Here is a 60,838-nt window from a genome sequence, read left to right on the forward strand (position 1 = left end):
GCCACAGGGCCCGTGGTGAATTAGAGAGAGTTACTCTCATGCTGGAGGAACAGGACTTTATTTTCCTCCTCCAACGCTGTAAGCAGGGGCATCTCTCCGCACAGCCTGAACACCCATGCAGCGCAGGACAGAAGGTCTCCCCAGGCTGGAGGGGCAGAGGCAAGCAGCAGGAGCCCCTAGAGGTAGGAGGGAAAGGGATACTTCTGGGGGTGTTCAGCAGGTTTCTTTTTGTGTCAGCCAGTGCAAGGGGGTGCTGGAGGCTGCTGGTCCCAACCAGCTGGTGCCTGTGGCCCCAGCATTCATCTGGATCTGTTCAGTGTGGGAGGATGCCCAGGTCAGAGCCCAGTCTCCTGGCTGCCCCCACTGAGGCTGAGGCTGTGGGGGCGGGTGCCGCGCTCCAGCCTGCGGCCAGACAGGAGGCGTCTCAGGGAGGAGCCGGAGCTGAGGTCGCCGCAGCTGCGAAGGTGGAGGCTCTCTCGGCCTGGCCGGCCCCATGGGCTCCGGGGCACCTAGATGGGGCCACAGGAAAGAGCATCGGTGTGGCCCCACCTGAAGCACCAGGCTTTCCTGGGTGTCTTCCCTGGATTCCCTCACTCTACCTGCTTATGTCCATGGGCTCCATTCCCATTGGGGTCTGGGGCCTTCCTAGACATCTGGAGGAAACGAGTGACCAAGCCCCGGCCTGGCCAGCTGCCCTTCAGGTCCCCCAGGGAGTGGGCAGGTGCAGGGCCTGAGGGCAGGGGGACCTTCTGGAAGGCGGGCACAGGGTGCCGTTTCTCGGCTGAGCGGGCACGTAGCAACTTGGGGGAAGGGCAACGGGCTAGACGGAAGAGGCAGGCTTCAGAGCAGAGCCCTGGAGAGACAGAGGGAGAGGGAGAGTGGGTAGAATGGGAGGTGCAGAGAAGGCCAGGCAGCACTCCCCTACCCCCTGCCCCCTGGGCACCAACCGTATGCTTCACCTGTATCTGCAGAGGAAATGGAAGCAGCTTCTTCCTCAAGCACTTTGGTATAAAGGTCCCTGAATTCAGCTGAGAAGGAAGAGAGAGACAGGGACTGAGTGGGAGCGCTCAGTGGATGCGCCCGCCAATCTCACGGCCCTCCTGAGAACTCAAGCCCAGCTACCACACCCCATTCCCAACCAAGGGGGCATCATCTCTGCTCAGGTCCGCCAGCAACTAGATGGTACGATCCACCAAATCAGGGACTAAGGCGCTATCGTGCCCTGCTGCAGCCTCTCCAGTACATGGCACATAATGGTAATGACAAACACTTTCTGTGCCAGGGCTAAGCACTTGACCTGCATCTCTCCTCAGTAACTCCACAGTACCTATGGTGAGGTACTGTTATTATACCTGTTTTACAGGTGAGAAACTGAGGCTTGGAGAGGGTAGGTAACTAGCCCAAGCTGGGAACTGTGAGACTGCGTTCCAAAAACCAAATCCTCTTCTTTTAGCCATTAAACTGTTGATGTATTTCTAGGAGGGGACATAAGAAGTGTCTACTGCAGGAGTGAATTCACCCATTCTTCCTCCCCAGGGACCTCAACAGTGTCCCAAATCCTGGTGGGTATCACTGGCCCTCTAACTCCCAGTGCCTGCCCTCTCCTGAACCTTGTGGCGGCTCACCGGTGTTGCTGGAGGTGGTGATGCCCGGGTCACTGTGGGACCGTGGCAGCAGCAGCGGTGGTCGGGGAGCCGGCTGAGGAGGCCGGTGCCCCGGTGGGGTGAGGGAACCTGAGCTATCGCTGAAGCGGCGAGCCGGGGGGAGGGGGAGAGGGGCTGCAGCTGGCCGGCTGCCTCCCCGGGGGACCCGCCGCCTCAGCTCGGGGAAGCAGGGTCCCACCCAAGGCGGCCAGCCCTCCAGCCGGTGGCAGCTTCGGGCAGCTGTGGGGGCACCCAGCGGGGGTGGGGCCTCGGGGGCAGAGCAAGAATAGGAGCGGGCAGCTCTCGGGGGCCGCCGGGGCAGGGGGCTGTCCTCAAAGGGGCCCCGCAGGCCGCAGTCCAGGCTGAGGCAGTAGCCGGCGCGGCTGCGCTGAATAGAGCGGAAGAGCACGTAGTCAACGGAGCGCACGGAGCCCTGCAGCTCCAGCAGGCACGAGTCCTCCGACGGGCTGGAGCCCCCGGGGAGGTCACCGATGGCTGACAGCACCAGAGATCCGCTGTCCATGGACACTGTGGATGGTAGGGGCTGCCGGGTAGCACCAGCCTGGCCCGGCCCAGGCGGTTCCTCTTTTCTCAGGCCCAGCCTCTTGTGGGCCATCCTGCCTCCAGTTTTATCTCAGAGGAGACAACTAAGCCCAGGATTGCAAGAAGCCCCAGCCCTCATTTGTTCCTCAACCACCAACTCGGTCTCATCTCTCCCCCTCTGCCCCCCACACCCAGCTCTGCTATCCCAGGCATCCCAGACCTTGTCCACCCTCCCCACTTTCTGCTCACCATCTACAATGGAGGCCACTCGCTCACAGATGCAGGAGCCATCATGAAGCTGAGGATCAAACAGAGTGGCCTGCAGAAGACACAAGGGTCAAGGGTCAAGCCCCACACACTGATTAGGCCATCCCATAGGCTGGACAGAGCTCTAGAGACCTAGATTCCAGTCCAGCTTTGTCACTTTGTTCAAGTCACTTATGTGGGCCTCAGTTTCCACATCTGTAAAATGGAAACAACAGTTCTTACCCCACCCACCTCGCCAAGCTATCAGGCAGATCAAAGATGACAGTGAATGTGCTAGTGCCATAAAGATCATGAGAACTAGTATTATCTTTATCCAGTGACAGCAGCTCACCCAGCTTTTCAGGCTCTATCTCTGACTCCCCAGCCCACACCAAGCCCTGCTCTCACCTGGCTGTCTCCTCGTAGCCCCATGACGGCCTCATAAGAAGGGGGGCAATCAGTAGGATACAAGGGCACCGGGCTGTCCATGGAGCCATTGTAGGTGATGCTGGCAGGATGAGGGAGAGGGTCAAAGCCTGGGAAAGAACTCCTATTCCAAAAAGATCCCTCCCCACCAATCCCCGGCCTCAGCCCCAGTCACCTTCTTTAGTTTCCCCACAGATTCCACCTGGCCTCACCTCTGTGCATCTGTTTCTGAGCTGCAGGTGTACTCTGGGGGATAGTAGGGCGGCGGGGGCACAGGCGGTACAAATTCCTCCAAGTCCAGCATGGTGTGTAGGAGAGGGGCTGGGAGCGAGGATGTACAGCCCAGAGGCCCCAGAGGGCCTGAGACTGAGCGCTCAGGGGCCAACTGCTGGGGAGCAAGCAAGTCAGCAAACTTGGTTTCTGGGAATACAGCTCCTTGGCTCCCAAACTCCTCTCTCATCTACATTTTCTGGCCCCACCCCCTCCAAGAAGCTCAGTTCTGGCCCCTTTGCCAAAACCAGTTCCTCCTCTAACCCTGCCCCAGCCGAGGACCTTCAGCTCTTGCCCTGCCCATCTAGAAAGTCCTCCTCTACATGGACCTTTCTGCACCCAAAATCACTATCTGTTCTCTGTCCCCACCAGAACATCAACCCATTATCCCCACCCCCATCTAAGACCTTCCTGACTCCGCCCAACTTTTAGTCCCACTTTTCAATGCCCCCAAGACTGGCATCACGTACTTCTCTTACTCCCTGTCATTTCTCTCCTCACCCTCCTTTGGACCCCCTAAATATCCCTGCAACAGACATGCCTAATAGGTGACCCACAGCCCCTGGTGCTCAAAAGCCAGCACTGTATTCACCCCTCAAGCCCAATCCCAGCACACACACCCTGCCCACATCCTGCCTTATCGGCCTTGACCCCGGCTCCCCACTCACCGTGTGCACAAGGTCCAGGGAGAAGATTTGGATGCAGCAAACAATAGCAGAGAGAGTACAGATTATGGCGGCACAAACCGTGAGCCCACAGACGCTAAAGAGCAAGTTCTGGGGAAGGCAAGAGAGAGAGAGGGATGTGAGAGGCGCCTGGGGTGTAGTAAACCCCACATACTCGGGGCCTGTGAGGACTCCAGGAGGCAGAAGGGTGAGAACCAGGAAGATGGTGGGAGAGGAAGGAATGGCGGAGGGGGGGAGGGGGGGTGCACGCTCACCTTGAGGGCCCCTCGGGCTTCATCACAGGTGGAGTTAGGGGCAACTTTCAGTTCCTGCCCTGACTCTGGACAGGGCCGCAGTAGAGGAACAGGAGGGCAGCACACACAGACCTTTCCGTCCTGAGTGGGAGTGGAGAGGGTGAGGCAGCCTGAATCAGGACAAGCCCAGGTTGTCCTGCACACCTCCCCCAACCAGCACTCTCAGGCTCTCTTTCCTCAAATCTCACCAAGATGCATTCTTGGAAGTCTCGGGCCAGCTGAGCGTTTTTACAGGAGAGAACAGAGCCAGCCATGCTGAGCATGACACAGAGCACCGAAAGCAAGGAGAAGAAGGAAATCTGGGGGAAACAGGGCACAGACTCAGGGCTGGGACCCCAAGAGTACCCTCTACCGCAGATGGAGCCACCCTCCTTCACAGACATTTGTGCCTGGACAGCATGAATGGGAGAGTCAATTCCCTTTTGGAGGGCATAAATAGGCATCCCCTCAGGTGCTGGGCACCTGCCTCCCCGTGGGCATCAGACCCTGGCACCTACCACTAGAGTGAACGGCCGCTTCCAAGACACAATGCCAACCACCCCGGAAAACGCCAGCTGGGGATAGAGTGGGCACAGGCTCAGCCTGACAGGGGAGGCACCTGAGTGAGCCCCTCACCACAGGGTGCACCCAGCTCTGTAAGGAGGAGGAGGACCAGGAGAGGGAGGAGAGGCCAGGATTTGGACTGGCAGCTGGTGTGGAGGGGTGGGGCCCGAGGAGCCTCCCCCACCCAACAACTGTGCACCCAACTCACCGAGAATCCAGCCCAAGACGGGCAGGATCTCTTGACGCTCTCGGTGGTGGTGACAGATGAGGCCACCATGCTGAAGGTGACCACCAGGATGCCCAGGAGCACCTGAGCCAGCCCCAGCGTGAGCAGAGCCTGCAGCCAGGGTCGGTGGAGACGGAGGTGGGTAAGGCCCCGGGTGCTAGGCCGGCTAGTCAGCGAGCGGCTGGAATCACTAGGCGAGGGCATCATGCCTGCCGCCCGGTTGCCTGAGCCTCGCTCGGCCCCCCCTGACGCTTGGGAGCATCTCAGAGGCGCCCGAGGCCCCGTCCTTCCTCCTCTCCACCCCCCTCGCTCTAGACCCCACTCCCTGGCTGGGTCCCCCGGGGCATGGCCCAGGGACTCCAGCTGAGGAGGGGGCCAAGGGAGGGGCGTCACGGAGGGGCCCCGGAGTGCTCCCTCCCCACCACGGGCACTGGACGGGCACCGTGCCCGGGACGGCAATGAGGACGCGGGGGCACCGGCTCATCGCATCTCCCTAGAGAAGAGAGGCGCCGAGAAGGGCCGGTCCGGGAGTGAACAGAGGGCGGCGGTCCGGAACCCTGGGAAGGGTGGGAAGGGTGAAGGCGAGAAGGATGGGAAAGAAGTCTAGAGAAGAGGGGAGAGGCAGCGTGACTCTAAAGGCGCGGTCGGTGTGCCCTCAGTGTCCAGTGGGATCCGAGGCTGCCTGGTGGGGAGAGGCTGCGGCGGCGCCGCCGCCTCCTGGGTCGCCAGCCCCGCTCCCCTCCCCACCACACCCCCGCTCCCCCAGCTCGGCTACAGCAGGTCCGGGACTGGAGGCGGGGGATGGGGATGGGATGGTGCGGGAGGAGGGGCATGGTGCGAGGGCCAGCGCAGCGCACCCCGGGAGTTGTAGTCCCCGCCAGAGACCCTGTGGGAGGGGGAGAGGGAAGGAGGGAGGGAGGGAGAGGGAGAAGGGGAGAGGGAGGGAGGGAGCAGTAGGCAGGGTTGCAGGGCAAGCTGGCCGCCGGAGCTAACAACGCTTTCGGCTCCCATCTGAGCCCCACCCAGCCTCTCAGGCCCCTCGGCCTGCTGTGTTCCCAGCAGAAGTAGTGGCTTCTTCCCTGTCATTAACGGAGAGGGGTAGGGAGCTGGGCTCCCTGGCAGCTCCTCGATTCCACCCCAACCGTGGACTTCCCTCCCTCTTCCTGCGCCTGCTATCGGGCCCTGCTGTCCCATCCCCGAGAGCTCTCCATTTACACTAAGGCCAGGTCAGACCTTCCCTCTGGAGTCCACATTCTGCTTCCATTCTAGTCTCCTCCACTTTCTCTTCCATAATGCCTAGTTCCCATTAAAATTCTGGAAACGGTGTGATTTGTGTTCCAGTTCCACTTTCTTTTTATTTAAATAACCGAAGCAACAGCCTTGGCACAGCAGAAGGAAGCTGGGTTGGGGTGTGTAGAGGTGGCAGCAGTGTGGCCTGATTGGGGGAAGGGGAGTGGGAGGGAAGCAGTGACTGGGTCACACTGGGCTCCCCACACCCTTAAGTCAGGTTCAGCAGTCATGGCTGTGGGACTGGGGGCACTATAGTGAAGACATCAAGTAGTGACGTCTCATCAAGTCCCAGAGACCTCAGGGATGGGGGCTAGGTCACCTCCCCTAAGTGGCAGGGCCAGGGCAACCCAGTTAGGGGTCACGGTGCCCGGAAGGCATTTTCAGCAGCCCCAGCGGCTGCACTGGCAGCTGCGGTTCGCACCGCAGGGTTGGAGAAGACACCAGCTGCAAATTCTTGCTGGGCTTTCTGAAAGCTGGCACCTGTGCGGCGATACAAGGAGTGGATCTGCAAGTAGAGACATAGACTTTACAGCACGTTCTGGCCACTGTTATCCCACTCCAATCTAACGCCATCACCACCACTCACCAGCCTGCAGCTCTAGCTTTTCCCTTGTGGCTCCCTACCAACCCACACCCACACAATACCCCACAACACCCGCCTCCCAGGTCCATTAGCTGAGAACCCGTCTGTCAGCCTGGCCCTCCCCAGTTGCTCCTGAATGTTCCACCCATGCCCCTAGGGACACGTGATCTCACTCTCCTGGCCCCATCTACAGCCCCTCACCCGCTTTAGCATCACAATTCCCAGCACGGCAATGCCAGTGAAGAACAGGGCAACCAGCAGCATGAGCACAGCTACAGCTGGGTTGGGCTTCAGCACCACCAGAGCAGAGATCCAGCCACTGTAAGGAGGGGAAAGTATATGGAAGTGAAGAGAGGCTGCTCACAGCTGGGTCTCTGTCCCCCCAGCTTCTCCGCTGGTTATGTCTTCCCACCAGGGGCCGTTTTCTTGTCAGTCTGGCAGCTTTCCATGCACCGCAATCCCAAACTACACCTACTCTCTTCACAGTTTAATCCCAGCTTCTGAACGATCAGCTCCCAGCTCTCCAAGCTCTTCCAGACATCCTCACTCCAAACAGACCTTTCTGTTGAGGATTCTTCCTCTTCTCCAACCATGGTTACACATGTCTCCTCCAGGAAGCCTCTTCAGATTGACCACAGCCATCTTTCCCTTAATCTATGTCTGTTGAGAGTTGTGTCTGGGCTCTCTATCATGGAGGACATCTTGTCTCTCTGGTTAAATTAGCACCTCCCAAGGATAAAAACCACATTTCCTTTTTCTGAACAACTCCTATGCCAGTACCCAAGGCTGACTTGGTCTACAGGAGTGGGAGGAAGGGGTGAAGGTAGATGGCAGCCTCACAGACCTGAACCCCCAACCTGGGATGCCAATGGCCTGGAGGACAAACAGAACATCCTGGACGAAGAAAATGAAGAAGAAAACGAAGAAATTGAATGAACTGTCACTCCTGCAAAGAGAAAGAAAGGGAAGTGTAGGCAAAGAATTAGGGTTGGGTTGGAGAAGCAGAATGGGACCCATCCAAGTCCCCTCCCTGCCACCACCCCCACTCCCCCTTCTTACCGGAAAGCCTTATACATGGGGCGGTACCAACAGACGAAGGAGCAGGGGGTGAAAAGGAGGATCCACAGGATAGAGAGCCCAAAGCCTGAGCCATTGCTGGTCTCCACACAGAAGCTGGCCAGGCAGGCAAGAAAATTCAGGAGAAGAGCCAGAGTGCTGCCTAAGGGTTAGAGGAACAGGATGATGGGTCAGTGAAAGCTCTTTTCCCTAGAAGCGCACCCCACAGCCCTCACCCAATGTGGCAGACTAAGGAGAGGAAGGCGGCTTCTGCCTTCACAGGATCCTCAGCAGGGGAGACAGAACTAGCAAATCTCAATCATGTGTGATCCCCTTGGCAAAGACATTTAAAGGATTCAGAATACATTTATGCATAAGGACAGGGGGAAGGGGGAGAGGGCAAGAACATACATTTGCCAGAAGGCTGGAGAATAAGTTCTAAATACTATAAAAGGAGTAATCCAGGAAGATTCCTGGAGAAATGAGCCTTTAACTCAAATGCTGAGGATAGGTGAAGTGTCTAGTTCTGGGTGAGTGCGCTCCAGGAAAAGAAAGATGTACAAGTTACTACCTGTACTTTTCCTTCAAAAAGGCTTCTCACTACTCACACATCCAGAGGTAGTACATGGTGGATACTGTCTTCTGAAATTCCTGGGGGATCTCCATGGAGATATCCTGGAAAAAGCAGGGCTGAACTGGGCAAAAAGAAGGTAGAGGGGGCCAATTGTTCTGTCGAGCTGTAAGGCACAAAAAGAGCAGGAGGATCTCACAAGTGAGACAGAGACCAACAAATCACTCCCCCTTCCTTTCACCTCCGGGTCTTCTCTTCTGTTTCCAATTTGAGGGTTCAGAGAAACAAGGGTCAGTGGCAAAAGTTATATTAATACTGAGTGTTTATTATGACTTACAACTTCTAAGCACTGTGCCCAGCATTTTGTATAGATGACTTTGTTTAACCCTCACAACAATCCTGTCAAACAGGTACAAACATTACTCTCATTTTACAAGTGAGGAAACTGAGGCACTCAAGATTAAATAACTTGTCTAAGAGCTCACCCTTAATAAGACATAGCACCCAAATTCAAACTCAGCAGTCTGGCTCCAGTGCCCATGCTCTGAGGTCCTTTTTTGAGACTTCGAACCTGTCAGATGCCCTCCCCAACCGTATCAAGGACCCACTTACTAGCTGTGCCCCCGAGGGCAGCATGCTGGAGTTCTCTCTCCCTCCGGTCCAACTCCTCTGCCTTCCGGTTGAGCTCCTCCTGCTTCTTTAGCAGCTCAGCTGTGGCTGCTGCAGCTGAAGCCTGACCAGTATGAGCAGAGGCCAATGTGAGTCCTGAACCCCAGGGCTGGTCCCTCTCCTCAACCCCTACCCATACACCCCCTTTACCTGGGTGCTGTAGGAGCCATAGTTCTTGGGTTCTGTGGGGCTGAGCTTTCTCGAAGACTGCAAAGGGGGAGCTGAGGGTGGAGCTATCGGAACAGGGGCAGGAGGCTCATAGCTTGGTGGTGGCTGTTGAGTTTGGAAAAAACCTTAGGGATCATCTAGTCCTTCATAACACAGGAATCTAGAGTCTACTTGAATACCTTTAGACCTAGAACTCATTACCTAAGGTGGCAGCCCCTCCCCCAGTTGTTAGAAAGCTAGTTCTTGTGTTTGTATCAGAGAACTCTTTTACAACCTGCAGCAGGCCTCATAACCCCTCACATCGAGTTCCTTACCCAGGACTCAAAGCACTCATCTACCGTATCAACCTCACATCGAGTTCCTTACCCAGGACTCAACGCACTCATCTACCATATCAACCTCCTTAAACTTTTAAAAACTCTTACCTTTTTCTATTGCAGTGAGACAAACAGGTCTAGTCTTCTTTATCCCTTGTTTTCTAACTGTATACCTAAACATGGTTTGTTTTCTCCGCAACTCCAACCGGCCCCATCCCTTTTCTTCTTCAAAAAAGGCTCACCAGACAGGGTCTTCATCAGGCCCTGCCAGACTCCAGGTCCTCCCAAGACTTACATTTAGAGCTCAAACTGATGGACCCTTGGCCTTAGTGTCTTTAGGATTAGGCATCCCATGGCAGACTGGCCTCTCTCAGGGAGCTAAGATCACGGTGTTTCTTCCTTTGCGTGCAAAAAAGTCCCCTATACCCCAACAAAGTGGGCCTGTTGGCATACCCCACCCTTCCTCGCCCGCCCGTGCTCCCAGAATCTCACCTCCCGGGTCTCAAAAGGGTTGTAGACATCAAGCGTGGCATAGTGCGTGCTGGGTCGGTGCTGGATCACAGCTGGGTCCTGTGGGCAAAGATCTGTGGCTCAGCTGGCACCTGGTGCCTCTGGGGGAACTCACAGGGGCCTCTTCTCAACTGCTGTGGCTCCAAGGACTGCAGCTTGGGGGCCACGCTGTTGTCCCCATATTTGCCCCAATCCTTCACGCCACACTGCCAGTACCAGCTCCTTACCCGTAAGGGCCCGCCCCCCCAGGATGCTCACTGGTTTGTAGTCGTCGTCACTCCCACGTGGCGGCCCTTCCTCGGATCAAATGTCACGAACGGGAATACAAGTTAGCCCGACCCTCTAGACTCGAAAAATCACCCCAGCTGCCCCAAAGAGGCCGGCGCAAGTCACCTGAAAGGGGTTGTCAAGCTCGCCGGGCTCGGCGAAGGGGTTTCCACCGTCTCTGCTTTGAGCCATGTTTGCAACTTCGGCTTGGGCCGCCCCCTGCCCTCCACGCCCCTGCCGCGGCAGTGGCTCTCAGAGCTCCCTCCGCTCCTCTCGGTCCGCCCCGCTTCTCTGTGCACGGATTGGCTTTACACACCGGAAGGGTCACAAGGATCCCCGCAGCAGCAGGAGGGTTGCGCCTGCGTCTCGGTCAAAGGCAAAGAAGGAAGTGCCCCACGTGACACCTCTCACTCAGTCTCAGTAGCCAAGTGCCGCCCCTTCCCCACGTGACTTCCCTCAATTAACGAACTACACCTCCCAGCAGGCCTCGCATCAGAATCCCGGTCCCTCCTCGTCTTCCGAGACATACGACCGGGGTCTTCCGACCGGTGGTGGTAGTCTCCCAGGAGCCCAGTTGAAAAAATTTTTTTAATCTGGGCCTCTGGCTCTATCCTGGGGCCCAGCCTAAGAGCTACAGTAATCGAACCTCCTTCCCAAACCTTATCATTCCAGATAACCCTTCTCACCGTCAAGAAATGTTACCCACCCATCACTCTCCTCCCGAGACAAACTGGACAGGTAAACTGGTAACCTGACTATAGTTAATTTTGGAGGATAAGATGGGACTCCCTTCGTTGCCAATCTTCTCATCCCTCCACCCCAGCACCCCCAAACCTCAAACTCCAGGGATGGGGGTCAGATGAAGCACGTCATTTTATTTCACAAAGACTGTACAAAATTCCTTATAAAACATGGGATAGATGCCATCTGGTTACCTCATTCTGCCCCTATCCAACTCAATTGTGAAGGGGCAAGTGAGGGTGGGAAGAGTGTGAGATGGAATAGCATTATGTACAAGGCAGGGGTGGAAGTGATAGGTCCAAGTTCTTTCATATTTACACTATTTCACATATTCACAGGTACATAGGGAGCCAGTAGGAAGGAGTGGGCTCCGGCTCTGTTCTCTTGTATAAAAAAGCACCAGTGTCCTGGACTGGACACCCACTGCTGTTAGAGTGGCAGAGGGGCCCAGGGCCTGATCGTCACCGACTGATATCCCGACTGGAGTCCCACAACTTGGCGTTAGGTGGCTCAGCCCGAAGGCGGGCGAAGAAAGGGTGTTGAAGGGCTTCGCCCAAGGTCAGCCGCTTAGCAGGTTCATACTCTAGCATGCTTTCAATCAGATCGAAGAGCTGGTGGTGTTCCTCTGCCTCTGAGGTCAGATACCGCTGGTGGTGGAGGGCAGGAAAAAGGTGAGGCACGATGCCTTACAAACCCTGCGTTCTTCAAGGCCCTAGATTTCAATCCTGAAGGACCACGGCTCTGCTTGCTACCATTATGAATGACCACACCGTGACCATTTCTGATGTCACAGCTCACCCTACCTTCCCACTAGCACAATTATTCCTTCATACTCTTTGAAAGTTCTACTTGTATATCCTTGTCAACTTCATCAATCTTCTTTAGCTCGTCAGTAAAATGTAACCTCTTCAAAGGTAGTTTATTCTTTTTTGCCTGACCTAAAGAATCCAGGACATTGCTTTCATCTCTGGTTGGCTCAAGAAAAACATGGCTGTCTAACCTCATTCCCTCCATAAAACCACTCCCTCTTATCTCTCTTCTATCAACAAAGATGTCTTCTTTCGGTTTTCCTCCCCTTCTTTCCTAACCCTCTGCTTGTGAAATGCATTCCAGGGGCAAAACACCTTAAGAAGGAAGTGACCTCTGGGTGGTGGGCACAATTTATTCCCAGCCCGGCTCACCCGAAGTGGTTTGCAGTTTTCTCGAACGTAGCGCCCAGCTGATGTGTTCTCATCCCAATCCAGGCGACCCCGATAAAAATATTTCTGCTTCCTAGAGGGGAAGGGGGAAGTTGAGGAATCAGGAGGTTCCTCTTGTTGTGGGATGATTCCCTTATTCCCTCATCTCAAGAGTAGCTGAGGGGAGGGCAGGTGTCAAAGAAAAAAGAAAATGACGTGATAGAGACCAATTTTGCGGAGAGAAAAGGAAAAGGGTTAAGTCCCTCCCACTCGAGGTTCACCTTGTCTTTCGGATCATCCGGGAAGGGATAGGACCCAAGATCCTTTCCATCATGGCTAGATGTTCTCTGTTGTCATGGGTCTGGGAAACAAAGACAGAACTGAGCGTGGGACCGAGAGGGGATGCTGAGGTCTAGCCGCCAAGAAGATAAGCAATGTGGAGTGAGCAGGCAGCTCCTCAGCAGACAAGGAAATTAGGTAGGAGAATACCTAGTGGTCATATAAAACACCCCACCACTTACTTGGAAGAGGGTGAAGCCAACATAGTATTCGAAGATGATGCAGCCTATACTCCACACATCACAAGGCTGAGACCAGCCCAACTCTGGGTAGGAATGGGAAGGAAAAGGTACTATGAGGCTCAGGGGGCCCTATCCTCACCACCACACCCCCTCACATACTTGGACAACCTTGTCCTTCCCCCCTTACCGAGGATGACCTCTGGTGCTCGGTAATGGCGGGTGGAGACAATGGTACTATGGTGTTCATGGTCAAAGGTGGCACTGCCAAAGTCTACCACCCTTACAGCTGTGCTCTTCACACTGCGCTCATCTCGCTTCTAGGAGCAAAGCAGGAAGAACATGAACCTCTGCACCGAGACTGAGAATGAACAGACCGAGCTTCTACCACTATTCTCTAAAGTGCTTCTGAGCCTTAAAAAAACAACTTTGACCTCCTGCCTGCTCCCACACATGCCTTCTGCTTTACAGCCACCCCCATAGCCAGCAGACTAAGAGTGGGGGAGGAAGAAGATTTAGGAAGAACTGTGGAACAGCATGCAAGTCTCTATGCATCTGAAGAGTATACCCAAGTGACTAGTTTACAGTATTTCTGAAAATATATAGCAGGTAGCAAAGTGAGGAATAGCTTCCTTAGCTGAGATCTCCATGATCTCCAGTTAGTCAGTGGAGATGAGCTTTCCTTACAGAAAGAAAAGGAAGCCCAAACCAAGAACCTTGAAAGCATTTTCACTCTACTGGAAAGTTAACTGAGGTTCTTTTTCCAAATTCTCTTCCAATTTGTCTTGTATCTCTCCCCTTCCAACTATTCTGGTACTGCAGTTTTACTCAGTCAGAGCCAGAGCAGAAAATGTGGGAGAAAGAAGTAAAAGGGAGGACAGAAAGGGCTAAGAGAAAGGCAAAGTGGCATGGCCACCTGTGCCCACTGGCCAAGGGGTGGACCCTGTCCATCTTACCTTCTCTAGGTTGTAGGTGAGTTCGTAGTCCGAATTCACAAACAGAATATTTTCAGGCTTGAGGTCCGTATGTGTCAGCTTGTTATCATGGAGGACTGCAGAGGAGAAGGCCAGGTCAGGGTTGGTCCAAGTGGCCAGAGCTAACTGGTACCAGCTGACCCCAGGCTTGGTCACCTAGCTCAAAGCTGGTGAGAAGGCAGGTCCAGAAGCACTAGGCTGCTTTCTGCTCTACATCCAAATGAAATGCCTAGTCTAAGAAGGCCTGTACTTATTTAATTTTTGAATTTTATTTATTTTTTATACAGCAGGTTCTTGTTACCTGTTTTATACACATTAGTGTATATATGTCAATCCCAATCTCCCAATTCATACCACCACCACCACCCCTGCCACTTTCCCCCCTTGGTGTCCATACATTTGTTCTCTACACCTGTGTCTCCATTTCTGCCCTGCAAACCGGTTCATCTGTACCGTTTTTCTAGGTTCCACATATATGCGTTAATATACGATATTCTGCTCCTTCTGACTTACTTCACTCTGTATGACAGACTCTAGGTCCATCCACGTCAGAAGCCCTATACTTATTAACATCAGATATACATGTACTTCTCAACCGAAGTATAAAGATGGCTTGCTACGGGTTTTTTTTTTTTTTTTTTTTTTTTTTTTTTGCCACACCGAGTGACACGCGGGATCTTAGTTCCCCAACCAGGGATCGAACCCACACCCCCTGCAGTGGAAGAATAGAGTCTTAACCACTGGACTGCCACGGAAGTCCCCATGGGTTGCATTTTTGCACTGACTTTGACATGTGTCTATCTGACTCCTGTGACTTCAACTCTGTGGAACTGTACTGTTATGAAGACTCAAGAGGAAGTATGTACTAGTCCCTACCTGGCCCCTTGGCTGCACTACTCCCTGCTCCTGCCTGCTTTGCTGGGAACAGAGAGCATTCTCAGCTCAGACAAATGTAAACCTCTAGCTCGAGGAATCTTTTTGTCTCTTTGTGCTTGCTGCCTGACTTACACTTTCCCAAGGAAGGAGAATAAAGGAAAAAAGAGTTAATCAGGTGCTTTGACTTCAAACACTTTCTCTTCCAGCTCCTGCTAGGTTCAATGTGGAGTAAGAGCAATCAGTGATGGTAAGGACATCAGTGAAGGAGTTAAGTCAGAAGAGAAAGAGATGTCAACATGATAGTGAATAAAAGAACTGCAGATAATTGAGTTGACTGTTTAGGGGCTTCAGCAGTGCACAACTGAGACAGAAGAGGTTCAATGGAGGGAGGGGCTGCCCCAGAGTCCACCTCGGCCCGCCCCACTCACACTTGACGGCCTGGCACAGCTGGAAGGCCATGTGGCGCACTTGGTGGATGGGGTAGGGCAGGTAGTTGTTGTCTTTGAGGAAATCGAAGGTGCTAAGGCCCAGAAGCTCAAAGGAGATACACATGTGGCCATGGTAGTCAAACCAGTCAAACATCTGGACACAGAGGCTGGGAAGAGAGATGGGGGAAGGGGATGTCTGATGAGCTCCCATCTGCCCACCACCCCTCCAACAAAGAGGGACTGCATAGCTGTTGATTCCACATACTTGTATAAAAACATGCCAGCTATTATCACCAAGAAAATTCAGTTCAGCTAAGCAGTGGCCTTTCTGGCAGACCCAAGGAGAGAAGTACTACCTGCGAAACTTCAAACCATTTTCCTGCAACATTTTAAATAGTTAAAAAAAGTTCTATTTGCTGAGGAGCTGCCAAGCACCAGGCTTCAGTGTGGACCGTATACTGTCAAACTGCCACTTCTGCATTCTGACCCCAACTCCCGCTCCTGAAATTCACTCACCATCAGCCATCATTGGGCCCATGTTTATACCTACTTATGTCTCTGCTTAATACTCTTATTCTACATTTGGATTATGGAATGTGTGTGATCAGAAAAATTACACATAAATGTCTGTGGCTTCATTAGCATAGTTCTAGGTATTAAAAGCACAACTAATTTTTTGATGAAAATGTTGATTCTCAGTCTCAGGGCCATTTCCAGGGCATATCCCTACTGAGGCCATCTTGGGTCGGAGCCAAACTGCAGAGCAATCTAACTGCCCTGAAAACAAGGGAAAGGATTAGAGAATGTCACAGACTTTCCCTTCCTGCCCTAATGTTCTACTACTCTAAGATGATGAACAAAAGATGGATGGATGAGAAGGTCTATAACTCCCCTGCCTGTCTAGTCCAGGTCGGGAAGGTTTTCCTGTATAGGGGTGGAGCCTCTCAGACTCCCCACATACTCCTTCACTCACTTACTTCTTGTTGTCAGGGTCCTTCTCATTGATTTTCTCCAGCACATTGATTTCAAGTCGAGCTGCTTCCTTGTACTTTTCCACATTTTTAATGATCTTCAGGGCAACTCGAGCTCCGCCCCTATAGGATGGCAGGAGAGGCTTTTGCTGGAATCTCAAGAACATCTCAGACTGAACAGGGCTGCCTGGGGATTAAGATATCCTACCTATGGCTCATTAGCAAAAAAGCCCCAGATACCCCTCACTACCTCTTTATGGCTACCAGGTGTGGAGTACAGAGCGGGGCTGACAGTTACCTGCGATGGTCAACACATTGTACAACTCGGCCGAAGGTCCCCTCTCCCAAGGTGCTTACAATTTCATCTGAAATGAAAAAGAGCAGGGTCGGGGAGAGGGAGGGAGAGAAGGTGGGGAATGAGCTGAGTTCGAAGAAAAAAGGGTACAGCAACCTGGGGTGAGGAGATGAAGGAAGGGGGAACAGATACAGATGGTCACAGGGGAAAAAAACCCCTGCATGATTCCCACCACCTTTAACCCAGGGGCCATGAGAGCTGGGAGTGGACAGCAGAGGTCAATTCTCAACAGCAACTCAAACCACCCAGATAAACAACACCACTGAGAAAAGGCAAAAGAGGCTGTGACTTGGGTTGGCTCGGGACGTTAGGATGGCTATGGGACCATTACAGGCTATAGGATTGTTACGATTTGGCTTGTACATCGCTCTTGTAGCCAGTCCCCGACGTGGTAGATGAGGTGGCCCTCAGCGTCGTCCTCTACACTCTTGGCTCTCCGGCTGCTGTGCTGCTGTCGGGGGGCGGGGGGGGTCGGAGCAAGCCAGGTGTCGGAGCGGGGGCCGGAGGGAGGCGGGGTGGGTGGTGGAGGGGTCACCGGTCACAGGCGCCCAGCCAGGGGGGACAGACGATGATGGGGGACAGTGGAAGGGAACACGTCAGATGCAGTAAGTTGGATCGGGGTGAGAAGAGAGAGCGGCGCATAATCCCAAGTCCCCAAACCCAAAATGGGAAAGGGGGGAGGCACGGGCAGAGCAGAGAAGTGGTGTCGTTGCCAATGTCACCCACAACCCCATGCTCTACACGATGCCCTTCCAGGCGGGCACAGGTCTCCCCTTGCCCCCACCCAAGCCCACCTGCTGACGGGGCCATGGAGTACATGGGGGAGAAAGGCAGTTCACAAGCAAGGTCCCCATTAGAAGGTGGAGGCCTTGGGGGGTGGAGGAGCTGCTCCCAACACAATAAGCCCAGCATGCCAGGGAGGGCACTGGGGTTCACAAATGCTCTGTGCCCATCAATCTCCAAAGCAGATTCCAGGGCCCTCCAAGAGTCGGAGAGCTTCCAAGAGAGTAGACAGACTCAGTGCCCGCCTTACTGTCCATGCCCCAAATGCTCAGATGAGAACAAGGATACTTCTCACTTACCAGGGTCCCAGAGAGCTGAAGAAGAGTGGGGAGAGGAAGGGCCTGGGCTGACACTCACCGAAGATGAGCGGCTGAATGTCCGGCTGCGCCGCCTCCGCCGTCTGTGCTTCCTACGGCTGCTGCGCTGGCTGCGGTAACTGCTGTTCTCCCGATGATATTCGTAGGAATGCCGGTAGTCTGTGTCATAGTAGGCTTCTCCCCGATCCCGGCTGTAGTCGTTGCGCCTGTAGCTGCCACAGTATCGCCGGTCATACGCCCTCCGGTCGGATGAACGATCATCGTAGCTGCTGTTGGACAACAAACACCCATTAAGTGCATCTGTTCAGGCCACATTCCTTGTCATACAACTCCCTGGGAGGGCCTCCTCCTCCCCTCCAGTGATGCAATGGAATAAAGAGCCATTTCTTTTTTAAGCTATTCCTGACTGATATCCAGCTGTGCTCCAAACTATCCCTAACCCATCCCTCCCACTGAGCATGTTGCTAAGTTATTAAAACCATGGAGACCTACCTCTGTCTCGTCTATTAGCTCATTAGTTACCTCTAGCCCCTAGTCCTTTGCACTTGCTTTCCCTTTGTCTGGGACACTTCTCTCATCTTTCAGACAAGCTTAGATGTCACGTCCTCTGGGACGTTTTCCTTGAACTACACATCTTGCCAACCAAACCTGTTGGATGCTATCTCAGCCCCCTACTATATACTTCCCCTATGATAAGACTCTTAACACCACAGTGTAAATGGGTTATTTTGTTATCCGTTTTGAGCATCACCTTCCACCAGCTACTTAGCTTGAAACCAATAAATCTTTGTTGAGTAAACGAATAAGTGAGTGGGCCAAGTGTGAGTTTCTCTTCCTGAAGCCTCACCTCCGGGAACGGACATGGTAGCTGTCTTCCCGTCGGCGCCGCCGTGTCCGGTCACTGCTGCTTGACCAGGAGCGGCTTCTTCGTCTCTTATGCTTTCGGCTCCGATAGTGTTCATGGTAACTCCCCCGGCTGCCTCTCTCTGAAGAGTGGTACCTTCGAGGATGAGGCATCTGGAAGGGAAGGAAAAGTAGCAATAGTGGGGCGAGCTCTGAGTTTTCAGAAGCCCCCTCCAAGGACTGGCTGCTCCAGAGATGCTAAGCTGCTTTCTGCTCTTCAATTTCTACTTTTTTTTTTTAACCACTCACAACTTCCTCAGTCTTCCTCTGTGCTTACAAGTCCTCCTTAATGAAGTATATATATTCACCTACTAACTCTAGCCAAAAACTTTAGGAATCTTCCCCCCCACTCAGCTCATTGCTCTATTCTGATTTTCCTCAAACATGCCTTCATGAAGACACTCAGGTCTGGGCCACAGCTCATTACAGTTGAGACTGCGTAACTGATGAAGACTGCAACAGTTCATCATTGGCTGGTATCTAGGATAGATCTATGCCACGCTAAGTTCCTCATAACTCAACAAAATAATGCTTTACTACAGACTATTATCACAAATGCTTTACAATCATTAAAAGTGTATCTTATCTCCCTAAATAGGCCATCCATGTCTTGAAGGCAGGAATCCAGTTTCCCAGGTTTCTACATATAGCTGTATAAACCAAATATAAGCAAGTTACAGGGATCTGGGTCTGGCTCCTTGAACTATCTTAATCATTTCTCACATCACTGGCCAAATCCCCCTTGGGTGGTTTTAAATACATGTGGCTCCAAGCTGCAGTCAGCTTCCCATCCAGCCCCTCCCCTTTTGTGCTTACTAAGTACAGAATAACTGGTTTTTAATTAATATCAGCACCAGTTGGCTAAAAGCTGGCCACCTTCTGGTTATTGGAATTGGAATGGCATGGTGCACAAATCCTTTTTTTCCTTCAAGGAAAGAATCAGAGAGTAATCACTGTCACAATGCAGGAAGATGAGGAGGGCAGAAAGCAATTACATAGGCCCAGGGACAGAAGTCTTGTTGGGCGGGGGTAGGATTAGGTGTGGAAAAGGCATGACTCCAACATCTGGCTCCCATTCTGAGCTACTTCTCAAACTGAGGAGGGTGGCATTTGATTCATTCCTGGCCTAACAGGGCTTGTTGGAAACCAAGAAGATGCAAGCACAAGACTCTCCCAGGTAATCCAACCTTGCTTAGCACACCCACACAAATGTCATCTCACCGTATACATACTGCCACCAAAGTCCCTCACAGGCTGTCCTTCTCCACATTCCTCCAAGGATCTCCAGCCTGCAACCTTTCTCAACTTGTGCATCTTTTTTTTCTCTTTCTCACTCAGAAAATCCAGAAATAACTCCTAGGGTAAAACTCTTTCCACATCCTCCAAGTGACACGGTGGTGTCTTCCCCCTCTCCGGCTTTGGTCCAACTTTGATATTCTGCTCTTTCTCATCTCTGGAACCACTCTTATCCGTACTCCATCACCCCTTCTCCTACTCTGATCCCTCCCAACTTCCCCACCTGTCTTCCAGAATACATCTAGGGCAGGTCGACCTTCCAGCTCATCTTCCTACTCCTCACCTCTGCCACTTCCCAGTTCTCAGCCCTCCCCCTCTCCTAATTTCGCCCCGACCCCTTGCCCCCAATCCAATCTTCTTCCCGCCCGCCCTGCGGTCGCCATCTTTCCGCGCGGCCCCGCGGCCCGCCAGCCCGCGCGCTCACCGTCCTGGCGGCGAGGCCCGTGCGCTTGTCCCACAGGAAGTCCGTGATGGCGGCGGCACTGAGGCCGGAGTCCCGGCACCCCCGCGGCGACGAAGTGCGGCTCCACCCCCCTAACCCGAGACCCTGGGACCTCCCGCCTAGTTCCCGGGCTCCGCTCCAGCCCCGCCCGCCCCGGCTCCGTCCCCGCCCCCAGGATCCGCTTGGCGCCGCTCGCACCGCCCCCGCCCGGGGCCCGATCCCAGCTCGGTCTCCGGCTCTGGCCTCTCCGATCCGCCGCCGCCACCGCGAGCGAGCACGTACGCACGCACGCACGTCCTGCGTCGCTTCCCAGCTACCCCTGAGCTCCGCCCCCAGGGCCGCGCACGCCAGCGCGTCTTCGCGTAGCTCGCGGCAGTCCGCCCGTGAGAGCGGAGGAGGTGCTAGGGCGGAAGTTCATGGGGGCGGGGAGAGAGTCGTCGGGGATTACCAGGTCCGCGCCCCGCCCCTCAGCCCCTAGTGTCCTTCCGTATCCTTCCTAGATCTTTTACCACCTCCTATTCCATGAGACTTCTGTGGCTTGTTTTGTTAGGTTTGGAGGTTGAAAAGAAGGGGTTGTTGTTTACGGAATGTCGCCGTTCCGCAAACCTTTTGAGACTTGGTGGTGAGGTGTGATTCTCAAGCATAGCCTGCGAAAGTTCAGTTCTTAAAACAGTTCGGCAGCCTAACCACAGCAAAGAAGGGCTCCCACCTTTCCTCCTGAGCAATAGCTATGCACGTCTCGGGGTGGGTGGGGGAGCGGGGTGTGGCCTTGGAGGAAAGGTTTGAGAAATGGAGGGGTGGAGAATCAGGTACCAAAGAAAGGGAAATTTTTTGAGAACTTTATGTTACGTACTTACACATGATATATGAGAAGTGTAAATTTACTGAATTAAAAAAAAGAGGAAAGTGAAGGAGAGCTTGAGACAAACTGGGCAGAGTTAGAGACGCTATAGAAGGAATTGAGAAATAATAAGAGAAATGAAAAAAATAACCTGAGGATAACTATATTCAAGTAAAATATCTGAGGGGAGCCAGGCTGGTGGATAATCGGATGGAGCTTACATCAGTTGGCCAGAAATGGTTTAGGAAAAGTTTCCTAAAATAGAAGAGGAAGAATAATTAAGGGGTGAAGAGGGCAGTGTAGTTCACTTGCTCTTCCATGAACACTTCCCTTATTCATTCAACAAGCATTTACTAAGTGTTCACTATGTGTCCAGCATTGTGGCAGGTGTAAGGCTTTTGTTCTTCACAGCTTCACAGTCTAACGCAGGGGTCCCCAACCCTCGGGGCCATGGACCTGTCCTGTCAGTGGCCTGTTAGAAACCAGGCCACACAGCAGGAGGTGAGCGGCAGGCAGGCGAGCAAGCAAAGCTTCATCTGCCACTCCCCATCGCTCCCCGTCGCTCTACTGCCTGAACCGTCCCCCCATCGCTCGCATTACCACCTGAACCATCCCCCACCCCACCCCCCATCCGTGGAAAAATTGTCTTCCAAGAAACCAGTCCCTGGTGCCAAAAAGGTTGGGGACCGATGGTCTAATGGAAGAGAAAGACGTGTAAACAAACATTGGCAGCTGTGTGACAAGAGCTGTTACAAACAGCGGTGCCCTGGTCACTGTAAGAAAGCTGTAGACTAGACCCTAGCTTGGGAAAGTCGAGTTATAAATGTGTTTCTATTTAGGTTTCCTAGAGGAGATGACATTCGAACCAACTGTTGGAAAGTGAATTGGAGGAGAAGGATAGCAGGCAGAGAATATATTTGCAAAGGTCTGGAGACAAAGCAGAACAAAACATTTAAACAGAATTGGACTCCTGGCTTTCAAGAGAGGGACTATCACAATAAAGGTTGTTGAAACTAGGTCCAAATTTTGCAGGGCCTTGTATGTCATTCTAAGGAATTTAACGGTAATCCTATAGAAGATGGGGAAGTTTGAAGGACATTAAGCAAATGATATAGCTACACTTGGATTTAGGAAGGTAACTCTGGCAGACTGTGGAAAAATAATTGGCCTGAGAGAGTTCAGAGACCCGTTCGTTTAGAGGCGTCTGAAATAACCTAGGTGAAAAAATTCTGAGGGCTTGAAATAAGGCAGTGACAATAAGAAGTGGAGATGAGGGGAAGAATTTGAGATATTTAAGAACTTTCAGGGAATTCCCTGGTGATCCAGTGGTTAGGACTCTACACTTTCACAGCCGAGGGCCCAGGGTTCAATTCAATCCCTGGTCGGGGACCTAAGATCCCGCAAGCCGCGCAGCACAGCCAAAAAAGCCCCCAAAATAGCCCTTTACATCACATAGCACTGTAATTTACCTGTCTCATCTGCGGGCATAGAGGAGCACTGGCTTTATGGATAGGACTTTGTGTTCATCCTTGTATCCTCAGCGTCCACTCAGTAACTGGCAGAATTGCTTTTGGTGAGGGCTGGCAGATGAGTTCGGAAATGAAATATGAGGGGGAGCAGTATGGAGGAGGTCAGAAGAAAGGAGTATGCCTAGGAGAGTGCTGAAAGAAAAAAGTGAAACGCAGGAAGTCCATAAGCGAGAGTGGGTAAGAAGAATCTTAAAAGCTATTCCCCATCTCTTCCACTGGTTTCCAATTCTTCGCCCTCCCGAGCCTCACGAGCTACAACCAGCATCCGGTTTACCCGCCACTCGCTGGCGGCTCCGCCTCCCTGGCACTCAGTGGATAAAAGCCCTTCAACTCTAGACCATGCCCTCTCCGTGGCACTGGCTTCGTTTCCCCTCCTTCTCTTCCTATACTTGGAGGACCGCCCCCATTGGCTAAGCCACGCCCGCCGGGGGGGGTCCCTCGGGTTGCAGGTTATATTGGTCCCGCCCCCTCCCGGGATGGCTCTCGGTCCGCCCCGCCTCCGCCCGCCCTGCCCAGCCTTCGCTCGGCTTTCGCCAGGGGGCGCATCGCAACCCGCCCACCGCCCGCGGGAGTCTGTCGCACACACCCCCTCCTCTCCGCGCGCCGGCGGTTCCCAGCCGACTACGCCTCCGCTCCGAGTCAGCCGGGCTGCGCCCGCTCCGACTCCGGGAGGGGTCGGGGGTCCCGAATGGCCGCGGCAGGGTCTAGGAGGCCAAACGTGTAAGCTAACGGGCGTCATGGAGGCGGAGCAGAGGCCGACGACTAGGGCCAGCGATGGGGCGACCCCTGGTCTGGAGAGGGCGCCTCCTGCTGCCCCGGCATCTACAACCACGGCCTCGGATCCGATCCCTGGGTCCAGGCCCGGGACCGGGCCCGAGCCCAAGAGGAGGCAGCTCGGGACGCTGCTCCAGCCCACGGTCAACAAGTTCTCCCTTCGCGTGTTCGGCAGCCACAAAGCAGTGGAAATCGAGCAGGAGCGGGTCAAGTCAGCGGGGGCCTGGATCATCCACCCCTACAGCGACTTCCGGTACTGGGGGTCCGGCAGGGAGGGCGGGGGACACAGATCCCACCCTCACGGGCCGCGACAGGGGGGCCGGGCCCGCCTCACCCTCCACGGACACTTCATTTCCGGCCCAGGGGTCCCCTGTTGGGCCGACAGAGTCACTTCCCCCAATCTAGCCCGGGAATTCTTGGGTGAAGGATCAGCAGCCGGAGGTCCTTGGTGACTTTTCATGCTGGGGGCGCTGGAAGGGACAAGCGGACAACAGAGACCTGGATTTCCCATTTCAGGAACCCGGTACCCTACCTGCACCACAGGGAATACTGGAATTAGGGACTGCTCTCTCTTCCTGTCCTGCTTGCTGGGGATCTGGGGAATTTTGTCATGTTCCGAGGCTCGGGGTCAGCCTGAGAGAGAAACCAAGCCCCGCTATTTCCCACTGTCCCCATTCCCACCCCCAGCACCCGCCTAGTTCAGCAGGGCAGGCGACCAGAAAAAATAGGGACGCTGCGGAAGGGGAGGAGGGAGTGTCCAGACAGTAGGTCTGATCGCTGTCCCTGGTGCTGAAGGCGGCATTCGGCAGGGTAGGGCCTGGAAACAGCGATTTGAGACAGCAACACAGGGGCAAGGCCACCCCCCATATGACCACCACCCAGGTGACTACCAGACCGAAGGAATGAAGAGTGGGGGTGGGGCCATTCCTTAGTCCCCATCAGGCTGTACCTCTACATCAAGGTCGCTAGGGGAGGAGAGCCACCCTGTCCTTGGGGGAAATGAAGGACAGCTCCTGGATGTGGCAAGGATGTGTGCAAAGCACCTAACCTGGGGAGCTAAATGAGCAGAAAGGATGAGGTGTGAATCAGGAGCCTGGAAACACAATTGGAGACCTAGACATCATCTTAATCCACAGACATAACACACTCCCTAAATGTTCCTCTTTCTCTCATTTTTCCTTTCATTCCCCTCCTTTTTACTGCCTCATTCTCACCCTACCCATGCACCTTTTCTAGTCTCCTGTGGATCTCCCTCCCCTCCCCCATTTCACCCTCAGATGTATCCCCAGAAGCCATGTATCCCCCTTATTATTGTGCTTCTTTTCTGTCCTCTCTCCTGCATCACACGCCAGGCTTGTGACTGCCTGTGAGTCAGGCTGTGAAGATGCTCTATGGCTAGGCAAACCCTCTTTCCCTCTCCTCTCCCAGCTTACAGTACAGGATTTCTCCAGTGGCCAGGAAAGAGAAGAAGAGGGGATCCAGGATTTGTTGTTGATTGAAATCACACAGTCTGAAGGGCTTCCTGGAGGCCTGGACTTGGGGACCACCAAACTTCTTTCTGGGGCTGAAAGGGTTGATTTTTGCAGTCAGAGTCAGAAGGGACTGGGTTCTGGGTTGATACTGCATCTAGGTGTGTCCTGGAATTGAAACCACCATAGCTACTTGGGACCCTGAGATTGTCCAATGAACTTCTTTGAATGAAGGCTTCACCTCACTCCCTCCTGACCTCTTCTTTTCACAGCTTCCACCACAGCAGTATGGCTCTCCCCTGCCCATGCCCTTGCCTGGGCTCAGCCAGAGTCCCATTGGGCACAGGGAGGTTAGGGGAGGAAAGGAGTGCAGAGCTTCAAGCCTTGCTGTCTCAGGATCTGCTATAGAGCTTCTCTGTATGTGCAGCCCTGTCTGAGGTGCTGTGGAGGAGGGAGGGGCATACCTGAAAAGCTAGTTCAGTTGGGAGGCAGGACAGATCATCCCCACCCTGGGACACAGATGAGCAGATCCCAGCAGAGAAACAGGAACTATGGGCCCAGCTGTGTTGGGGAGGAGGGATGGGGTGGGGAAGGCTGGGGAAGGCTAGGGAAGGCATGAAGTCCTAGACTAGGAATGGACGGAGAGCTAGAGATGGGAAAAGCAGCAACCTCTTCAGAAATCTGGGGATAAAGGGTGGGTGAGTCATAATCCAAATAATGCTTGTACAGCACAGTCACATCCGTTGTCTCAGTGCATATTTTTTCAACGACCCTGTGAGATCAGCACAGGGTATTTATCTTTTTTTAACTTAAAAAATATTTAATAATAGTGACATAGATCATATACATATAGTAAGGATATTACATATATATTACTATATAAAGAAGATATATATGCACATTAGGGGTATATTTAGTCGGGATATATATATAGTAGAGATATATATATAGTGAATATATAAGGTAGAGATATATATAGTATAGTACATAGCAGGATATATATATATATATATACACACACACACACATATGAAAGGATAATTGTAAAGCAAACCCACATGTAACAACTATCTAGGTCAAGAGAGACTACATTGCTGATACCCCAGAAGGCTCCCTGCTGCTCTCACATTCCTTTCCCAAACCCACTATTCTAACTTTTGGTACTCATTTTCTCACTTTTCTTTATAGTTTTACCACTTTTCTGTGAATCCCTAAATGACGCAGTTTAGTTTGGCCTATTTTTGAATTTTGTATGCGTGGAATCATACAGTGTGTATCCTTTTGTTTCTCAACATTAAATTTGTGAGATTCATTCGTACTGCGGAATGTAGCTGCAGTTGGGTGATTTCACAGTTGTATAATATTCCAGGGTATGAGTGTATCATAGTGTATTTATCTATTGTGTTTATCTTATTTATCTACATTTTTCTACTGATGGACATTTGGATTATTTCCAGATTTAACGCTGTTATCCCTGTATATATCTCCTGGAGCACGTTTTTCCCTTGAATGTGTGTATACCTAGGAATAGAATTGCTGGGTTGCAGGGGATGCAAATGTTTAACTTTACTAGATAATTCCAAACTATTTTTCCAAATGGTGGTCCCAATTTACACTTCCACTAGCTGTGAATGGTCATTCTGTTGTTCTGTGTCCTTGCCCACTTTTGTCTGAGAGACTATCTACCCTTAGTCCAGTGGCTGACCATCATCGTGAAATATCACTGTGGTCTTACTTCCCATCCCATCCCTACCTTAGGTTTTACTGGGACCTGATCATGCTCCTGCTGATGGTGGGGAACCTCATTGTGCTACCTGTGGGCATCACCTTCTTCAAGGAGGAGAACTCCCCACCTTGGATCGTCTTCAACGTCCTCTCTGACACTTTCTTCCTGATGGATCTGGTGCTCAACTTCCGCACGGGCATCGTGGTAGAGGAGGGTGCTGAGATCCTGCTGGCACCGCGGGCCATCCGCACACGCTACCTGCGCACCTGGTTCCTGGTTGACCTTATCTCCTCTATTCCTGTGGATTACATTTTCCTGGTGGTGGAGCTGGAGCCACGACTGGACACCGAGGTCTACAAAACAGCTCGGGCCCTGCGCATCGTGCGTTTCACCAAGATCCTCAGCCTGCTGCGGCTGCTCCGCCTTTCCCGCCTCATCCGCTACATACACCAGTGGGAGGAGGTGGGGTGGGGAGGTGGGCAGGGGGCTCGCAGACCACTCCAGACAGCGATATGGGTGGGGCTCCTGGCGACTTTATGGGGTGGGGCAGATGGGTGGGGCTTCCAAAGGAGGGCTGTCTCCAAAGTTGGTGGAGGAGAAGCAGGGACAGAATGAGTGTTCAGGGGATGGGTCCCCAAGGTGAGAAGGTGGTGGTGCAGGAGGGTGGAGCACAACTGCTGGACAAACACTTGAGGGTTAGTTGGCCTCTGGGAGGAAGGTGTAGGAGAGGAGTTAAGAATTGCAGAGTGTGGGAGAGGCTTGAGTTTCAGCTTCAGGACAGCAGCAGAGTTTAGTGGTTCAGAGTGTGGGCTCTGCAATCTCATTGCTTGTGGTCGGATCCCAGTGTTACTATTTACTGTATGAGACTTGGTTTCCCCTTCTATAAAATGAAAATGTTAAAAATACTTACATAGAAGGTTGTAAGGATTAAAGGAGTTAATACCTGTAAAGCACCTAGAACAGTGCCTGGCACATAGTAAGTTCTCAGTAAATTACCTATTATTATTTTTATTATTGGAGTTGAAGAGGACTTCTGGCATTAATCGTTATATATGCCCTGGGGACATTACACTGTGAAATGCCCTCTCTCCTCTTTCCCAGACTACACTTGGGCAACTTGTGCAGCAGACCTTTTTGAGTCTCTGCTGTGACACTTGCTGTATGACTTGGGGCACATGATTGGCATCGATTTTCCTTTTTATAAGATGAGAGTAGTAATACAACCTCCTTTGTATTAGCTATATACACTGTAAAGCTCTATACGAGTGAATAATAGCCACAGTTTTAACATTCATGAGGGCCGGGGCTAGAGAGAAATTCAAAGAGTATTTGCAAGGCCAGGAATGGAGAAGTACTGGCAGAGAGGGGTTCCTGTCCACAGCAGCCCCTCCTCGGACTCCTCAGATCTTTCACATGACCTATGACCTGGCCAGTGCTGTGGTTCGCATCTTCAACCTCATCGGAATGATGCTGCTGCTATGTCACTGGGATGGCTGTCTGCAGTTCCTGGTCCCCATGCTGCAGGACTTCCCTCCCGACTGCTGGGTCTCCATCAACCATATGGTGGTGAGAACTCCCCACAGCTCAGCCCCTCCTGGGCCTTCCAAGGGCTCTTCTCCCTGATCAGGAGGGATGAACAAAGCGGGCAGGAGGTGGGAGATGATGGAGAGATGGCCAAGAGAGAAGACAGGAGAGAGGAGGTGGGGAGGTGAGAGGAGAGTGGAAAGAGGCCCGGAAGAAGTGTCTGTGTGTTGGAGGGAGCAGGCAGGGAAGGAAACTTAGGCAGAAACTGCAGCCCCCATGCTGTAAAACAGGCCCCTTCTGTCTCAGGCCCCCCAGAACCAAACCTAAGTTCCTCCCCTGGCAGGCAGGTCTAAAGTAGAAGGGGGCAGACAGAAGGACTGAAAGAGAAGAGGGGGCAGGAGGAGAATGAGGCTCTGAGGGGTCTATGCCCAGCTCTGCAATACACTCTGCCCCCCAGAACTACTCGTGGGGCCGCCAGTATTCCCACGCCCTGTTCAAGGCCATGAGCCACATGCTCTGCATTGGCTACGGGCAGCAGGCACCTGTAGGCACGCCCGACGTCTGGCTCACCATGCTCAGCATGATTGTGGGTGCCACGTGCTACGCCATGTTCATCGGCCACGCCACTGCCCTCATCCAGTCCCTGGACTCTTCTCGGCGTCAGTACCAGGAGAAGGTCAGCAGGGGCAGGAGAAGGCAGGGGAGGGGTGCTGGAGGCTGGGTAGCTCAACTTGGAGCCCATTCTGACGCATGCCCTTGTTGGATCTCTGTGTCCTGCCTTGCCCCATGTCCATTTGTGCCATGTGTGTACCTTTTCCTTGTTTGGACCAATGCACCTGTCCTTGGACACACACACCCCGCCCCCGCCCATGTCTGGCTTTTCTTGTGATTGTGCTCTGTGTCCTCCCCGTATCCACCATTATCTATATACCCTTCTGCCTCCATGTTTCAACCCTCTGGGTTTGGCCCACGTCTGTGACCTTCCTTCACACACCGCTCCCCACACTGTTCTGGCTCCACATCTGTCTCTGTGTTTTCTTGCGTGCTGGCCATTGGCTGGCTCTCCAGTACAAGCAGGTGGAGCAGTATATGTCCTTCCACAAGCTGCCAGCTGACACACGGCAGCGCATCCATGAGTACTATGAGCACCGCTACCAGGGCAAGATGTTTGATGAGGAAAGCATCCTAGGAGAGCTGAGCGATCCGCTTCGGGAGGTGGGACTGGGCGGGGCCCTGGAGGGAGGCTCTTCAAGGACCTGGGCTTCTGGGATGCCATCTGGGGTGGGGGCTATTGGTCAGCAGGTGCACCTACAGGGAGTAGAGCCTACAGAGGGCCCCATGGGAGGTCAGGCCTTTGGAGGACTTCTGGGGTCTAGGGTCTTTCTTGAAGCTCTTATAGGGGTGAAATACACTGGGGAGGGCTGCAGGGGTCTGCAGTGGGGGATGGTCCTGTGAAGGCTCATGCGAGAGCTCTGAAGGCAGGAGCTTAGAGATGGTCCCAGGCCCACTGAAGCATACCCGTCCTTTGGCGGATCATGACCCCAGGGGTGGGGCTTCTGGAGACAGATGAGCTCGATGGGGGCACCTCGGGGCAGGGGGCACAGCCTGCCTGACAGGCCCCTCCCCTGCCCAGGAGATCATTAACTTCACCTGCCGGGGCCTCGTGGCCCACATGCCGCTGTTCGCCCACGCCGACCCCAGCTTCGTCACGGCCGTGCTCACCAAGCTACGCTTTGAGGTCTTCCAGCCGGGGGACCTCGTGGTGCGTGAGGGCTCCGTGGGCAGGAAGATGTACTTCATCCAGCATGGGCTGCTCAGTGTGCTGGCACGTGGCGCCCGGGACACCCGCCTCACTGATGGATCATACTTTGGGGGTCAGCAGGCCTCAGGGAGGGTCGGGGGGTCTGGAGCAGAGGGCAACTGCTCCCCTGGATCAGGGTCTTCACCTGGCTATGCTGCAGGATCACAGGGTTCCAGCTCCTCCCCAGGCCTATTCAATCAGAATCTCTAGGTCTGGGGTCTGGAGTTCTGTATTTTTAAAAGCTTCTTAAGAGATTCCAATGTATAGCCAGGTTGAAAATGACTGGGCCAGTGGGCCTTTCAGAACCCTTAAGTAGTGAAATCCAAGGATCTCATGAGATTTCCATGAGGGAAAGATAGGAATAAAGCAGTGCTGTCCCAGGGGCTTGACCTTTGTGGCTCCCTTGTGGAATGCCTTGGTGGTATGAATCAGGGACCCAGCCTGTGGCAGTGGGGGCAGTTCTTCCAGCTGCTACCCAAAGTGATTTGAGGCTCATATATTCTCTCAGTCCCCAAATCACCCACACCTTCCAACCTCCCCATTGTGTTACCCTTTGCCCTTTGGCACTGCTTTTCTCCTTCTGGGTTGCCCTTGGTGTTCCTTCAAAGGGGTGGGAGGGGAGGGCACAGAGAGGGCACTGCCCCAGGCCTACCCCTTGGGCTAAAGCAGTGGAGGTGGGTTGGGAATTAAAGTGGAGTGGAATAACTAGGAGTCTGGGGGCCAGCAAGAGCTGCCTGGTTATCAGCTTTAAGTTGGACAGAATGAGAAGGACAGTAATTATGCAGGTCTGGAGAGTGACCATGCTTGGAGCATTTAGGGACCCTGGGTGGGTGGGTAATCGCTAGTTTCTCCCATCTGGGGAGGAACCTGAGGAATCTGGGTCAGCTGCTGCAGGCCCAGTGAGAGGGAGTTCTGTGGACAGTGGTTTTGAAGGCCTTCTCCCAACTTCACCAGAAATCTGTCTGCTGACTCGGGGCCGACGCACAGCCAGTGTGCGTGCTGACACCTACTGCCGCCTCTACTCGCTCAGCGTGGACCATTTCAACGCCGTGCTCGAGGAGTTCCCCATGATGCGCCGGGCCTTCGAGACAGTGGCCATGGATCGGCTGCGCCGCATTGGTGAGGCCTGTCCACCCTGTCTGCTCTGGGTCCAGGCTGTGCCCTCACCCCTTGTCCCTAGCAAGGAGTCCCCAGCGTCCCAGGGCCCAGGCTCCAGCGCCTCAGCATCACACCCCAGCCCAACCTAGTCCCAGCAAATGCCCCAATAGGGCTTTCAACACTGTGGCTCACTGTCCTTACCACTCAGCATCTCCTACCCCTGGAGATATCACCCCAAGTTCCCATGCCTTGAATCCTCCTTCCCTGAGTACCAGTCCCTGACTCTCACCATCTCTGATACATACTCATCCCCTGACCCTCTTCCTCCAACCCCCAACTCCCAATTTCCATCCCCCAACTCCATCTCCATATTCTTGACCCCTATCCCCTACCTTCACCCCACCACCGTCCCTTGACTCCATCTTGTTACCCTCATACTTTTGATATCCAACCTTCATCTTGGATTCCTTTCCTATCCTTAACTCCTTCCCCCGGGACAATTTCTAGGCAAGAAGAATTCCATACTGCAGCGGAAGCGCTCCGAGCCAAGTCCAGGCAGCAGTGGGGGCATCATGGAGCAGCACTTGGTGCAACACGACAGAGATATGGCTCGCGGTGTTCGGGGCCTGGCCCCAGGCACAGGAGCTCGGCTCAGCGGAAAGCCGGTGCTGTGGGAGCCACTAGTGCATGCACCCCTGCAAGCGGCCGCCGTGACCTCCAATGTGGCCATTGCCCTGACGCACCAGCGGGGCCCTCTCCCCCTCTCCCCTGACTCTCCAGTCACCCTCCTTGCTCGCTCTGCTCGAAGATCAGCAGGAGCAGGCTCCCCAGCCTCCCCACTTGTCCCTGTCCGAGCTGGCCCTCTGCTGGCCCGGGGGCCTTGGGCATCCACCTCCCGCCTGCCGGCCCCACCTGCCCGAACCCTCCATGCCAGCCTATCCCGGGCTGGGCGCTCCCAGGTGTCACTGCTGGGGCCTCCCCCGGGAGGAGGTGGACGGCGACTAGGACCTCGGGGCCGCCCACTCTCAGCCTCCCAGCCCTCTCTGCCTCAGCGGGCAGCAGGTGATGGCTCTCCTGGGTGTAAGGGCTCAGGAAGTGAACGCCTGCCCCCCTCAGGGCTCCTGGCTAAGCCTCCAGGGACAGCCCAGCCCCCCAGGCCATCAGTGCCTGAGCCAGCCACTCCCCGGGGCCCCCAACTCTCTTCCAACATGTGAAACCTTTGGGTAAGCTCTCGGGTGCAGTAGCATGTGCCAGAGGGCAGACGCCTCTTGGGGACACGAAGGGGACCTGAAACACTGCCCTATGGGAGTATCTCCCCTTAGTACCAAGAAGATGGTCTCTGTTCTCAGCTCAGGCGCCTGCAACTTGACATCCTCCTAATCCATTCACCTATTCATCAAAGATACTTAGCACCTACCATGTTCAAGGCACTGTACCAGATGCTGTATGTCTCCACTGCCAAGTAGAAGTGACTCCAAGCCCTCTGATGAGGGTATTCCCCTAGCCATGGTCCTGCCAGGTGCAGGCCTGGGCCCATGATCCCACCTTACTAAGCACAAGTACTTGCCACCACCATCACTGCCAAGTAACTAGATGTCTCTGTTTTCCTGCCCATGACCTTGCAGGTTCTGCCTGGCATGGTTATCATCCTGTCCGCTAGCATAGCTGGGCACTGCCAATTACCTGTCCCCCCTCTGCTGTCAACAAATGTCTTGGGTCCCTGGTGTGGGCATCCAGCTTTACTGCCATGCGTGGACCCTCCCTGTCTATACCCCGAGTGGGAACACACATCTCCTGACAAGTTCCTTGCACTCTCTGTCTCTGTGGTAGAACTGCCTTTTTGTAAACTGGGAGCCACCTCCTCCCTATGCCCCTGTCCCAGTGATGACCCCCTTATTTAGTGTGCCAGCGTAGATTCCCCCCAGGTTGGGGGCAAGTGAATCCTTAGATGGAATTTTTTCTTTCCTTGCTCCCTTCCTTATTTATTTACTCTTATTTATTCAATCATTTAATCATTGTCTTTATTCACTCATTTGCTAATTTTATTTATTATCGATTCATTTTATTTACCCATCCATTTATCCATCCCTCCCGTCCCCTCCTGGTAGGGAGACAGGAATGGGCAGAGCCCTCCACGCCAGCTCTTGTGGTCCTCGCCCAGCTCCCATCAGAGGCAGTACTTGAGCCCTCTCCCTAACTAGGTAGGAGCAGGAAGGCCACCTGAGAGGGAGAGGAGGACTGTTCTTCTTTTTAGGGTTTTTTTTCCTTTCTACTGAGTTTGCTGCTGGTGCAAGAGTAAGGGGAGGGCCCGAGGTATCCAAGCCTGGGGAAGGGCAGGCTAGCCAGTACCTCTGCCTTCTCAGGGACAAGAGAAACCCCCTACTCCACCCCTCTGTCCCCACACCTACTCTACAGCATCACAGAATGAGGGGCCAGGACCCTAAATCTCCTTTTTCTCCTGGGTGGGCAGTTCCGGGGTTCTGGTTGTGTGGGAGAGGTTTTATATTGCTTCCAAACACCTGGGTTTAAAAAGAAAATAGAGATACTTGTTTTGGCTCCTGGCTTGTGTGTGGGAACAAAGCGGGCATTCTGGGGTACAGGAGGAGGTAGGAGGGCACCTGACCCAGTAAGGCATGAGGTGGGTATGAGAGCAGCCAGGGAGCGGCCTGCAAGCCTAGAGGTGGTAGAGACAGTGACGGGATGAGCCCGCCTGGCTCTCGGGGCTCCCCGCCTTCCATCTACCCTAGCTTCCCCAAAAGGGTGGTGCTTTGATATCACTGACAGTGACAATGAAGAAAGAGGTGGCACTCTCCTCGGGGGATGCCCAGATTATCATGAGGACCACATATGAGAACGTCAAACTGCATGGATGTGAAATATTTTTTTAAATAGAGATTTTGTGGAGACTGTGGACATGACTGTCCTGTTCCCTTCACCTCTGCCCCCAGGTACAGGAAGACTAGGGGAATAGAATTAATCAGTTAAGCTGGATTAAAGGCTCAGAGTATTTTAGGGACCAGTTGAGAGTATCAGATGCAGGGAATGTACCATTGGTGCTGTTGGATGGCCAGGGCTTAATTGGATACAGACGTTCAAGGCCTGTGCGAAATGGAGAGGGGGAGGGGGCACCCTGGATGGCAGATGTGGCCTAGGGTAGGGAGGATTGGGAGTAGAGAAGACTTAGAGGTGGGGCGGTAGGAGGGAGCAGAAAGGAGGGACGGGTCCAGGGCTGGCTCGGTCAGAGGAGGAGGAGCACCTCAGGTTACGCTCAGCACCCGCATAATGTTGGTATAGCCGGAGCCCGGTCGCCAGCCTGTCACCACAATCACCAGGTCCCCAAAACGGAGGAAGCCACGGAGCTTTCCTGGGAGGAGGACGGGGAGAAGATGCTAATCAGCCATTGAGGAGCCCAGGCCAGCCCTGTAATGAGAACGAGCTACCATCCTTCGCCTCTTCAAGCCCACTCGGTAGGGAATGAGGGGCCTGAGGCAAACTGTACCGTGTGTCCCACAGGTGGCACCGCAGGAATGTGACCACTGTAGTATATCAGAGCTGCACGTATGCCCGTGGGGTGGCATGTTGCTAAGTAGCAAGTCTACCTGTGTTGCTATGCTTATAGGAAGAAGTGGGGTATGAGCATAGCCAATTGTCAATTAGACTTTAGTTGCAGCTGCAGGGGACTGGGTTCCCCTTTCTCTTTTCACCTCTTGCTCCTTGGGTCAGGCCTGGCTCTAGCCACCTGGTGCAGGCAGCAGCTGCTCCGACTTCCTAGGGACGGCCCTGACCCCTGACCTCTCCCTCTGCCCTCCTCTCTCAGCACATTCCCCCCACCCCTGGAAGCCCAAATATCTCAGTCTTAGTGAATCTCACAGAGAAAATCTGGGACCAGAGGAGAGAGGCAAGGCCCTTTTGGGTGGGTGTGGGGCGTGGGGTTGGAGGACTGATGATACAAATCCAGGGGTGGATGGGGAAGGAGTTTAGGTGGCTCACCACTTTCAATGCCAAATTGGACTCGGCGATCCACATCGTCTGCCCAGATGGCCTCTGGAGGTTCACGGTAGAGCACAGGGAAGACTCCTCGGCACAGGTGGGCCTGGCGGGCAGCCTGGGCAGAGCGGGTGACAGCAATGACTGCTGCCCGAGGTCGGTACCGCGACAGAAGCTGGGCTGAGCTGAAGGAGGCAGACAAGGTCAGCCCAGAAGAGTGAAAGAGTGTTGGATTCTGGTTCCAGGTGACAGCAATAAGCTGTGCGACCCTAGGTAAGTCATCATATTTTTCTGGGCCTTAGTTTTCTCACCCGTAAAGTGGGTATAAGAATACCCGCCTTTCTTACCACACAAGGAAGATACGAGATGATTTTTAAAAAATATCAAATGAGATAAGGAGAAACTGCTTTGCAAAACAGAAAACCTTTCTGGGAATGCACCTTTATATAGTACTTAACTTACAAATGTCTCTTGTTAATCCTCACAACCCCATGAACAAATGGAGGAGGCTTACAGAGCCTGGGTGACTTACCCAAGGTATCACAGCTAAGTTTCAGGGCAAAGACTTGAACTCAGACCTTCTGGGCCCTTCTGCAACACCCCAGCATTGTAAGGCTTTGTGGGCTAAATGCAGAGGACCTGCCTCTGAGCCCTAGGAGCCTAAATGGCCTGCAAGCCAATGCATCCAGTGATGTCACCTTACCCTTCCAACCCCCTGGGGTTCACAGGTACAATTCCTGGTGTGCTTCAAGATCTGCCTCTCTAGGCCTCCAGCTCCCATAGCTGCCTCTCCTCTGGTGATGAGACAAAACCCAAGCCTGGGGCCCATCCCAGCCTGCCCTTGGCCCAAAGCCCTGTCTTGGCGTTCCCAGTGTCCCCCTCACCGGCCAGTTGTGGTCAGCACGATGATGGCAGCAGCACAGCACTTGAAGGCAGCCTCCACAGCGCCAATAGCGGTGACCTCGGTGGGATCCCGGCTCAGTGGTGCTGCCCGGCGCAGCTCCTCAAAGAGCTGCCGGTGGTACACGGCAGCCTCTGCCTCCCGGGCAATCTGTGGGCACCAGGGGGTCAGGCTGGGCAAGGCTATTCAGACCTGGAAGGGATGTGGTTTTCCAGCCCGTTTGCCTTGCATTCTGAGCTCCTACCGCATGCTGCATCTTTACAGCCTCCACAGGAAAGTTGCCTTTGGCAGTCTCCCCCGACAGCATGATGCAGTCTGCCCCATCCAGCACAGCGTTGGCCACATCACTCGTCTCTGCCCGGGTTGGCCGGGGCTTAGTGATCATGCTCTCCAGCATCTGGGGGACATCTGGATGTCAGAGCTGTAGGAGTCATACTCTGACTGGGGACCCTGCCCTGAACTACTTCTTGGAGTCCCACACTCTCTCAGGGCCCCTAAAGCCAGGGTCACACTCCCAGACTATGTGACCCTGGCTATTCAGTTTCCTCATCTGAAAATGGGGGTCACAGTATCTCTTCCTAGCTTCGTTGTTTGAGGGTCAAACACTGGACAGCAAAACGTGCCAGAGACCTAAGGTGTGGGTATTCACCTTCAGGTGTCCCCAGACCCACAGAGGGCCCTGCCCCCAGGGCTCATTCCAGACCTGTGTAGCACAGACAACGGGCTTTCCCGCCAAGTTGCAACGGCCAATCATCATCTTCTGAGCCAGGAAAACCTTCTCGGCTGGGATCTCAATGCCCAGGTCACCCCGTGCCACCATAATGCCGTCGCTCACCTCCAGGATTTCATCAAACCTGGGCGGTTGGGGGAGTCAGGGCTGGGGAAGAGCCAGGAGATGCCAGGGAGAGGCAGGCAGGAGAAGGGGAGGGGCGATGGGGATGGGTAGGGCGTGATGGGAACAAAGACCAAGGCTCACTTCTTCACGCCTTCGTGGTTCTCGATTTTGCTAATGATCTTGATGCCCTGTCCTTCCGGCCCCAGAGCAGCCCGGACGGCAGTAACGTCGCTGGCTCTCCGCACAAAGGAGGCAAAGACGATGTCCACGCCATGCTCCACCCCGAAGCGCAGGTCCTGGACATCTTGCTCGGACAGCCCGGGCAGGTCCACCTGGGTCCCCGGCAAGTTCACGCCCTTCCGGCTGCCCAGGACACCGCCGTTCTCCACTTGGGTCTCCAGCCCCTCTGGACCTACGGGCAAGGAAAGAGTCAGCTAAGGTCAGGGGTGAGGCCGGGGGCTTAGTTACGGCAGCGGGAACACGAGGATTGGACCCCCCAAGGGAGCGGAACCATGTCCTCTTCGTTTCTTGGTCCTCGGCCTGGGCTCTGCACCGTATAGGCACAGGACGGACTTCTGTGGAAGAAACTACTAACCCGCCAGTCCAGCCCCAACCCAGGGTGAGCCCAGGAGTCTGGATGCCGGGGGCTCGCAGGACGGGTGGCCGGGGGAAGGTGTGGTGTGTGTGAAGGGCGAATGCGGGAGCCAAAAGGAAGAGAGTGCGCGCATTGCGTAGGGCCAGGGCGGGAGGCGCGTCCGCACCGATTTTCGTGACCTCTAGGGAGATGAGGCCGTCGTCAATGTAGATGCGGCCCCCCACCGGCACGACCTGGACAATATTGGCGTAGTCCACCCACACGGTGTTCGCGTCCCCCCGCGTCCGGAACGCCGGGTCCACAGTCACCAGCACGTGGGAGCCCTTCACTAGCTCCACTTCCGACGCAGGGCCCTAGGGGCGGCGCCAGAGGAGGACTGAGTTCTGCCTGCCTCGGTGGGGGCCGGCCCCTCCCCATGCTCCGCCCTACGGGCAACTGCCTCCGCGCCGCACCGCCCCCTTCCCGGTCCCCAAGACTGGGCGGGTCGCAGGTCGTCTCTCACCCCCTGCAGGATCCCAGTGCGTATCTCCGGTCCCTTGGTGTCCAGAGCGATGGCCACGGGTCGGTAGCTGAGCGGGGAAGTTGCAAAGCTCTCCACCGCCTCCCGGACGTTGGCGATGGATTCAGCATGGTACTGGGGATGGGAACAGAGGGAGGATTTCAGGGGAAGGTGGCCGGGACCCTGGGGCATCCTCTAGCCCCGCCCGCCTCCCCGCGGCCCCGCCCTGAACCTCATGGGAGCCGTGGGAGAAGTTGAGTCTCGCAATGTTCATCCCGGCCCTGATCATCTCCTTGAGGCGCTCCACGGAGCGAGATGCCGGCCCTGGAACCAGAGATCCCACTCAGACAACTCTCTCCCCAAACCTGAGAGACAGGTGAACCCATCACCACCCTCAGAGCTGCCCCAGGCCGCAGAAGTACTGTTACCTGACCTTTGTTCCCTGACGCCACCCCTACTCGCAGGTCAGAAACTCCGTTCCCCTCTCCAGCTAACACAAGCCTCCTTGCACTGTGAGGCCCTAGAAAGGTGGGCTCAGCCAGGCCTGAGGTAACTGTGTTGGCAGTGATGTTAAGTGTTGAGGTGTGGGGGTAACCCCAGCGTAGGAGAAGGGGGTGGGTGCCAGGTGAGGGCATTTGGGGTACCAGGCTTTAGAGCTGAGAGGCCTCATATCGGACTGGGGAGAGTCGAGTTCTATCCCATCCCTGCTCTGCTGATAGGACGGCTGTGTAACTGAGACCCAGTTGACCAACCTCTCCAGTCCCTCCCTAAAGCCAGTTCTTCCACTTGTGCACTGGGTCTCCTTCTCACCTGCTCAAAAACAGATTCAGCCATTCCCCAGTCCTCTGTGTCATCAGTGTTTTCCTTTTTTGTTAGGTCATTCCCATCAACATGTAAACCTGCTGTTATTTTTCATCCAAAAAAAAAAAAAATCTCCTAATCCCAGTTCCCCCTCTAGCTACAGCCCTATTCCTTTGCTTGCCTTCACAGCAAAATTCACCGCAAGAGTTATCTCTGTACTTGCTGCCTCCAATTCCCCTCCCGCTCTTCTCCTCGTACCCACTCTCCACTACATCTGTTCTTGTCAAGGTCACCGAAAACCTCTGTGTTGTTGCTAAATCTAATGGTCAGTTCTCAGTCCTCATCTTAGCTGGTCCATCAGCAGCATTTGACACACATCCTTGATGTCCCTTCTTCTCTTGGCCTCCAGGACACCACCCTCTCTTGGTTTATTCCTACCTCACTGGCTGCTCCTTCTCAGCCTCTCTTGCTCTTTAACCCCCTTAACATTAGATGCTCCTTTTACCTTCACTCCCTTGGTGGTCTCAACTAGTCTCATGGCTTTAAATACCATCAATATGCCGACAGCTCCCAAATTTATGTCTCCAGTTCAGACCCCTTTCCCAAACCCAGAGTTGTGTATCTGATTGCCTACTCTGTACCACACTTGCAAGTCTAATATGCTTCTCAAACTCCACATGCCTCAAACTGAACTGATCTCCTCCCCCCTAAACCTTTCCACCACAGCCTTTCCTGCTCAGTTGATAATGCATTTGTCTAGTCCCTCACGTCAAAAACCTGGGAGTAATCTTTGACTCCTTTTCACCCTCACCCCCACCCCATATCCAATCCATCATATTCTGTTGGCTCTACCTTCAAAATACATTCAGAATCTGATCACTTCTCACCAGCTCCACTGCCACCACCTGTTCTAAACCAGAAATACTGTAGCAGCAGCTTCTGCCCTCGCCCCCACCCCCAATCTATTTTCAAATATTGCAGCCAGGGTGGTTCTGTTAAGACATAAGTAAGAGCATGTCATTCCCCTGCTCAAAACTCTGCAGGAGTTTCCCATCATACTTGGAGGAAAACTCAACTCAGATTCTGAAAATGGCCTGCAAAGCCCTACATGATTTTCCCTTTCCCCCAGCTTCTTCATTTCTGCTACTCTTCCCCTTGATGGTTTCCATCCTCCTTGACTTAGGGCCTTGGCGTTGACTGTTCCCTTTGCCTAGAAATCTCTTCCCCCAGACATCTGCATGGCTCATTTTCTCATCTCCCTCAAGTCTTTGCTCAGGTCTAATTTTTCTCAACAATGGCTACCCTGACTCTCTATTAGGACTGCAACCTCCCTCCTGCCCTTGCATCCTCATGCCCCTTACCATCCTTGATTTTTCTTTTCTTTTTTTTTGTTTTCCATAGTACTTATCATACTAAAGAATCCCCTTATTTTTAAAAACAATTTATTATGTTTATTAATTATTGTCCCACCCAGCTAGATTGTCAGCTCCCCAAGGGTAGGGATCTTTGTCTGTTTATTTTGTTTCACTGATCTACTCCCAGGACCCAGAAGCTTGTCTACCAAGAGCTCAACAAATATTTGTCGAATGAATGACCTCAGTCAAACAGGGAGAAGTCTCAAAGGACACAAAAGATGAGGAAGCACCTTGAGAAACACCCAAGAGGCCCTGTGATGCTGCAGGAGCAGATAGAGGGCGCTTACCAATGGTGGCAATGATGCTGGTACTGCGAGCGGCCACAGGCTCGGAGTCGATGTCCAGCAAGCAGAGGTGTTCCAGGAAGGTGTCTGCCATAGCAGCTGGCAGCTGCTGCTGCTGGAAGAAGGAAGTGCCTAGCTCCTGGGTCAGCTGGGCCACACTAGCCCGCCGCAGGTACCCCGCCGGTCCTGCAGTAGAAGGGGGGCTGCGTGAGCATCTGCTTCTTCTCCCCATCCTTTCATCTCAGCACAGTCTCTATTCCTTCCCTTGGTTCTCCAGTTTTTGTTGAGTCTTCTTATGAGCTGGGCATTATGCATACATTATCTTGTTTAGTCTCAAAGGTGCTAGGCAGCAGGTACTGTTAAATGCTCTGTAATTACCCCCATTTTATAGGTAAGGAAACAGAGGCTGAGAAAGTTTAAATAAATTGCCCAAGGTCGTACAGTTCTAACTAACAGAGATGGGATTCCCATCCAGGTCTGACTAACTCCAGGCTCAAGTTCTTGATCACCCAGCTATCTGATCCCTCACAACCCCCGACTTCTTGCCCTTTAGCTGCTGACTTCTCTCAGCCTCAGCAACCCCTTGATATCTAGTTCACAGTGGCCCCTCATTTCCAGGCCAAGAATCGCCCAGTTCCCTCTCCTAAGGTCCCTGTATTCTTCCTTCCAACCCCGGGCAAGTGGCTGGCCTCCCACCCCCTCCTCTGAGTTTCCTTAGCCCCTTCAGTGCTACTCCAGGTCCTGAGGTCCCAGTAGCTTGACCCAGCCCAGCCCAGACGAAGAGGAGCCCCACTGCCGGCCGCACCCTCCATGCCACTGCACGCCTGTCTATCTCTGGGGGTCTGATCCACACTGTCAAGCTGTCGGAGGCATGAGGCCCAGCTGGGCTGGGGATCAGTTCTGCATCCAGTTCTGGTTAAAGTGTCACCAGTGTCTCCCTTGTCACTGGAAGCCCTGTGCACCAGGGGCCAGAGTCCAGGAACCATGAGAATACCCCGTGGCTCCCATGCTGCGAGCTCCCCTCTGCCCTGCCTACTGGGGCTGGGAGAAGAAGCCCAGACCAGGGTCCATAAATTAACACAGGGGAGACTCTGATGAACACAGATCCTCCCCAAATACCTCATAGCCAGCAGCAGATATGGATCATTTGTACCTCCCCACCCCACTCCTGATTTCTACCCTCATTTTCCCCTTCTCTTCAATGGCATCTGTGGCCCCTTCTTACCTCCTGGAGCCCCAATCAGGATGGACTTTGCTAAATCCCTTTGGGACTTAGAGATCCATGACCAAAGCCACATGGGTCGCATGTTGTCCTGCACTGACATGCTTCCAAAATGTGGAGGTGGGGCTGCCCGGACTGTGGAGAGAGGGGGAGAGGATATCAAAACTGCTGGTCTTATCGAAGGGCGCCAGAGAAAAGAAAAGGGGCACACCCAATAGGCCACCCCTGTCCCCACACAGAGTCCCTCCCCCAGACCTGCTGGCTCTCTGCCCCTGTATTCTGGCATCCCCCCTCTCATCCATTTTTCCTGATAAATTTTCAATCCATTCACACTGTCCGATCATCAACCTGAAGAGAGATTTTTTTTTTTTTTTTTTTTTTTTTTTTTTTTTGCCAGTGATATGGTCCCTTTTTTTTGTACTTTACTGAAGTTAGTCCTAGATGAATCTAGGAAGCAGGGGATCTAGGGTAGGGACGGGAGGCTGAAGAATGGGGATAGGGAGCATTTTGATTATGTAGTGGGATTCTCTGGAAGGGCTCTGATAACATCACTGTCATTATCACGTTGGCTACCATTTGCTCATTGACCACCTGCAATATTTATTGAGCACCTACTCTGTGCCAGGTCCTGAAGATACAGTGGTGAGCAAAACATGCAGAGCCTGTACCCTTCTGTGGAATTTATAGTTTGGTGGGGAGACAGGCTATAAACAAGTGTCAAACAAATAAATATATAACTACATGCTTTGTAAGTTCTAAGAAGGAATGAATCAGGGTGCTGGGACAAAGAAGCCAGTGAGGAGAAGGGGGGGATGTATTGTTTTTAATATTTATTTATTTGTCTGCGCAGGGTCTTAGTTGGCGCACGCAGGATCTTTGTTGCAAGGTGAGGGACCTTTGTTGCAGCACGGGGGATCTAGTTCCCTGACCAGGGATCAAACCCGGGCCCCCTGCATTAGGAGCTCAGAGTCTTAACCACTGGACCACCAGGGAAGTCCAGACAGGGGGATGTATTCTATTTTATTTATTTATTTTTGGCTGTACTGGGTCTTCGTTGCTGTGCGCGGGCTTTCTCTAGTTGCAGTGAGCGGGGGCTACTCTTCGTTGCGGTGTGTGGGCTTCTCATTGCGGTGGCTTCACTTTGTTGCAGAGCACGGGCTCTAGGCGCGCGGGCTTCAGTAGTTGTGGCTCACGGGTCCTAGAGCGCAGGCTTAGTAGTTGTGCGCCATGGGCTTAGTTGCTCCGCGGCATGTGGGATCTTCCTGGACCAGGGCTCGAACCCGTGTCCCCTGCATTGGCAGGCAGATTCTTAACCACTGCGCCACCAGGGAAATCCTGGGGCATGTATTTTAGATGAGGTGGTTGGGGAAGGCCTCTTTGAAGTGATCATATTTAAGCTGAGATTTGAAGGAGGAGAAGGAACCAGTGGGGACAATTTGGAGCAAAGAGTTTTCTGAGGGGTTGGAAATAATATATGCCAAGGCTCCAAGGAAGGAAAAAGCCTGGTGCTAAAGAGAGGGCAAGCTGCAGTGAGGCCTTGAGCCTGGGGTAGAGGGGTGTGGTCCCTGGTGAAACTGGGGACTGAAGCAGGGCCTTGGAGGGCAGTGGGCTCACCCAGGGAATTGACACCCAAGTGATGCTTTAGAGCCCTTTAGCTGGGTGGGGGAGACCAGACAGTAGGTGTAGCGAGACCAGTGAGGGCTTTTAGGAGTCATCTAGGTGGGAGGACTAGCATAGTGGCAGTAGAAATGGAGAGAGGGAGACAGATTTGAGATGTATTTTGGAGAAAAGCAGACAGGATGGAATGATGGAGAGATGTGGGGAGAGGGAGAGGGAGGCTTTCATCGCTAAAGGATGGCACTGCGGTGTCTGGCCTGAGCAGTTGCACATAGTCGTGCCACTCACTAAGACTAGGGAAGAAAGAGGTTGGCAGGGGAAAACATTCAAGGTTTCTGTTTTAGACAGGTTTAAGTTTGACGTGTCAGTTCATCATTAAAATCAACATGCAGACAGTTGGATATGTTCACTGAGCACTCAGCATATGCTGGAACAGCATTCAAGGCCTCATACACATCCTCTCCTTTTATCATCATGACGATCTAGAAGGAAGGTTGGACTAATAGCCTGTTTCATGTTTTTTTTTTTTTTTTTTTTTTTTTTTTTTTTTTTTTTTGCGGTACGCGGGCCTCTCACTGTTGTGGCCTCTCCCGTTGAGGAGCACAGGCTCCGGACGCACAGGCTCAGCGGCCATGGCTCACGGGCCTAGTCGCTCCGCGGCATGTGGGATCTTCCCGGACCGGGGCACGAACCTGTGTCCCCTGCATTGGCAGGCGGACTCTCAACCACTGCGCCACCAGGGAAGCCCTCATGTTTTTTTTTTTAATTAAAAAATTTTTTTTGGCCACAGTGCGCAGCTTGTGGGATCTTAGTTCCCCGACCAGGGACTGAATCCTGGGCCCTCAGCAGTGAGAGCGCAGAGTCCTAACCACTGGACTGCCAGGGAAGTCCCTTAATAGCCTGTTTTACAGATGAGGGAACAGAGGCTAGCAAGGAGCATTGAGCATCTTCTGTTGCCACTCCAGATCCTTTCTCTACCCTTTCCACTCTGCTCTGTGGCCAGGAGGCTGAAGGCCTTGCCCCATGGCTTCTGTGGGGCTTGGCTGTGGAGAGTGGCACTAGTAGGAGATGAGATGGAGGAGAGTAAGGCTGGGCGTTTACCTGCCCCTCCCCTCGGTGAGGTTGCTGTGGGGCCTGCCGGGGGGCCCTCTCTCTGCAGATTCTAGGAAACATGCTCCCTCCATCTCCTGGGCCCCTGAGGGTGGTAACTAAGCCACTGCTACTAGCTCTGGGGTAATGCACTATCCCTTGTGGTTTACCAACACCCTGCCCATACCTTTGCACATAATCCTCTTATGAAACACTCCTCAAATTATCTAATTTGAGAAAGACTTTGATCTGATACACTTGTCTGGAGCTAAAAATCTTGGCAGCGGTGGAGCTGGGATTCAGGCCCAGACAGTGTGGTTCTAGAGTCTGAGTTGTAACCACTAAGCTCCATTCCTTCCCTCTCAGGACTGTTTCAGTGGAAGAAAAGGGGAGAAGCCTCAGACCCTGGTTGGAAAAGAAAGAAAATAGATAGTAGGAAGGACTTCCCGAGGGGGAAGGAGCTTGGGGTCCTAGGCTTTATGTATAGAAGACAGAACAAATAAAGATGGACAAAAGTTGTTACCAGAGTGAACATAATAGACTTCAGGGGCTGGAGACTCAGGCATTGTGCTTGGGGACTGGAGAGGGACATTTAAGGTTGGCCTGACAATTTCGAACTGACTCTAGGACCAGTTGAAAGAACAAAATTCTGAGAGATCCAAGTCCCAAGCAGCCAATAGGAGGCGGGACTGGTGCCCCAAAGCAGCCCCTGGCCTATCCAGCTGAGGGACAGCGGCTTCAACCTAAAATCAGGCCGCAGAGGAACAACAGTCTGGCTGACCCTGGGTCCACAAGTAACCACGTGAGAGATGGCCTGCACTCTGTTACAGGGTCAGGCAGCCCTGAGCAGGAGGCCTGTGGGTGAGAAATCTGGGAGAAGGACTATAAGCCTGTAGGATCCAAACAGAATGGGTATACTCAGCTTTGTCAGATACGACCCCTCCCCATCCCCACAAACACACGCACCCTGACACCTTCAGACACAAGCATGTGACATCAGACACACACACAAGCATGGATGGGGCCCCTACCATGTGCCGTGTCCCATGCAGACTCAGGCTCCCTGCCCAGACTGGGGAGGGGCAGGAATGCTAACAGTAAGGTTTAATAAAGTGTGTCAGGTGGGGTGATGGAGTTGTACACCGGACACAGAGAGCACCAGGAGAGACTGAGCGATGCTGGTGAGGGAGGTCAGGGTGGCTTCACGGAGGTGATACCAGAGCTGTACAGGGTCAAGGACAGAGACTGACCAATGCCGGGACACATGCACACGCGTGTATGCGCACACATGTGCACACACACAAACACCCGCATTCCACCGATGCACACCCCACCCAACCCTAACACACACAGAGTCTACACTCACACCACCAGCACACACTCATACAACAGACTCACACAGACACAGACACACAGGAACCTCACACACTTTTCCTTACAGAGACACACACTCACACACACCCATTTATGCACTCTTGAGCTCTCACACATGCACACAAAGTCCAGGCTTTGTCCCCAGCCTAAGGTGGCTTTATTCTGCAAACCAGAGAACACCCGCCCTCCTTATCCGGGAAAAGGCTGCCGGCAGGCCTGCGAGGGGCGCCCGAGAGCCGCCAGCTGGCACAAGGGCGAGGGCGGGGCCTCTGGGGCGAGGAGGCCCCGGGCCCGCGCCCCCGCCCCCAACCGTGAGCCAGGGTAAGGCGGAGAGACGCTCTGAGCGTCGGTTTCGTCATCTGCAAACCGAGATAATGAACCTTCCGGAGCGCTCCGCGCGATAATGTACGTGGACGTGTGTGAGCACGGCCCGAACAGAGAGCTCGGAATTATTGCTCTTGTTCTCCTGCAAATATGGTGACTCCTCTCCCACTGAAGTCATTAGAATATCGGGGGTGGGGCCCTGCCTTTGTATTTCCAAAAGTGCCGTAGAATTTGTCCAAAATGTATTTACATTTATTTGAATAGATATTTGCACAATCTACAAAATTCAGAGGTACAAGGTATAGGTCAAGAATTTCTTCCTGGGCTTCCCTGGTGGCGCAGTGGTTGAGAGTCCGCCTGCCGATGCAGGGGACGCGGGTTCGTGCCCCGGTCCGGGAAGATCCCACGTGCCGTGGAGCGGCTGGGCCCGTGAGCCATGGCCGCTGGGCCTGCGCGTCCGGAGCCTGTGCTCCGCAACGGGAGAGGCCACAACAGTGAGAGGCCCGTGTACCGCAAAAAAAAAAAAAAAAAAAAAAAAAGAGTTTCTTCCTTCCCAACTTCATTCCCCTGCCCAGCCACTCAGTTCCCCCCGCACGTTACCAGATTTATGAATTTTCTATGTATTCTCCAAGAAATAGATAATGCAGGTACAAACAATATATAATTGTTCCCTTTTTTATTCACGTGGCAGCATGGTACCATCCATACTATTCTGAACTTTTTTTCCCCCTGCTTAAAGGAGATCTTGAACGCCTTGCATCTGAAGAGAGGCCTCAATTTTGCTCACAACTTTTGTAATAAACTCCCTGAAGTCCATCCATGGAACCCCTCGTTTGCGTGGGAGGATACTAGCCAGAGAAGAGATGGAGGCAGAGGCCAGTCTAGGCCCATATCTCCTTTTTCTTTTGAAAAAAAACTGTGGTAAAATATACATAAGATAAAATTTACCATTTTAACCATTTTTAGGTGTACAATTCAGTGGCCTTAAGTACATTCACAATGTTGGGTAACCACTACTGTTTATTCCCAAAACTTTTTCATCCACTCAAACAGAAACACTATACCAATTAAACAGTAACTCCCCATTCTTCCCTCTCCCCAGTTCCTGGCAACGTCTATTCTATTTTCTGTCTCTGTGAATTTGACTACTCTAGGTACCTCATGTAAGTGGAATCATACAGTATTTTTTCTTTTGTGCCTGGCTTATTTTACTTAGCACAATGCCTTCAAGATTCATCCATGTGGTTTCATGTGTCAGAATTTCCTTCGTTTTCAAGGCTGAATAATATTCTATCATCTACATATGCCACACGGTGTTTATCTATTCCTCTGTTGATGGACACTTGGGTTGTTGCTGCCTTTTGACTCTTGTGAACAATGCTGCTATGAGATCATGGGTGTATGGGCCCAGGTCTTTGCCTCCTCCTGGAGCTTTTTGTGAAGGCCTGTCCCATTTGGCCCAGCTCCCATGTTGCATGTGGGGCAGGGCAGAGGGCTCCACTCTGGGGAAAGGAGGGGTGAGTGGAAGAGTCATACACTGAGGTTTGGGGAGGAGGAGGTAGGGGGTGAGAACAGAACACGCTGCTCAACACCCACTAATGTGCCCCAGCACAGTCGTAGTAAAAGCCAAAGTCGTTACAAGACCCTGCTACCTCTCAATCCTCCTCCTCTTGTCCCTTTAATCCGGTCATACTGACCTCCTTGCTGTTTCTCAAACGAGGAAGGTCAACTCCTGCCTCAGAGAGGGCCGCTGCATTTGCAGGTCCCCCTCTATCTGTAGAGAATGCCCTTCCTCTAAGTAAGGAAGCAATACCTTGCTTATTACTTCCTTCTGATTTCTTTTCATGTATCACCTTACCAGTGAGGCCTTCTCTGATCACTCCGTTTAACACTGCAATCTTCCCTTCCCTGCTTTGCTCTCCGTCCCGGCTAGACTTTTATACATTTCACTTGTAAACAGTGTTCCCACCTCACCTAGAGAATCAGTTTCAGGAGGACAGGGATTTTGTCTGTTTTGTCCACTGCTACACTTCTAGTGCCAAGTAGGTGCTCAATAACTGTGAGTGGTGAATGAGGGGGCCCAGCTCTCTGTGTGACTCAACAGGGCCCAGCCCACCCCAGCCTCTCTCCTGGGCTGCAGACCCTCATATCCAACAGGCCCCCCTCACCACTGTGGTGGGACCACACCCCACCGGTCAGCCCCCCTGCACCCCCACACCTTCTACTACAGCCAAGTCAACTTCTTTTCTATTCCTTACCCACACCCCATCCTGCACCGCTTCCTCAACTCTCTCTCTGCATCTCAGTGAAACTGGGAGACTCTCACCAGCCACATCTAACATCAGCCAACAAAACCTGTCAATTCCAAACATTTTCCAAATGCACCTTCTCTCCATCCTCACTGCCAGGGACGGCGGGCTGCCTCCGCTCATCTATTGCCCAGACTTTTCCTGCCTGGGGTCTCCATCGCTGGTAGGTCCCCACCAGTGCAGCCAGAGCTGTCTGTCTAAAAATCAGTCTGATCAGCCTGCTGTGTTCAAGGACATTACCGACTCATCAGGCCATGTGAAAACCCTTTACCGTCTGGACCCAGATCATTTCTAGCCACATCTCCTCCCCTTCTCCACGCCTCAGCCCACTCCAGCATCCTTACACTCTCTCTCTCTCAGTGCCTTGCCTTTGCACACACAGTTCCCTACACGTTGCCTATTTTCTCTGCTAAACAAAATTCCTATTCAACCACCTAGATTTCACCTCCTCTCTGTCATCGTTAGGTGGGCTTTCTTGTCTCCTTCTTCCATTCAGCTAAATTTAAAATGCACATCAAGAGCTCCTAAAACCATTAGGTTTGGCCACTAAAAGTGGGGTAACCAGGCCTGTGTGTCTCCTGAGAGAATGCAACAGGAGTGAGTATATGCCTCAGAAGAATTCGGATTCTAATGAATCCTCCAACCTAACTACTAGTTTACAGGGAAGTAGAGGAAAGAGTTAAAACAAAGACTTGAGGATGCAATCAGCCCAATCCAGAATATAGGCAATTCTTCCAACAAATGACCCAGTTTCATCAACAATTAAATGGCATGAAAAAGGGGGGGAGGAGGAAGTGTTTATTGAAAAATGACTTAAGACACATACCAACCAAATGCAATGTGTAGACCTGATGTGGATTCTGATTTGAACAAAGCAATGGCAAAAGATGTTTTTGAGACAGACCAGGAAATCTGAACATGGAACATGGACTGAACAGGAAATCTGAACATTGGGCCTTAGGTTACATTAAAGAATTGCCATTAATTTTGTTTGTTGTGTTAAAAATTCCTTATGTATTAGAGATACATCTTGAAGTGTTTATGGGTACAATAATATTGATGTTGGGGGTTTGATTTAAAATATTGCAGCAAAGGATTAATCTCCAAAATTTATAAACAGCTCATGCAGCTCAATAGCAAAAAAACAAACAACCCAATCCAAAAATGGGCAGAAGACTTAAATAGGCATTTCTCCAAAGAAGATATACAGACTGCCAACAAACACATGAAAGAATGCTCAACATCATTAATCATTAGAGAAATGCAAATCAAAACTACAATGAGATATCATCTCACACCAGTCAGAATGGCCATCATCAAGAAATCTAGAAACAATAAATGCTGGAGAGGGTGTGGAGAAAAGGGAACACTCTTGCACTGCTGGTGGGAATGTGAATTGGTACAGCCACTATGGAGAACAGTATGGAGGTTCCTTAAAAAACTAAAAATAGAACTACCATATGACCCAGCAATCCCACTACTAGGCATATACCCTGAGAAAACCATAATTCAAAAAGAGACATGTACCAAAATGTTCATTGCAGCTCTATTCACAATAGCCCGGAGCTGGAAACAACCTAAGTGTCCATCATCGGATGAATGGATAAAGAAGATGTGGCACATATATACAATGGAATATTACTCAGCCATAAAAAGAAACGAAACTGAGCTATTTGTAATGAGGTGGATAGACCTAGAGTCTGTCATACAGAGTGAAGTAAGTCAGAAAGAGAAAGACAAATACCGTATGCTAACACATATATATGGAATTTAAAAAAAAAAAAATGTCATGAAGAACCTAGGGGTAAAACGGGAATAAAGACACAGACCTACTTGAGAATGGACTTGAGGATATGGGGAAGGGGAAGGGTAAGCTGTGACAAAGGGAAAGAGAGGCATGGACATATATACACTACCAAACGTAAGGTAGATAGATAGTGGGAAGCAGCCGCAGAGCACAGGGAGATCAGCTCGGTGCTTTGTGACCGCCTGGAGGGGTGGGATGGGGAGGGTGGGAGGGAGGGAGATGCATGAGGGAGGGGATGTGGGAACAGATGTATATGTATGACTGATTCACTTTGTTATAAAGCAGAAACTAATAAAAAAAAATAAAAATAAATTAAAAAAAAAATAAATAAAATATTGCAGCAAAGAAAGGTGTAGTGGTTGGTACAGGGGAAGAAAAGGGAGGTAGTTGGATAAAATCAGATGGACAAAATGTTGGCAATTGTGAAATCTGGGTGACAATTGCATGGAGGCTTATTAGAATATTTCTCTACTTTTTGATGTATGTTATAAAAAACATCAAAATTAATTCCATGCAAATTTATTGTTGGGGCAGACCCTGTGTTATGCTCTGAGAGACAACGACAAAGATGTGTCCCTGTCCTGGAGAAGTTCCAAGCAGTGGAGAAGACAGACAAGAATTCAGGCTCTGACTGTATTTAGTGATCAATTATGGTTGGGGTAAACTCTGGGGCCACAAGAAGACAGAGAGGGATACCTAACCCATTGAGGGAAAGTCTCCTAGAGGACTCAGGTTGACTTTTGTAACAAGAGACCACAAACTAGGGGACTTCCCTGGTGGCGCAGTGGTTAAGACTCTGTGCTCCCAATGCAGGGGGCCCAGGTTCAATCCTTGGTCAGGGGACTAGATCCCACATGCATGCGGCAACTGAGTTTGAATGCCACACTAAAGGAGCCCATGTGCCTCAACTAAGGAGCTGCCGAGCTGCAACTAAGACACAGTGCAACTAAGTAAATAAATAAACAAAAACAAAACAAAACAGAGCCCACAAACTACAATAGCTAAACCGGACACTGCCCTAATGGTCTGGGATGCAGCTGAAAGCTGGAGCATCTGCTGTCAACCACGTGAGGAAGAGGACCTGCCACAAACCTGTGAGATACATATTATCTCCATTTGAAGGAGGAGGAAAAATGACATTCACAGAGTTTAGGTAATTAATTCCAAATCATACAACCAACAAGGACTGAAAGCAGGGTTTGAACCCAGGGCTGGTTGACTGCAAAGCTGTGTTCTTTCTGTGAGTACTTGAGGCTTCCTGGTGACTGGGGGAGGGGTGCCTCTGACACCTTCTCTCTTCCCAGGGTCCTAGTGTGTTTAGGAGACCTTGGCCTTTGCCCTGTTAAGTGTTTCCCAGTGGAGGTTAGGCTGGGACTAGGAGAGCCCAAGGGCTTTTGTCCTAGCCACCTAGCTAGACTGAGATCACACTGTCCCTGAGTTCCCCTGAGTTCTGTTAGGAAGGTCACTTCTGGGAAGTCCCAGACTGGAATGGGGAAATGAGAGGCTTTAGTTCTGGGAGACATGGCCTCCCCCTCTATCAATCTTCTCTCCTTCAACCCCAGGTCTCATCCCCCATTTCCTGAACTTGGGGTTTGCAATGAGAGTGGATCAATAATTCCTTGGATTGGGACTTCCCTGGTGGCGCGGTGGTTAAGAATCTGCCTGCCGATGCAGGGGACACGGGTTCGAGCCCTGGTCTGGGAAGATCCCACATGCTGTGGAGCAACTAAGCCCATGTGCCAAAACTACTGAGCCTGAGCTCTAGAGCCCGCGAGCCACAACTACTGAGCCCACGTGCCACAACAACTGAAGCCTGCACCCCTAGAGCCCGTGCTCCGCAACAATAGAAGCCACCGCAATGAGAAGCCTGCGCACCACAACGAACAGTAGCCCCTGCTCACCACAACTAGAGAAAGCCCACACGCAGCAACGAAGACCCAGTGCAGCCAAAAAAAAAAAAAAAATTCCTTGGATTTGAACGGACTTGAATACTTATACAGACCTTTTCCTTAGTTTCCGCTCTTGCTTCTCAACCCTGCTTTATGAGCTAATTAGGTAGGGGGCACACATTTATCCTTTGATCCATTAAAAACACAGGTCATCTAAATCACGCTGGTATGTTCAATTTGCAATTTGGAGCCCACTCAGAGAGGTCACGTGGCTTGTTGAATTTCACCCAGCTGGTCATGGTGGAGTCAAGACTTGCACCCAGGCAGCACTTACGCCGGCCCAGGGAGTTTCATGTTAGCTGGGCAACAACAAGGAAGGCTGGAGCCTGAATTGGATTCCCTTCCTGGCCTGTTTCAATTGCTCTTCTCTCTGGGGGTGAGCTAGCTGGCAGCTGATACCTGACTCCCATCAGACCACAGAAGCAAACCAGGTGGATATTAAATGGGCCTTTCTCCAGGGGTTCTCACTCCTCCTTTGGCCCATTGCCTAGCAGGCCGCGCCCCTTCTCGAAGTGTCTTTGCTCAGCCTCCACAGGGCCCAGTGAGCCACCTCCTTCTTCCTGGAAGCATCCCTTCCTTTCTGGATTGCTCTGGGCTTTCTGCTGCTCCTCCGCCTGTCCCTTATCTGTACCCTTTGTTAATTGTCCTCCCTCCCCACCCCACAAGGCATGAGCTGAGCAGGAGAGCGGTGACCCAGGGCCTTGACGGGTAGGTGGTGAGGGAAGGAAGACATGACTCTGGGAAGGATCCACAGGTGCCTCGGAGGTGTCTCTGTAGAGGTGTGCAGACTTAAAGGCAGACGAAACAGATTCTGGATGTGGCTGTGCCACTCTTGAGCTGGACAGCTTTGACCAAGGTCCTCACACCAAAGGGGAAATCTTACAGGTGAGAGTTCAATGAGATAAAATATATGTGAAAGTGCAGATTTCAAATGCCATTGACTTAATAGCTATGCCATAAATAGGGTGTTTGTAGAAAGAATAAAAAAAAGGAAGAATGCTTTGCATGTCTCAAATAACCAGGCTGCCCACTGGGAGCTGTCTCACCCTGGGTCTCTACTTTCTGGTGTTTTTTTTTTATTAGCTTTTTGTTTGTTTTTGTGTTTTTGGCCACGCTGTGAGGCATGTGAGATCTTAGTCCCCAGTCAGGGATTGAAGCTGCGCCCCCTGCAGTGGAAGCGGGGAGTCTTAACCACTGGACTGCCAGGTAAGTCCCTGTTTTATTTTGTTTTGTTTTTGGTCTCCACATTTTTTTAAAAATTAATTAATTTATTTATTATTTACTTTTGGCTGTGTTGGGTCTTTATTGCTGTGTGCAGGCTTTCTTTAGTCGCATCAAGTGGGGGCTACTCTTCGTTGTGGTGCATGGGCTTCTCATTGCAGTGGCTTCTCGTTGCAGAGCACGGGCTCTAGGCGCGCGGGCTCAGTAGCTGTGGCTCGCGGGCTCTGGAGCACAGGCTCAGTAGCTGTGGTGCGTGGGCTTAGTTGCTCAACGACATGTGGGATCTTCCCGGAGCAGGGGTCCAACCAGTGTCCCCTGCACTGGCAGGCAGATTCTTTTTTTTTTTTTTTTTTCTTTTTGCCATACGCGGGCCTCTCACTGTTGTGGCCTCTCCCGTTGCGGAGCACAGGCTCCGGACGTGCAGGCTCAGCGGCCATGGCTCACGGGCCTAGCCTTTCTGCGGCATGTGGGATCTTCCCGGACTGGGGCACGAACCCGTGTCCCCTGCTTCGGCAGGCGGACTCTCAACCACTGCACCACCAGGGAAGTCCACATTCTCTTTTTTTTTTTTTCTTTTTTAAACCCCACATTCGTTTATTTATTTATTTTTGGCTGTGTTTGGTCTTCGTTTCTGTGCGAGGGCTTTCTCTAGTTGTGGCAAGCAGGGGCCACTCTTCATTGCGGTGCGCGGGCCTCTCACTCTTGCGGCCTCTCGTTGTGGAGCACAGGCTCCAGACGCGCAGGCTCAGTAGTTGTGGCTCACGGGCCCAGTTGCCCCGCGGCATGTGGGATCTTCCCAGACCAGGGCTCGAACCCGTATCCCCTGCATTAGCAGGCAGGTTCTCAACCACTGCGCCACCAGGGAAGCCCCAGTCCACATTCTCTTTGAAAATATTCTTTTCCATTATGGTTCGTCATAGGATACTGAATTTAGTTCTCTGTGCTATATTTAAAACCTTGTTGTTTATGTATTCTATATATAATAGTTTACATCTGCTAACCCCCACTCTTCTTCCCAACCCCCTCCCCCTTGGCATTGGTCTCCACTTTCGATCCATCCTCTTCCTGGGCGGGGGGTGGGGGTGTCCCTTCTAGGAGCTCCACCTGCTACAAAGTACAGCTCTGGGGAATTTTCCCTTAATGGCCTTATTTCACGGTGGAGTTGCAACAATCATATGGGTGTGCCTGGCCAGCTGCGTGGGGCTGAGAGGGGAAGGGTGGGATGATTTGGGGGTGGGGGGCATCATGGTACAGGATGGGGAAACTGGAGTGAGACTTTCCTTTTTTTCAGCCTTGTGTCTTTCCTTGAGGAGTCTCCTAGCACCCAAGGTTCTATTGACCTGATCTCTAATTTCCTTTGAGGTTCCTATTTTTTCCTTATGAATTCCTGTCCAAAGGTGGAGGCGGACCATCCTAGCAACCCAGCCTTGCCAAATGTTAGCAATGTCACACCCTCCTCACCCAGGTTGTAATTTACTGTGTAATGATGTTTTCCTGGACCTCTCTCTAGTTCTACTCTAGGTAGGTGTAATAATTTTTTTATTGTCGTAAAATATACTTAACATAAAAATGACCATTTTAGGGCTTCCCTGGTGGTGCAGTAGTTGAGAGTCCGCCTGCCAATGCAGGGGACACGGGTTCGTGCCCTGGTCCGGGAAGATCCCACATGCCGCGGAGTGGCTGGGCCCGTGAGCCATGGCCGCTGAGCCTGTGCGCCTGGAGCCTGTGCTCCGCAACGGGAGAGGCCACAACAGTGAGAGGCCCGCGTACCACAAAGAAAACCAAAAAAACAAAAAAAAAACATTTAAACCATTTTTTTAGTGTACAGCTAAGTGGCGTTAAGTGTATTCACACTGTTGTGCAACCATCACCACTACCCATTTGTAGAACTTTTAAAATCTTCTCAGAATGAAACGCTATACCCGTTAAACAATAATTTCCTATCCTTCCCTCTCCCCAGTTCCTGACAACCACTATTCTACTCTCTGTCTCTGCTCTAGGTACCTCATGTAAGTGGAATCATAGAGTATTTTTTCTTTTGTATCTGGTGTATTTCACTTAACACAGTGCCTTTGAGATTCATCCATGTGGTATCATGTGTCAGAATTTCCTTCCTTTTTAAGGCTGAATAATATTTCATTTTATATATATACCACATGTTGTTTATCCATTCATCTGTTGATGGACACTTGGGTTGTTTCCACCTTTTGGCTGTTGTGAATAATGCTGCAATGAACATTGGTGTACAAGTTTTTTTGCCTCTCTGTTTTCTCTTGGGTATATACCTAGGAGGGGAATTGCTGGGTCATATAATAATTCTATGTTTAACATTTTGAGGAACCGTCAAATTGCTTTCCCCAGCGACTGCACCATTTTACAGTCTCACTAGCAGTGTATGGGGATTCCAAGTTCTCTATATCCTCACCAATGTTTGTTATTTTCAGGTTTTTAATTTTTTTTGTTTTTACTATAGCCATATTACTAAGTGTAAAGTGCTATCTCATTATGATTATGATTTGCATTTCCCTAATGACTAATGGTATTGAGAATCTTTTCATGTGCTTATTGGCCATTTGTGTATTTTTTTTTGGAGAAGTGTCTACTCAAGTCCTTTGTCCATTTTCTAATTGGGTTGTTTGTATTTTTGTTGTGGAGTTCTTTATATATTCTGGATATTAAACTCTTATCAGATGTATGATTTGCAAATATTTTCTCCCATTCTGTAGGTTTTTTTTTCACTCCTGTGATAGTGTTCTTTGACGTACAAAAGATCTTAATTTCGATGAAGTCCAATTTATCTATTTGTTGTTGTTGTTGCTTATGCTTTTGGTGTCACATCTAAGAATCTATTGCCAAATCCAAGGTATGAAGGCTTACCATTATGTTTTCTTCTAAGCCTTTCATGGTTTTAGCTTTTATATTTACCCATGATGGGTGGGTAAGCAGTGTTGTGTGTGTGTGTGTAAGGGTAAAGTTTCTAGTTTCTGCTGAGTCTTATCTTTCTTGAGCACTTAAAGCACTTTATATACTTTATATCACAGTGTTATCCTCATGTAACACATGAGGGAAGATAGTCTCAAGGAAGTCAACTGAGGAGATAGTCTCAAGGAAGTCAACTGAGGCTCAGATAAGTTAAATGATTTGCCTAAGTTAGACAACCTGTAAGTGACCAAGCTGGTCCGGCTGGGTTTTTAGTAATGTGCCACTCAACTGCACAGGAAGATAATGAAAATTTAAGTGCATAGTAAAGGTGACAGCTCGGAGCTAGGGTGCAGGGAATTCCCAAACTGTTTCGCTTTCACCTCTGCTGCCTCCATCCGCGGCTGCCTCCATCCGCGGCTGCCTCCATCCGCGGCTGCCTCCATCCGCGGCTGCCTCCATCCGCGGCTGCCTCCATCCGCGGCTGCCTCCATCCGCGGCTGCCTCCATCCGCGGCTGCCTCCATCCGCGGCTGCCTCCATCCGCGGCTGCCTCCATCCTCACCCCACCCTCCGCCCACTCCAGCTCCTCCTAACTTCCGGCCCTGAGCGCAGCCCTTCCATTGGCTGTTGGTTACAGGGCCTCATGCTCATACGAGGGGAAGCAGCCAATCAGTATGTCTCGTCTCCGCCCAGCCAGCCAGCACTAGATCGCGTGGTCCTTGTCACTCCTATGGCATGTCGGGAATTGTAGTCTAATGAAGCATTTCTGCCTAGAGTGAAAGGAGATCGAGAACTACTGGTCCCAGGGAGCTGAGCGCCGAGCGGTCCGGCTTTTAGGAGTACCCAGCCAACAATTTGGAGCAGCAACTGGCGTCCAGGAACAGGTGAGAGAGGTCGAGGGCTGGCAGGGGTTAGAAAGTCGGCCTTACCTCTGTAGCGATACTTTAAGGCACAGGAGGTTCAGTCTGTTGTGTTAGAGTTCCCCCGTTTTGGGGGTTGGTGGGACCGACTGACACTGTGGATGTGCAGAAACTCCTGAACTCTGCCATGTGCTTTCCTGGAACCCCACAGCATAACTGCACCCTGCTTTGCTCTTATGCTGCGAACCCTCCCCACCCACCCAGTGTTGCTCCGAGGCTGTCTGCGCAGTCCCAGTTCTGTGAGGCTCAGGACGCCCAGTCCCAGAGCCCCAGGCTACATGTCCATAGCACCCAGGGGTTCCTCTTTCACTTCTCTTCTTGAGGCATCTCAGAGCCTGTGCTGCCCTCTCCCCGCCTACCAGGGGAGACCTGTGTTCTAGATTTGGCGCTGACACTCCCCACTCCCCAGGTATCTTCCTATCTCCTAGAGCCTCAGTTTGACCTCCATAAAATAGGGTGATTTAAGGGTCCTCCCAGCCCCTAGTCCTGAGGTCCTTTACTCTGTACTCTTCTATCATGTGCTCCAGAACTTGGGGGAAGAAGCGAAGAGTGTAGCAATTCCAGAGGCTCCCTGGAGGAGGCGTTGACGGTTTTTCAACCGGATAAAGTTAGGTGGCATTAAGTTCTAGCCGTCTTATTTTAAGTGTGATCATTTGAGTCTTGGTCACCCAGCCATACTATTTGTTCCCTGCGTTTCTTTCTGTAAATGTCCTCAAGCTCAGCCCAGAAGAGAGTGGGGCATTCTGGGTATGGAGGTAAAAGTTTGGAGGGTGACCCAGGGAGCTGACAACGTGCATCTGCCTTTGGTGCTTGCTCCTGCAGGGAGTGCTCGATGCCCCCTCCCTATGCCACCCCCCATGCTGCCCCTGTCCCGCTGGCTGAGATCTGTGGGGTTCTTCTTGCTGCCAGCCCCCTGCTGGGTGCCCCGGGAGAGGTGGCTGGGTTCCCTACCGCAGCCCTCCCTGGTGCATGGGTGCCCAGTCCTGGGGGCCTGGCACAGTGCCCGCTGCTGGTGCCAAGCATGGACAGAGGAGCCTCGGTGAGTTTGGCGGGGTGAGGGGCCTTGGGGAGGGGAGCAGCTGATTAGGTTTCTGACTTGTCCTCCCTCTTGTCAGAGCATTTTACTCCTCCCTCAGAATGAATGGAGACCAGAAATTGGATGTTTATGCCCAAGGAAGGCAGGATTTCATCCAGCACTTCTCCCAGATTGTCAGGGTGCTGACTGAGGAGGACATTGGACACCCAGAGACGGGAGATGCTATTGCCCGACTCAAGGAGGTGAGGGGTTTACGACTTGAGAGAGTGAACCTTTGCACTCTCTGTGCATGTGTGGGATCCAGCTCTGGCTTTTGACAGGTATGGGAGCAGGCTTTTATCTGAGTGACTCTGGGTCCACTCTGGAGGGGCTGGGGCCTGGGCAGGTATATTTAGTCAGCTGATCAATCCTGCCTTGTGGTTCTGCTGAGCCAGCCAGACTGCTTTGTATGGGGGTGAAGGGCCTTGAACCTCTTAAGTCTTTAGTTTTGTTGAGAAAGGGAATTTGGTGTCCAGAAATCATAAGGTGCTACCTTGTCAGGGACCTGGGAGGAAGCAGTCTGAAGTGGGCCTGAGTGAAGCTAGTGTATCATCAGAAACCCCTGCTCTAGAACAGGAGCTACTGCTGGGATACTTAAGTTGCCTAATTCTTTTATTCTTTTGGAGTATCCAGTAATTCTTTTTGTAAATGCTGTATCATTTGTCTGAGAGGAACTAAGGAAAAGGATGTCTGTCTACACTGGGATGGAAATTAAAAGGGAAGTCTGCCCAGTGAATTAGATCTGGTTGACAGCAGGGCAGCAGAAGGCACAATGAGAGGCCCCAGCAGGAGGGGATGCCATTGGAGGAGTGGGGGGTGGGTTCCCCAACCTCGGTCCCCTCCAAGTTGTCCTCTGGCCAACTCTGTGGGTAGGGGGCTTGCCTTTAATAAAGTGAAAGAGGCTTTTCATTTACAGATAGGTTGAACTGTGGGTTGGAGGAGGTGGCTGAGAAAGGAGGAATGGGCTGTCAAGGGGAAGTTAGGAGAATTGGGGATGGGGTGAAGGAGAGACGTGAGCACGTCAGCCATTCCCATAGTGAAACCTCTAGGTGGTGTTTCGGGGGGCTCTGAGGAGCTCCAGTTCTTTATGTCTCAGCGCAGAAAGAATTCAGCAAGAGGCAAAGTGATAGAAAAGAAGTGATTTATTAGAATAGAATGCTTGTGAGGCTTACAAGCCAGTGGGTGAGAGGGTGCTGCACCCCAAGAACTTCGTGGGCTACAGTTTTATAATCAAAGGAAAAGTGGGGAGGAGGACAAGACCATCTTCTTCCTCATTCTTGAGTAGATGTCACGCTTTCATCATCAGCTCCTCCTCCGGGTTGGGCAGGGGAGTTTTCTTGTCCCTACATGTTTAAGCCAGGACTGTCGTGGCACTATGGAACAATTATTTCAGGTCTCAGTACAATGAGGGTCTTTTACACTGAAATGTCGCCTTTCCATAAATTGTTTTTTGTGTGTGCAGAGAGCATGTTCTAGGGGTCATTAACTTACTGAACTCACTGGGCAGGATGTGGGTCTCATGCCACCATTGTTTTATTGTTTTGGGGCATATCTTATGCTCTGTTGCATGGTTTTGTTGCTAAGCAGGCCTGCTTGGTTTTGTGGTTAAGCAAACCTGCTTTCTTCAGTGATCATTAACTTACAGGGGTCTCTCATACTTTTTTTCTTTCCTTACAGTCCCCTAGTGGGATTAACTATTTAATCACCTACTTTGTCCTTTTACTCTGTCCCTATCAGTAGCACGTACAGAGTTTTCGCCCAGTTCAAGCCCTGTCCTGGGTTTGGGAGCAGATTTTAATCTCCAGTGTGGAGCCTTTAAGTGTACCGAAGAAGACAATGCAGAGAGAGCCTGGGGACTGGAGAACTTCTAGCTGTGCTCCAAGATTTGGGAAGAAGCCAAGAGAATAGCAATTCCAGAGGCTGCCTGAAGGAGGGGTCGGGGTGGAGGAGGAAAAAGTTAGGTCTCGTGGTTGGAAGTGGGAAAGGGCAAGGAGAACTCTCAGAATAGCTGCTCTGCAAACCCTGATGCCTTGTCCCTCTGCCCTTGTCCCCAGGTCCTGGAGTACAATGCGGTCGGAGGCAAGTACCATCGGGGTTTGACAGTGCTGGTAGCGTTCCGGGAGCTGGTGGAGCCCAGAAAGCAGGATGCTGATAGTCTGCGGCGGGCCCTGACCGTGGGCTGGTGTGTGGAACTGGTAAGAGGGAGGGGGAGGGGCAGGAGAAGATGAGGTTTACTAGAGTGGGGTACGCTGGGTAGGATGGGGTGGGGCAAGGAGGGATGGGCCTGAAACTTGGTTTCTTGGTTGTTTGGGTTTCTGCGCCTCTGGTGTGCTGCAGCTGGACTTAGTGAATTACTCCAAGGGTTAACAAATGTGGGGAAACTCTTTTGCCAGTAGGTACACATTTCATCTGTAGACTTGCTGCGGGCCAGGGCCTTGGAACTGGCCATAAAGTTGTCAACTCTTTTCTCTGAGCAGAGGACAGCCACAGAAGTAAGATAGTTCTTCTAGAAGGTTATTCTGTGGCAAAGATTGAAAACTGGAAGCCCATTGGTAGTTTTCGAAAATATTTTAAAATTAAGTTCCCTAAATCTAACAAAGAAGAGATTTCACATGAAACACCAGATTTCTAGCATTACTTGGAAAATTGCTAGATCTGGGTCCAGAGTCCCATGTAGCAACAGTTGGCTGAAGTTGAATTGAGGCCACTTTCCCAAGACGGGACATGTGTGGGTCTGTCTATCTTGCTCCAATCCCCACATCTTCCTGTCTCCAAGCTCACTTGGCCCTTGAAGGTGTATGGTTTGCTGGCCTGGCCTAAAGTCTTCATTAGCGACAGGGGG

The 60,838-nt window shown here is 52.2% G+C and overlaps 6 protein-coding genes across 17 annotated transcripts in view; 2 read left to right on the top strand and 4 right to left on the bottom strand.

Moving 5' to 3' along the window:
* Positions 1 to 335: 335 nt before the first annotated feature.
* On the bottom strand, positions 336 to 5,083 carry ENTREP3 (endosomal transmembrane epsin interactor 3; the record flags this gene model as incomplete). Of its 6 annotated transcripts, none has more annotated exons than XM_079728539.1 (12): positions 336 to 509; positions 600 to 853; positions 960 to 1,028; positions 1,626 to 2,171; positions 2,436 to 2,505; positions 2,841 to 2,940; positions 3,071 to 3,243; positions 3,797 to 3,904; positions 4,069 to 4,188; positions 4,296 to 4,406; positions 4,605 to 4,661; positions 4,859 to 5,083. In XM_079728539.1, 12 exons carry the CDS (start codon positions 5,081 to 5,083, stop codon positions 336 to 338), a joined length of 2,007 nt encoding a protein of 668 aa, XP_079584665.1. The 6 variants fall into 6 exon arrangements, with proteins under 6 accessions (XP_079584665.1, XP_079584664.1, XP_079584662.1 ...); XM_079728538.1 differs by having other exon boundaries at positions 3,071 to 3,246; XM_079728536.1 differs by having other exon boundaries at positions 2,841 to 2,982; positions 3,071 to 3,246.
* A 1,135-nt stretch (positions 5,084 to 6,218) lies between these two features.
* SCAMP3 (secretory carrier membrane protein 3) lies at positions 6,219 to 10,499 on the bottom strand (the record flags this gene model as incomplete). Of its 3 annotated transcripts, XM_079728551.1 has the most annotated exons (9): positions 6,219 to 6,671; positions 6,951 to 7,068; positions 7,594 to 7,695; positions 7,809 to 7,964; positions 8,410 to 8,542; positions 8,989 to 9,109; positions 9,196 to 9,318; positions 10,023 to 10,100; positions 10,434 to 10,499. In XM_079728551.1, the coding sequence occupies 9 exons, from the start codon at positions 10,497 to 10,499 to the stop codon at positions 6,525 to 6,527; spliced, it is 1,044 nt and encodes a 347-aa protein (XP_079584677.1). In that variant the 3' UTR covers positions 6,219 to 6,524. The 3 variants fall into 3 exon arrangements, with proteins under 3 accessions (XP_079584677.1, XP_079584678.1, XP_079584679.1); XM_079728552.1 differs by lacking the exon at positions 10,023 to 10,100; XM_079728553.1 differs by lacking the exon at positions 7,594 to 7,695.
* Positions 10,500 to 11,172: 673 nt separating this feature from the next.
* Positions 11,173 to 18,465, bottom strand: CLK2 (CDC like kinase 2; the record flags this gene model as incomplete). Of its 5 annotated transcripts, none has more annotated exons than XM_079728546.1 (12): positions 11,173 to 11,695; positions 12,230 to 12,320; positions 12,508 to 12,587; positions 12,748 to 12,830; positions 12,935 to 13,064; positions 13,701 to 13,795; positions 15,023 to 15,189; positions 16,000 to 16,116; positions 16,292 to 16,358; positions 16,712 to 16,796; positions 17,489 to 17,714; positions 18,296 to 18,465. In XM_079728546.1, 12 exons carry the CDS (start codon positions 18,463 to 18,465, stop codon positions 11,510 to 11,512), a joined length of 1,497 nt encoding a protein of 498 aa, XP_079584672.1. In that variant the 3' UTR covers positions 11,173 to 11,509. The 5 variants fall into 5 exon arrangements, with proteins under 5 accessions (XP_079584672.1, XP_079584671.1, XP_079584670.1 ...); XM_079728545.1 differs by having other exon boundaries at positions 16,712 to 16,799; XM_079728544.1 differs by having other exon boundaries at positions 17,489 to 17,717.
* A 4,731-nt stretch (positions 18,466 to 23,196) lies between these two features.
* On the top strand, positions 23,197 to 32,065 carry HCN3 (hyperpolarization activated cyclic nucleotide gated potassium channel 3; the record flags this gene model as incomplete). Its single annotated transcript, XM_079728529.1, has 8 exons — positions 23,197 to 23,486; positions 26,461 to 26,890; positions 27,833 to 27,994; positions 28,410 to 28,628; positions 29,021 to 29,167; positions 29,586 to 29,826; positions 30,708 to 30,872; positions 31,359 to 32,065. The coding sequence occupies 8 exons, from the start codon at positions 23,197 to 23,199 to the stop codon at positions 32,063 to 32,065; spliced, it is 2,361 nt and encodes a 786-aa protein (XP_079584655.1).
* A 2,043-nt stretch (positions 32,066 to 34,108) lies between these two features.
* On the bottom strand, positions 34,109 to 41,493 carry PKLR (pyruvate kinase L/R; the record flags this gene model as incomplete). The annotated part of the gene is made up of 11 exons (XM_079696346.1): positions 34,109 to 34,215; positions 34,842 to 35,023; positions 35,723 to 35,889; positions 35,984 to 36,136; positions 36,443 to 36,593; positions 36,716 to 36,986; positions 37,336 to 37,522; positions 37,672 to 37,803; positions 37,901 to 37,992; positions 40,172 to 40,354; positions 41,394 to 41,493. 11 exons carry the CDS (start codon positions 41,491 to 41,493, stop codon positions 34,109 to 34,111), a joined length of 1,725 nt encoding a protein of 574 aa, XP_079552472.1.
* Positions 41,494 to 58,058: 16,565 nt separating this feature from the next.
* The window catches only part of FDPS (farnesyl diphosphate synthase), a gene marked incomplete at its 5' end in the record, with an annotated part of 8,990 nt that continues 6,210 nt past the window's right edge, over positions 58,059 to 60,838 (top strand). The window contains 2 exons of the mRNA XM_079696860.1: positions 58,059 to 58,199; positions 60,051 to 60,191. Coding sequence (XP_079552986.1) covers positions 58,059 to 58,199; positions 60,051 to 60,191 — 282 coding nt within the window. The remainder of the gene's footprint in view (positions 58,200 to 60,050; positions 60,192 to 60,838) is intronic.

The sequence above is a fragment of the Hyperoodon ampullatus genome (genome assembly GCF_949752795.1).
Source record: "Hyperoodon ampullatus genome assembly, chromosome: 2".
Lineage (NCBI taxonomy): Eukaryota > Metazoa > Chordata > Mammalia > Artiodactyla > Ziphiidae > Hyperoodon > Hyperoodon ampullatus.